This window comes from Pyrus communis, chromosome 7 (assembly GCF_963583255.1).
Source record: "Pyrus communis chromosome 7, drPyrComm1.1, whole genome shotgun sequence".
Taxonomy (NCBI): Eukaryota; Viridiplantae; Streptophyta; class Magnoliopsida; order Rosales; family Rosaceae; genus Pyrus; species Pyrus communis.
This window is the reverse complement of record NC_084809.1, coordinates 14,340,110-14,412,198: the sequence shown is the minus strand read 5'-3', so window position 1 is coordinate 14,412,198 and position 72,089 is coordinate 14,340,110. Positions and strand designations below refer to the sequence as shown.

Below are 72,089 nucleotides of genomic sequence, written 5' to 3'. Positions count from 1 at the left end.
AAGCAAGTAGACGTTCTACAGCTCGACATGGACGACCGTCAGAATTTCATTCAAAGGGTTTTCAAGGTTGCAGAGGAAGATAATGAGACGTTCCTGAAAAAGTTCAGAAGTAGACTTGATAAGTAAGTCCTTGTTTTTTATCTTTCATGGTTCGGTTAAATTTCTTTTAAATAAGGAAAACAATATTCACACCCTCTATATTTCTCACGTTTTTTTCTTACATTTAGATTGAACAAATCAAAGAACATTCACATATAAAAATTATTTTAGAAAATTAAAAGTATGTGTAAGGTGAAAAAGTATGTGATTTTTTTTTTTTTTTTTTTTTTTGGCAATAATCAAGAATAGAACGTGACTTTGACATTAGTAGATGTGGGTACTAATAATGTTTTGGAGTCATTCATTGATTTCCTCCAATAGAATTAAGTTAAAAATGCAATAAATAATGCAAAGAGTAAATTTAGTACATATAACATTATTAATGCTAGAGAAAAAATTTAAACTAAATTTTGTATATCTATGATGTAGTTGTTAATCACTAAATTATTATTTAAATATTAATTAACGTGCTTATTTCTTTTTTTATGACACATTATTTAATTTGAAAATATGGTCTACCTAGAATTTACTCTTAGTTGAATCAAACTTGTTTTAATTAGTTACAAGGTTGCTTTCGTGCATAATTTACCATTGATCGCTGTCGTTGTCATTTCTTTCATCCTGGCTAGTGGACAAATGAAACGTTAAGATGTAGCTTGAGTCGCTTTCTTGGTTAGCATAGTAGCAGGCCTGTGATGCAAGCAGGGTACTAGTTAATTGTGCTGTGAGGTCTATATCCCAATAGTATATGGTTTGGTAACTTTATTATTTGTTTTTTATTCGGTGATATATATTTTATCATGCACATGCGAAGAACCTTGTGATTTGGTCTTTATTTTCGATGCAATTTATAAAATATGGTCTTTCTAACATACCCTTTGTTAAATCATTTTACCATACTTTCTTTTAATATGGTATTGAAATGTCATTTAAGATTGTGTATCTTTCCTTAATTTCTTAAGTCATGAACGAATTAGGTCAATAAAACAACTTCCCGCCAGCTCCTTTATTGTTAAGGGAATCTAATTGGTGAACATAGTAAAACATTGCATGAAAAGGAACATGTTAATTAATAAATCTAATTAAGATCTAACTAATTAATTAAAATTTTCATGTGTTGTCATTGATTGCAGCGTTGGGATCAAACTTCCCACAGTGGAAGTAAGGTACGAGCATTTGACAATTGAAGCTGATTGCCATGTTGGAACAAGAGCTCTTCCCACCCTCCCAAATGTTGCTCGGAACATCGCAGAATCAGCTCTTGGCTTAATTGGGATTAAGTTGACTAAGCAAACAAAACTAACAATTCTCAAAGATGTCTCTGGCATTATTAAACCTTCAAGGTAACTAAGCATTAGATTTATGATTTATTTAAGTTACCATTCTATGTGATCTGATAAGTTAATTGATATTTTTATTCGATAGATTAAAAAATATTTTTGCTGTTGATTAATTCGAAGTTTTTGATGTAGCCTTTTTGTTGTTTTTCTGTAGGATGGCCCTTTTATTAGGTCCTCCATCCTCGGGGAAGACTTCCCTTTTGCTGGCTTTAGCTGGGAAGTTGGATTCAAGCTTGAAGGTCAGTGACATGTGGCTTTGACTTGATCAACAATTACTTGACCCAAGGGGTTTTAATTCCGATAAGAAACGGGATGTCATAGATTACGTCCAGAAAAATTAGAAAAAGACAAAAAAAAAAAAAAAAACTAACTTCAGCCTCCTTTTTTGACAAAGCATTAATTTACTTTTTCTCATAGGTAGCCATTTGACTTGTCGTTCAAACATTGTTTTTGTAAAACTTATTTTGACTTTTCAACTGGAATAAAATCTTAAAAAAATATGAAGAATAAATTATATCAAACTCATCATTTATGAGATTTAAATTAAAATTTTTAACTTACAAGCAAAGGGCAATAACATTGAAAATTTAAATATTTAAATGAAGAAAATGTTGCTTGTAGTATTTTAATCTCAATTTTCTTTTATAATTATAATTATTACTATAATGCTTTTCTGGTTAAATTATGTGGAACAGGTTAAAGGAGAGATAACTTACAATGGTCACCGGCTGAATGAGTTTGTGCCACGGAAGACATCTGCATACATTAGCCAAAATGATCTTCATGTTGGAAATATGACGGTCAAAGAAACACTAGATTTTTCAGCAAGGTGCCAAGGGGTTGGGACACGATATGGTATTTTATTAATCCATCTCATCAAAATTGAGACTTCCGTATTCATATTCAGTCCTCATTTTAATTAAGAAAAACTAATAAAAATGACTTGAAAACTTTGAGTTTTAACGATAAGAACAAAATAAAAGGGAAAGTGAACAGTACTATGATTGACTTTTAAATATAAAAATATGATTTTTTGTTAAAATGAACAATACCGAGAGTTTTTTATTAAAGTTTCCTCTTAATTATTCAATGGTTCATATGTAGAACTTCTTACTGAGCTTGCTAGAAGAGAAAAGGCCGCTGGAATATATCCAGAGCCCGAAGTAGACCTTTTCATGAAGGTAATATTTTATATTTACATATGTAATATAATATATATATATATATATATATATATATATATCACACACAAACCCCTCGTATATATTTAATTATATCTACATTTATGGGTTTTTTATTTTATTTTCAGGCTACTGCAATGGGAGGACTTGAAAACAGTCTCATTACTGATTATACTCTCAAAGTATGTAAATTTTGTTTTAAAAAAAAAGCTTGACCCTAAACTAAAATGGTCCATCTTATCTTAATATGCAAATTTAAGTATCAATCAGTTATGGTTCATGTAGTTGCGTACATCTAAACTACTTATTAATAAAATTCTCTTTGTCAATTAAAAGAATGTGGAAAGATGATTTAGTCTTCATCTATATATCATCACATCATATCTCTCATTTTAAAATTAAAAATATAGAAATTTAAACTTCTCTCCAGCTTCACTTTCACATATTTTCCTAAAAACAATGAGTATAGTATAAGAGCTCGATCGAGAAGAAGGCAGGCATTCATCGACAATGAGTATAAAAACAATGAGTACTCATATTTTTCTAAATTTTTTTAATGAAATAATGATGAAGCATGATTTTTTATTGAATGGTACAGATTTTGGGGCTTGATATATGTAAGGACACAATTGTTGGAGATGAGATGCAGAGAGGGATATCTGGTGGCCAGAAAAAACGAGTAACCACAGGTCAATTCCAACCTTTTCTTGTCTTTCTGATTTTGTTTAGAATTTGGAGCATATTTTATTCATCACTCTCAAGTTGTGGTATTACTCATCACCTTATTTATTATCATTTGATGAGTTTAAATTTTAAGATTTGTCCACTACATATATTTCGAGATTTGAACTCATCTAATAGTGATAAATAAAGTAGAGCATCATCACCACGTGAAGGTGGTGAGCAAATGTATTCTCAATAGGGTCGTGATCATATGGTCTCATGTTGTAGACCAAAGATACTTTTGGGTGGTGTCACACTTCGAATTTTCTTTGCAAAGTCATCAATACCGTAAGAACTGGAATTTTAATGCACTTTGAAAAGAAATGTCTTTACAGTATTCAACGGGATTTTTCAATACTGTTTGATAAGCAACAACTAAATTTTAGATGAATAATAGTATAACAAATACCTTTTAAATAATTTTATACGAGTCATTCTAAATCGTAAGCTAATTGCTATATTCTTGTATTTTCTTTTTATATAAAAAAAAAGCAAAAAATGCTATACTGTATATGAGCGTCAAACGTGTAAATGTTAAATTGTATACATTGCCTTGTACATGTATAATGTGTTGAGAAAGTAAATTATTACGGTCAATTACAGGTGAGATGATTGTTGGACCTACTAAAACATTGTTCATGGATGAGATTTCAACGGGTCTCGATAGCTCCACGACGTTCCAAATTGTGAAGTGCCTACAACAAATTGTACACATCACTGAGGCTACGATCTTGATGTCTTTACTCCAACCTGCTCCTGAGACATTTGATCTTTTTGATGATATCATCCTTTTATCAGAAGGCCAGATCGTTTACCAGGGATCACGTGAGCACATATTAGAATTCTTTGAGACATGTGGATTTCGATGCCCTGAGAGAAAGGGAACTGCCGATTTCTTGCAAGAGGTAAAATCACGATCAAGTCTCACATTAATTTAATAGGTGGTGACACATCTTATTAAAAATTAGGAGCAAGTGACATATTGCTTAAGACTCTCTTATGAGAAAATCTTCCCTACCACCAGTTGCACACATTTACCTATTTGTCTCTATTTATCTTTTATCACGTGACCAGTCATGATATATAATTGTATATAACTAGTTTGACTGTACCTTAAGTTTTCTCCCAACTTCTAGCCCAAACCAAGGGGTTGTAGCGTTTAAAAGCATTTGTCACTGCACCTGAAGTCTGGAGTTCAGACTTCCAGCCACACCCTAGAATTGCTTATATAAAAACTTATAGTCCAAGAAATTGTAATAAGCCTTTTTTTTTTTTTTTTGGTGAACAATTGTAATAAGCCTTTGCTAATCCAATTTCATATTGTTATAAGCCTTTACATCCCATAACTACTGTCTAACCTTTTCAGGTTACCTCAAGAAAAGACCAGGAGCAGTATTGGGCAGACAGAAGGACTCCATACAGATACGTATCGGTCACAGAATTTGCAAACCGGTTCAAGCGTTTCCATGTGGGCATGAGTATAGCGGATGAGCTCTCAATCCCATTCGACAAGGCTCAAAGCCACAAAGCAGCTCTTGTATTCAAAACATATTCAATGCCCAAAATGCAGCTTCTCAAAGCATGTTTTGACAAAGAATGGCTGCTCATGCAGAGGAACTCATTTATTTACATTTTCAAGACTGTCCAAATTATAATAGGGGCAATCATAACGGCGACAGTGTTTTTGAGGACCGAAATGGACACTAGAAATGAAAATGATGGAGCACTCTATGTTGGTGCACTTATATATTGCCTAATCATTAACATGTTTAATGGGTTTGCTGAGCTCTCATTGACCATTGCAAGACTTCCTGTGTTTTACAAGCATAGAGACCTTCTTTTCCACCCTGCTTGGACTTTCACTCTCCCATCTGTCCTGCTTGGGATTCCTATATCCATCATAGAATCTACTGTTTTCATAGGCATTACATACTACACCATTGGATTTGCACCTGAAGCTAGCAGGTACCACATTTGTCCCTGCTTAATTTCATTTCTATATATTTTGTTCGTAAATTAGTTTTCCATCATTGAATAACATAGTTTTTTCATCAACCAAATGTTTTATTGAATTTTTATGTTGGTCCTTTCGTCGTTAGGTAAACTATTTAGTTTTCCATCATTGAATAACATAGTTTTTTAATCAACCAAATGCTTTATTGAGTTTTTATGTTGGTCCTTTCATCGTTAGGTAAACTATTTCATGTAGTTTTGAATAGATACGTAGGCACAAAATCTTGTTACTTTGATTAGGTACAATATTATAAACACACGTGTAGGTAAGTTAATAAAATTGCAAATTACTCTTTGATTAGGTACAAAATCTTATTACTTTGAAAAGTTTCTTGTCCTTGAGATACTAAGCAACTGTCAAAATATTTGCAGGTTTTTCAAGCAACTATTGTTGATATTTCTGATGCAACAAATGGCATCTGCGCTATTTAGGCTTATTGCTGGAGTTAGCAGGACCATGATCATATCGAACACCGGCGGGACTCTTACTCTTCTAATTCTTTTCTTGCTTGGAGGTTTCATAATTCCAAGAGGTTAGTTTGAGTTGCAAATTTAGTTTTAAAAAAAATAGTCAAAAACTAGCAAAAAGGGACCAAATTAGTATTTCACGGAATATTCAAGGAGTTGCTTCATTTGTGACAGGTGAAATTCCAAACTGGTGGACGTGGGCATACTGGATTTCACCTTTGACATATGGCTTCAATGCTATCTCTGTAAATGAAATGTATGCTCCGAGGTGGATGAACAAACTGGTATGATAAACTTAAGCTCTTCCTTGCACACGTCATTCATGAGCTACATTTGTTTAATAACTTAACAAAAAGGCTAAGCTTCTGCATCGAACTTCCTTGTGCTGCAGGCTTTAGATAATGTTACCAGGGTGGGTGAGACAGTGCTTAATAACTTTGATGTTTACCACAACAAAAACTGGTTTTGGATTGGTTCTGGCGCTCTTCTGGGGTTTATTGTTCTCTTCAACTCCCTTTATACGGTCTCCCTTATGTACCTAAGTCGTAAGAGTCAATATTCCTTTTTATGTCTTCACGGAACTTCTTTCATTTGTACTTTTAAAGTTACAGTTTTTCATGGTTTTGTTTTAATAAATTAGCTCCTGGAAAGCCACAAGCCATCATATCTGAAGAGGCGGCAAACGAAATGGAGCTAGACCAAGAAGAATCAAAGGAAGAGCCAAGACTGAGAAGACCCCCATCCAAGAATGTTTCATTGCCTCGATCATTATCTTCTACTGATGGAAACAATACAAGTAAGAAACAGAAAAATATCGTCTAGTGTAATGTGAGCATATTGTTATCCGAGTTTCTTACTGAATTAAACTTTTCTGTAGGAGAAATGGAAGTCCGACGAATGAGCAGTCGATCCAGCTCTAGTGGACTAGATAGAAATGCTGATTCATCTCTCGAAGTCTCCGGTGGCGTTGCCCCCAAGAGAGGAATGGTTCTACCTTTCACTCCTCTTGCAATGTCCTTCGACAGTGTTAATTATTTCGTGGACATGCCCGCTGTAATATTTCTTTTTCTGTATTTCACTCTTTGTTTATCTAAAACATTATCTTGTAGTCCAACTTCACTACTTAATTAGCTAACTTAGTTAACTATAACAGGAAATGAAGGAGGAAGGAGTAGCAGAGGACAGGCTGCAACTACTTCGTGAAGTAACTGGTGCATTTAGGCCTGGGGTCTTGACTGCCCTAATGGGGGTAAGTGGGGCTGGGAAGACAACTTTGATGGATGTCTTAGCAGGAAGAAAGACCGGAGGTTACATTGAAGGTGACATTAGAATTTCCGGGTACCCTAAGAAGCAAGAAACCTTTGCAAGAATTTCCGGTTACTGTGAACAAACTGATATCCACTCACCCCAAGTCACTATCAAAGAATCGTTGGTTTACTCAGCTTTCCTTAGACTCCCTAAAGAAGTCAGCAACGAGGAAAAGATGGTAAAACCCTGACTTGCACTGCTTCTCTGAACAAAGCATAGTGCAATTATTTAAATGCTGAACTGCATATACTATATATGTTTGCAGATTTTTGTAGATCAAGTGATGGAACTGGTTGAGCTGGACAATCTTAAAGATGCCTTAGTAGGGCTTCCAGGAGTTTCAGGGCTGTCAACAGAACAAAGAAAGAGGTTAACGATTGCAGTTGAGCTTGTTGCCAATCCCTCAATCATTTTCATGGATGAACCAACATCAGGTCTTGATGCAAGGGCAGCTGCCATCGTTATGAGGACTGTTAGAAATACAGTGGACACTGGGAGAACAGTTGTTTGCACAATTCATCAGCCTAGCATAGATATTTTTGAGGCATTCGATGAGCTGCTACTGATGAAGAGAGGAGGACAAGTTATCTACTTAGGACCACTGGGCCGCAATTCTCACAAGATTGTTGAATATTTTGAGGTATTTTATCTGCGTGCAACTTTTTTCGTATTTTAATTTTGCACAGAGAAATAATCAAGGGCATTGTCATCCAAGTGTATACTTACCAACTTAATTCCAGGCGGTTCCTGGCGTGCCAAAAATCAAAGAGAAGTACAATCCAGCTACATGGATGCTTGAGGCGAGCTCAACGTCAATTGAGGTCCGGCTTGGAATGGACTTTGCTCAATACTACAAATCATCTGCCTTGTATCAGTAAGTAGAAAAAAATTGTAAATAATACTATTTTGTTGCAGTGTTCGGAATTGGCTGGTTTTTGGAAAATATAAAACTTATATTCCAATATTTATGACCAGGAGAAACAAAGCTTTAGTAAATGAGTTGAGCACACCACCAGGACGAGCAAACGACCTCTATTTTCCCACTCAGTTTTCTCAGTCGTCATGGAAGCAATTCCAGTCTTGCCTCTGGAAGCAGTGGTGGACATATTGGAGAAGTCCTGATTATAACCTTGTCAGATTCTTTTTTACCTTGGCAGCAGCCCTTCTCGTTGGATCTATTTTCTGGGATGTTGGCTCAAAAATGTGTGTGCTTATCTCAAAGCTTAACTATTTCAAACTTCAACTAGTACTCATTATTTTGACTATAAAAGTTTTCGTTCAAGAGTTTCCATACACCAATTTTTGCTAATTACATATTTCTCCTTATCCAGGGAAAGCAGTTCTAATTTGACCATGGTTATCGGGGCTATGTACGCTGCTGTCTTTTTCGTTGGATTTGATAACTGCACAACGGTGCAACCCATTGTTGCCATTGAAAGAACAGTTTTTTATCGAGAAAGAGCTGCTGGGATGTACTCTGCATTACCTTATGCACTGGCACAGGTGAAGGGAGAATAAATACTTATGTTAACTCACATTTTGCACATATATAGTATTGATCCTAGTTTCATATACAACACTATTATAAATCGATATTTGTTGCTATAGAAAAAATTGTCATCTGACTGACGCAAATAAACCATTTGTATGACATGCAGGTCATTATTGAAATACCATATGTGTTTCTTCAGACCACGTATTATACACTGATAGTGTATGCTATGGTGAGCTTCCAATGGGAAGTAGGAAAATTCTTCTGGTTCTTCTTTATCAACTTCTTCTCCTTCCTTTACTTCACATACTATGGCATGATGACCGTTTCCATCACACCGAACCACCAAGTAGCAGCCATATTCGCCGCAGCTTTCTATTCAGTCTTCAATCTCTTCTCTGGTTTCTTCATTCCAAGACCAGTAAGTACTAGCATTCTTCTTCCCACAAGCATATACTTCAACTTAAATTGGATTATAATGATACTGTGATTTATTGGTCTAAATTGATCAACAAAATCACAGCAATCACTTTCCAACTGATTAAAATCCAATGGTTAAGTGTTCTGAATCGAGTTTGCATCTCAACTATCGGATTTTGATTTAACAGTTGGTGATTCGATTTTTGTCCCCAGCGGTGATGAAGTGACTAAAACTCGTTATAAAAGTATGTTAACACGAATTCTTTATCTTTTGAATTTTCAGAAAATACCCAATTGGTGGATTTGGTACTACTGGATATGTCCCGTGGCATGGACGGTGTATGGATTGATTGTGACACAGTATGGTGACATTGAGAAGACCATTACAGCACCTGGGTATACACCTGACCCAACTGTGAAATGGTACCTAGAAGACCGTTACGGATTTAAATCAGATTTCAAGGGACCAGTGGCTGGAGTTCTAGTTGGATTCGGAGTCTTCTTCGCCTTCATGTTTGCCTTCTGCATTAGGAAACTCAACTTCCAAGTTAGATAGAGGAATTCTTTGTATACCTTAGATCTGTTATTATATGTATGTGTGTGTTTGTGTTATAGAAAGTGAGATACGTAAATATATGTAATATTGTAACAAGAAGAATAAAGGAAGCCTTTCCTTAAACATGAATTGCTCCCTTGAGAAAGTAATTGTGATCGTTAGGGTTATTTTTGTTGCAGATGATGAGTTTAGTTGACGTCTCTTACAGATTGTATCTGAAAGGAAAATCATGCATATTTCCCTGAAAGATGAGTTAGGTAACATGGAAAAAGCTATTAAAAGGACAAAACTAATAAAGCGGAAAGATCGATTGCACACAAGTGACATTGGAATCGAATCACGCTGCTAGAATATATATTTATACTGGTAACTTGGTAAGTCAGAATTGGGACTTTACCCTGGATTTTTATCGCTATCTCACACAGAGTAGCTTTCATGTTCTTACTCTGTGGATTGTTATGACCCAAATCTAACCCTTACTCAACCTGCAAGTATCACAGTAACAATGGAGGAAGAAGAAGGAAGGAGAGGAGAGCTGAGCTCCACTTGTTTTTGTAATACTACATTTAATTCAAAATGACCATTGGCAAAAATCACACCCAATGTGTGTGCATATACAGTCTATACATCACTTGCCAGTTGGAAGCCAAAACTACTTAACTAATTACTCCCCATTAACTAATTAGTCCCTGATTGTGATTGAGCTAATCACAGATCATAACATTACCCCTCGCTCAAGCAAAACCTTGTTCACTAGGTTTTAGAATTTGATATCAGGATATGGAGAAACAAAAACATCATAATGTTCCCAAGTTGCTTCTTCTTTAGTATGGCCTTCCCACTGTAGTAGCACTTGGACTCCAGTAGTATTCCCTCTCTCGTACATTCTTCTACTCAACACTGCAAAGGGGGCTTCCATCACCATGCCATCATCACTTACTTCTGGAAGAGTTGTTGCAGTAGTCACTTGTGTTCCCAAATGCTTTTTTAAACAGCTCACATGGAAGACATGATGTATTTTTGTATTGGCTGGCAACTTGAGTTTGTAGGCTACCTCACTAATCCTTTGTTTTTTACCTAGGAGTTATTGGTGATATTAATTCAATTTATATATATGGGTGTGTGAAAAATTATGGAATGTAAACCTTCTATTTATGCATATTAATTAATGAATGGTGATACTAACTCAATTGATTTGGTACTCTGCTTTTGTTTGCTTTTTGTTTTGTTTTCTTTATTTATTTATTTATTTTTCCTGATAACTGAGTGTACAATGTAGACCTTCTGTGATCACTTACCTCTGTTGGATTCATGCTAATTGGTGTCGGTGTTCCTAAATAGGATACTAATTCAATTTATACATTTCTTTTGTAGGCCTCTTTTGGTGACAACGAGTTGATGAGACTTTGTGATTGAACGTGCTAAATCATTTGTGTTCGAAAGTGTTTAGTTTTGGAATATTTTGGAGCTTTGAATCATCTAGTATTCAAGATAATGACTACTTTTTGTTTTTAGAAGCTTTACTTTGTAATCATATGGATTATAATTAAAGACTTGCTTGGGTGTAGCAGAAAAATATCATTTGTAAACTATTATTTCAATTATTGGAATTGTATGAGGACTTAAATGAATAAAATAAGGAAATACATGCTAAAATGTACCTATAACGGTATTTAATTGTCAGAAAACGAAAAATTATGACAAATTTTTCTTTTGTAATTTTCAAGTTGTTAAAAAAAAACATGTAAACGGGTGAAAAAAGAGGTAAATGGGTAAAAAATAAAAAGATAAACGGGTTCAAAAACGGGTAAATGGTTATGGTTAAATGGGTAAACGGTTAGGGGTACAGTTAACCGTTTATAAACGGTTATGGGTATAGGTATAACCGTTTATGCAATTACCCAATGAGTAAACGGTTATGCGGGCATGAACCTAAATGGTTATGCATAACTAACCGCGGTTACCCGCCTGCCATAACCGTTGCCCATCCCTACATAGAAGACATGATGTATTTTTGTATTGGCTGGCAACTTGAGTTTGTAGGCTACCTCACTAATCATTTGCAAAACCTCATGGCCCACAAAATCTTGGATGTAACTTGTGATGGGAATGTGAGTTTAGTGATTGCAGCTAGTAAGGTACCAACTTCAAATGCACCAAATCCCCCATAGCAAACTCCCTTCCAATTTTGTGCTTGTCTACCTCAACCTTCATTCTGTTTTGTGCCAGAAACAAGTTGGATATAAGAATGGACAACATTTTATCCTTATCCAGCAAGCTTTGCCTAACCACATCCATTTTAGCTGATCTCGATTCATAAGTAGCAATGTAGGGAGGTGGGTAACTATAAACTAGTTCAAAGAGAATGAACTTAGTTGTGGGGTGTTGTAGTTCCACTAAGCCCAAGCTAACCATTGGACCCATATTTTAGGTTGTGCTCTAACAAAACATCTAAGATAAGTCTTTAGACTCCTGTTCATCACCTCAGTTTTACCATCAGATTAAGGGTGATACCCATAAAAGTAGAACCTTGTAACTTGGAAAAATTCTCTCCAAAAGTTGTTGAGGAAAATAGGGTCCTTGTCACTCATTGCACACCCTACCTGACATAACCTTTTACAAGCGCATCAAACTGTTAGCGCTCGATAAGGCAACTGTTGGGTTTTGTAAAAATCTTCTAGGGAGGGTGGAGGAGGTGGCGTACTATAATCGGGGAAACCACATTTCTTTAAGTTTGATACAAAAGGACAGAAGGAAAGATTGTACTCTGTTGTGAGGGACAATGAGACTTAATTTAGTCATTTACTTCCACACTGCCGAGCCCCTTATCTCTACTCAAGTTGTAATTAGTCCAAGGAATGCCCAAAGACTTCCGTGCCTTTCTTGGTTGCACCATATTTCCAACAAGTCTTTTTGTTATAGTAAAAAGCGGTATTAAAAGTGAATCTCCCATGTAATTTGAACACATGCTCAAGAAAAAGCTGAGCTACAATGCAGTGGTGCATGGATGGGACAATGCAATGAAGTATGCATACTTTGTTAACCTATCCATCACTATTAAAATCATAGACTTCCCTTTGCAGCTTGACAAGCCATCAATAAAATCCACACTAACTTCTACCATATTCAGGGGAATGGGAAGAGGTTGCAGCAAGCCTGAGGTGTTATGGCTTCTTGTTTATGTAATTGGTAAACTTGACAGTCAGCCACAAATTGCTTGACTTCTATTTTCATCCCAATCCAATAAAAACACTTTTGATTCTTTGGTATGCATTCAAAATTCCTTGATGACCAATTCAGGGAGTTGAGTGGTGTTCTTCCTTGATTTTTGCTCACAAATGGGATGCAAGGCTTATCACAATCCTAGTTTTACATTTGAGAAATCCATAGTCAACTTCAAACTTGGATAAACTGGAGCTAGGTATTGGTATATTAGAAAAGGTTGCCCCTTGTACTTCCTTATTCTTATGAATAACCACTCATCTTAATCCACTTCCCTTCTCAATTCATCTAGCCCACCCAAAGTATAGATAAGGGACTGTCATACACTTAGTCATCCCACTAATACTTTTGCCCCTTCATGAAGGTTATGAAAACCATACCCCTTTGAAAGGGCATCAACAACTATGCTATCTTTCCCATACTTATATTGTATTCATAATTGTTGGAACCAAATCTATGCACCTCTGTAATCGATGATTGAGTAAAAATCCAAGCAAAACTGAGCAACCTGCAAAACAGTAAAACAACTGTAAGCAAACCTTAAGCCAAAAGAGGGGAGGGTGTGTCAACCAAAGACTCTTCGACGGTCAAGCGAATAATTTGAGACTCAAGTAGTGAGCAAGAGTATTCAAGTATATAGATTGCACTACCATAGATGAACCCTAGATGGGGGTATTTACACTTGGGAGATAGACCATTTTAGGAGATTTTAGGAGAAAATCCTCATTTTAGCCGGGAGAATCCTAGAGGATATCTAGTAAGTAGATATTGTATCCTCTTAGGAATTGTGATTACTTGCGGCACATGCTTATCCCTAGATTGTAGGGACTTGAAGACTTACAGGATTTGATTATGTCCATATCCAGATCAGACCGCGTGTCTTGCAGAGCAAGCATGGTCATCCAGTTGAGTCGCTAGAACTCTGTCTAATGTCCTAGAGTAGAATGATGGTGGCACCCTACTCCGTCTGATACAGCTCCGCCCGAAACTAATGAGTTCATGATCGGACTTCTTAAGTAATTTTAATCGGGTCAGCCTTACTCCGGCCATGAAAAATCATGGTTCCGTAATTACCCTTAACTATCTGTCTGAGAGGCAACTTGTTCCCATTGAGAATGGATTGTTACCAAAGACCATGCCTTTCAGAGTAAGCTGGAATACATATCGTTTAGTCTTCAAATTCTTTGCACATAGGTCTGGCTCATCATTAAAGCAGGGTAGTTGAGTCGCTTTGATTTTCATCGCATAAGTCTTAGAATCATGAAAAAAGATCAACTGTCATGATGATGAATGCCTCTGCTTTATGCGGTTGCTTTTCCATGAGTTTTATTAATTAACTTCAATCGTCGTATGCATTGCTTTTCCTAAACTAGATTGCATGTCCGTTCCCAGTGAATCTTAAACGAAAGTCTTTGGGAGCATGATCGTCAGCATGAGGGTCAGAAACACTTTTTGAATCCTTTTGTTGGACCCTAGGTGCCATACCTGAGCGGTTCCGATAGGATTACCTTAGTTGGCTGGGCCAAATCATTTCCACATATCGAAGCTCCATTGGAATAAAGTCCTCTCGGGGAATGCCTTGTCTAGATGCCCTCTTGAAACCTATTAACACTTGGTGTTGCAGAGCTTACTTGACTTAGTAAGTTTGTCTAGGATAGAAGTAGTTGTACTTGGGGTTAGATTTCAGAGCCACCGTCCAATGAGTTCCATATCGCCCTGTCAATTTCCTCGAATGGCATAGAACCTGGCTTTGAATGTTATAACCCATAACCTTGTTGGTTGCAAAAACTTTTCGGAGACCAGATGGTGCATCTTCCGGGTCAAGACGCTATGTGCTCGTGCCCGTAACCCATGAATCATTACCATGCTTATAACGGTTCGAGACTTCCAAGTTGCTAACCATTCTAGATGGATTAGGCTAAATGAGGCTTTACTGATAGTATAACGTTGAACGTTTTTAGACTTGCATTGCTACGAAGTTTTCAAAGTTTAGGCCCTGTTTTGAATGACTAGGGTACTCCTAGCATCATAAAAAAATAAAGAAAGAACATATATTTAAGACAAATAGATGCTCTTTATTCATGATCCATGTAAAGTTGATTGATAAGAGGGTGTGACGAATAGATGAGAAAGATTGCCTATATATCTCCGAGACGGAGAATCAAACCACTTATGTAGTTCTAAGGAAAAAAAATGATGTGATGTAAAAAATTACATCAAGGGTCACTTTTGATGATAAGTCTATGGTGAGGCGTTAGGAGATAAGTTCTCCATGAACTTGTCTTCGCGTAGTTGGTGGTGTTACGATTGGGTCTAGAGAGGACTACCTACATATCCCGGGAAGGAAATCAAATTGCGTGTAGTTCGTGTGAGATTCACTTTTTTTTATGTCACTTGAAGCGGTCTGCAAGGGTTTCGATTTTCTTCAACGAAAGCTCTATTCTGGCACAAGTCCTCCATTTTCTCTATTATTGAATCCTCCACTGCTTGGCGTCATTCTTGGGTAACGAGGTGATATTCCATCTTTAAAAGGGACCTTTTCCATGACGTATAACCATTTCTGGCCGACGATAGCGTTGTATGGAGTTGGGCTATCAATGTAAATTTAAACTGACCTAAATGATAGATTAATTTAAACCAAATTAAACTCGCAAGCGCACAAATGAATTGTAGTAATATATGCAAATACGAGGTCGATCCCACAGGGATTGTTTTAACACCAATTTAACCGATTAATCACACTAGACTTTATTAAACAAACAAAGGATAGATTGAATTGAATAATTGAGTAATTGATTAAGGCTAAAATTAACAAGAAAGAGAAAAGACAATTAATTAAAATAAACACACAACAGAAGAAGAAATTGAAATACAATGGAAGTCTAAGGTTATGAATCCACCAATAACAATCCTATTTACTTTTCCTAGAGCCAACTACTATCCAATTACTATGCCAATGTTAAGGGTTGTTCTTTCTAAGGTATGAATTAATCCATGGTCAAGCATCAACTCTTGTATCTCTACATGATAATTATATCTTATTGGTTAGGCATACAATTGAACGCATAAAAGCCCATTACGCATAGAAGAATCATGTCAACCAAGTAGGACTAGCTTGATATTGGTCATCCTCACTAGTTTGTCTACTCTTCTTAATCTTAGTTCCACCAAACTTAATTGAGTGGCCATCCTCATAGATTTATCTAACTATCTAGGTGCAAAATTCGTAAAGGTGATCAATCATTAGAAATCTGAACCTAAAATAAAATACCCACAAAGATTAAGAATATAACATGGCATATAGTTGGATAATAATTAACAAAGTACTTCACAAATATTCATGTCATGGCTTCATCATAAACCTTAGAAATAACTTAGTTACACATAGAAATTAAAAATAAAAGAAAGATAGAACCCGTAGTCCATGGCAAAGCATGTCCCTAAGCTCTTCTTCACAAATTGCGGAGATGGTGAATGGTAGTATGGTGTGGGGTAATGTCGGGATTGCGGGGCTATGTAGGGATAGTTTGAGACACCTTATGTATACTAGAAAAACCATAAAATGTCTGAGAGAAACTCTCCTAAATAAAACAATTAATGACACAAACTAGGAAAGAATCCTTCTTGGCTTGGGAAACACGTCATATGTCTTGCATAGTAGATTTGGAGTTGATTTATCTTCTGGAAAATTCTGTAAAAATATGGAAAATGTAGCTATATCTCTTATCTTTCCAAGAATATATTGCACGCCACTAGGAATAATCAGGAAAGCCTTCAAATCTTCATTCTCCCACAGCTACGTAATTCTGACGGGAAAACAACTTTTGTGGGATTAATTTGTAAAAATGGAATGAATGGCTTCATGGAAAATTATGAAATTCAGATACAATGATCTTTAGCCTCTTAGCTTCCTTATCCAATTGGCCTTGCATGAAAACTCCTCTGAAAAGTCAAATTATCACAAAAAACATTCTAAGTGTGCGGATTGGCTGAAATTGAGAAAAGAAAAGTAACAAGGTTCTTTTATAATCAATTCCTTAACAAAACTTAGGGATAATTAACATGAATGTATGATAAATAATGCTCCTATCACTATCCATCACATGGAAAGTCATCATATGTCCAGATGATTTTGCTCGAACCATGAGACGCATTGTCTCATGGTGTTGAGCAGAGTCCTGTTAAAAGTTTGGGCAGTGAACCTCTTTTAGTTAACTTCGTCCAGGATGCCCATTCTTATAGCTGCCTCTTTGAAGAAGATGTTGACTTATGACTTGTTATCGATTAAGACTCTGCCGACCATGGCACCGTTGATTTGTAGGCTAACGAAGAGGATGCCATTGGAAGATGGGTAAGCAAGCCTGATTGAAGGATCTTTCATCTGAGGTTTTCCCCGAGTCGTCTTCCTTCTCTTTTGAGCTTTCTTGGAATATTCTTACTTTATTTTTATGCGATTAATGCATGGGAATGACTTCTTACCTGGGTGTTGGGTAGGTAACTAGGAAAGACTCTTGGATCAATCTTTCTAGACGTGGAGCAGAACTTTCAAATTGAGCGAGGACATCCTTTACAGTCTCAATTCTCTCGTTCAGCCTAACGAGCTTCATCATTTCTCCAACTTGTAAGTTTTGGTTGAGGTCTTTCATAGACATGTGTATCTTCAGGTTATCCTCCCATGAGTAAAAGAAGCTTCTTCTTCATTTAGGGTTGTGGTTCATCCAAACAACGATTTTCTGGGTGTGGGCTCCATAAACCAGAGTGGTATGGTCGAAAGGAATATATGATCCCTCTCAATGAAAGCACTACTTGTTGGAACCAAATTTAGTAAGTAGATATTGCATCCTTTTGGGAGTTGTGATTACTTGTGGCACAAGCATATCCCTCTAATGGAGGGACTCCAAAACTTATAGATCAGAAGGTGTCCATATCCAAAGTTGATCGCATGTTTTGCAGAGTAAGCATGGTCATCTAGCATAGTCGCTAGGACTTTGTCTAGTGCCCCGGAGTAGAGTGATGGTGGCACCCTGCTCCATCTGATACATAATGCTCATAATTTCCCTCTAGACCTAGCTGATGTTCAAGTCTTAGTTGTTTCTTGGAATTGACTTTGGAGTTGGTGAGTCTATGACTGAATTTCTAAGGTAACTGTATTTGAATCAGCCTTACTCTTAACCCTGGAAAATCATGGTTTCAAAATAATCATACCCATCAATTTTGAGAACCATTTTTACTGGAATGATGTATCAGCCTTGTGATTGAGGATGTACTTTATATTGTCGTGATCAACTTTGATGACCAAGTGCCTTCCTTGTAGGCAGTTTTGCCACTTCCTTACTACATACACAAAAGCAATCAACTCTGTCTCATATGTAAATAAGGCTTGGTTTCTCAGTCCTAGAGATTGGGTAGTAAAAGCTATGGGTCTTCATTTTTGTTACTAAACTGCCCCAATCCCACTGCCAGATGTATCACATTCTAACTCAAATGATGTTAAAAAATCTAGTAAGGCCAACCTTATGAAGATGCCATAATATGTTTCAACTTGTTAAAGGTCTCTGTAGTTATTTGACTCCAAGCTAGGTACAAACTTCCTATAATACCCAGTGAGTGGATGAAATATTTCCATACCTAGGTACAAACTTCCTATAATACTTAATGAGTCCCAATAACCTTCCTTAACTGCTTAACATTAGTATGGATAGGCCAATCAAGTATAGCTTGAACTTGGAAGGGTATGCTACCACCTCATCCTTGGAAACAATGTCCCCAAGGTATTCCACATAACTTTAACCAAATGCACACTTAGATTTCTTGACAAATTGTTGGTTCTTCTTCAAATGGCACAAATGTTCTTCCGAGGTTTTGCTATATATAAGAATACCATAAAAACACCAAGATAAACTTCCTGAGATATAATTTGAAAAGGTCATTCATTAGACGTTGAAATGTGGCATGAGCTTTGGTGAGGGCAAAATGGCATAACCAAGGACTCATAGGGGCCTTCACATGTCCTGAATGCAGTTTTTGCAATGTCATCTGGGTGTATTCTAATTTGGTGGTACCCTAATATGAGATTTAACTTGGAGAAAAAGTTAGCTCCAAAATGCTTATCCAACAAGCCTCTAATTTCTCATTGCAATAATACAAAAGCATGCCTATATTAGAGTTATAAAACTCTTTATCAAGATGTTGAAAAGACATCTCATGCACTAAGGGTACCCTAATGGTACTATGAGCAAGTTTATGTTCATGTCCCCTTTTTTAGAATTCCATGGTCATCAACTGAAATTCCCAAAGAATAGGACTAACAGTAAATAACCATTGCACTCTTGGAACTATGTCACATGCTCCTAATGGTAGAGGGAAAAAATCAATGGTACACTTATACCCTCCTATATTCAATGGTATTCCCTTGCAATTCCATTGCCCTTTAATCTTCCTTCCGCTAGCAATCATAACTTCAAATACTTTAGTGTCTTGCACTAACCAACCCCATTTCTTGACTAACCTAGAATATATGATATTATGAGTTCTCCCATAATCTAATTAAATCATCACAGGTTGCTTTTCAATAACCCCTTCAACCTTCATTGTTTGAATGGTATGTTTTGCATTTGTTCCATAATAGGCCCGTTCACTTAACTCCATATGTTGTAACTCAAGAGGTAGGTCATCTTTTTCAACACTACCTTCTTCATTGTCTTTTGAACCATCCAAATGTAAAACATCTAGCATCAATAATTGCTTATGAGGGCACTTATAACCCCTGGCCTACTTCTCACAGAACCAACACTCTTCATTGTCCTTCTTACATTAGATTCCTTCAAGACTAAGTTTCCTTGTAAAGGAAGAGTACCAACTCCAGGTCTATGGGCAATAACATTGGACACTGGAGCATACACTTTTGCTATATGAGAAAAAGTTGTTCTAAGATCACTGAATTTGGTATTAGTTTGGACAGTTAAAGCAATTGCTTCATGAACAAAAGTAGGCCTAAGCAATTTAACATCATACTTAATTTCATGTTTCAGACCACCCAAGAAACAACTCTTCAATAATATGAGTCCAACATCAGTAGATCTAGTAGCAAGCCTATGAATTTCCATGAGGTATTCTTTCAATGTACTTGTTTGACGTAGCTTCAATAAGGCCTTTATGCTATCTTCAAATTCTGATGGTCCAAACTCCTGGCAAAGGACCTTTGTAAAATCTCCTTATGTTGGAGTAGTGTGTAGACAATCCATCCAATGGAACAAATAGAGTGTTTCATTCTCTCGGTAAAATGAAGCAGTGACAATTTTCTGGTGCTCAGGTACAGTGTAATAGGAGAAATATTGTTTCGCTTTATAGATTCATGCTAGCGGGTCACCCTTCTCATAGATTCTTGGAAAATTCAATCGATATTGCCATTAGGACTAGGTGTAAAGCCACTGCCATCGAAATTATCACGACGATGATGTCTGAGAGTGTTCAAGCTACGTAAGTTAGCTTCCTTAGCAATAATTGATGGATGAACCACTAAATTTGGGCCCTAAGCATTTAGATCAAAGGAAGAACTCCCCACCACCATAAGAAAGTTCCTGGAAAAATTGCTCAAAATTGACTGGCAACTTAGTATCCATGGCCATAAAGTGCCCAAATAAAGCGACAGCAATTGTCGATCCACAAGTAGTAAAATGAGCATCCATGGAAGATTCCAAGGTAGCTAGGAGCTCATTCATGGTAGCAGTTCGAGAGTTGTTCGGGGAGTGTGGTATACAAAGGGGAAACCAGAATCGAGATGAATGGTACTAATTGTTATGACTTACCTAATCTTTACTTAACCTGCAAGTATCACAGTAACAATAGAGGAAAATTCAGAAAGGAGAGAAGAAATGAGAGAAGAGGGAGTTGAGCTCCACTTGTTTTTGTAATATTTTTTTTTATTTAAAATGATCGATGGCCAAAATCACACCCAAAGTGTGAACATATACAGCCCATACATCATTTGCTAGTTGGCAGCCAAAGCAACTTAACTAATTACTTCACTTAACAAAACCCCCAATTAACTAATTAGTCCTTGATTATGATTAAGCTAATCACAAATGATAACATGGCTGAGTTTTGGTTTGAATGGAATGATCAGCTATGCTAGCACTTGTGATGCCACCGCCGCAGGTTTAACACAATTAAACCCTATTAAAATGGAATTCTGTTACTGGTTAGTTTACAGCTTCCTAGAGAGAAAACTCATCCTTCTCTCTAAAAAAACTCCCAATTTGTTCCCCCCCTCAGTCGTTTCCTCCTATTGTCTTTTTGAGAGTCGATTTTTTTTTATGGTTTAATTCATTACTTTTTTCACACTTTTTTTTCCACCTTTTTCAAACCCAAACTTCCATCGTCCCCTATCTCTTCCCTCTACCTTCCATCCTCATAATTCATTTCCACCCTAACCTTTAATCAGATATATGAGCAACGAACCAAAGATGGATATCAAATTCATTTCTTTCTTTCAATGCCCCTCCTTTGACTGAAATGCCAAATTTTCCTCGGGGCCAAATGTTCTAAGGTTTTTACTTAAGGGTTTTCCACTTACCACTTAGCCTCACCCCCTTTTTGTATGTTATTGTGTTTGTATATCCTTTCAGGGGTTGGTGAAAGTGATTTGGATCCAGTGACTTATCTCTTGGTGCAATGTTTCTAGTGACATAATATGGTTGTGTTGTACTTTTGGTTATGCATTTTTAAATTTCATGTTGCAAAGTCTTGGTCTCTATTTGACCACTCAATCATTTTCTTCAGTGTGGCTGCCTTGGTGACTGCTGCCAAGTCATTCGTGCTTGGTAGCGGCAGTTATTTACTGCGTTATGATAAAGATTAGGGTTTACTTAGTGTTTTGTCTTTTTTCTTATTAGATTGTGCTTTATGTGTATTGGGATTTCCCCAATGTGTTTTGGGTTGTTTTACCTTCCTTTGTGTTTGCCCTGCGTAATTTTTTTTTCCCCTTAATGAATGTTACTTTTCAAAAACAAAAAAAAAATCTAAGTATATATAGTAATTGTTTGAAAGTAAGTTGTACAAAGTTCTTATGTATGCATGAAACCTTTTATATAAAATAAATTTGTTCTGGCTATAAGTTTTGATCTTTAGTGGTGTAAGGACTATATTTTAACTTTCTCAATATTAGACCTGGTGATTATGTCATGTTTGTCGCTTTCATGTCGTTTCATGACATACCCGATATCCTAACGGATAGTGTCATGTCAAATACATTAAAATGAACGGGTAATATGACCTGACCCGAATTCGACCCGTTAAAATTAATGGGTAATATAACCTGACCCGTTAAAGAAAATATATATTAATTCAATAAATAATCAAATGAAAAATGCCATACTAAATTAGCATCTATATACCACATTGTCACTAAATTAGTGTCTACATATCCTAAACCCTAAAAATTTAAGCGACGATGTAACCATCGTCAAATCTTGAAGGATGCGATCTGATAATTCTCAACTTCATCTAAAAACAATGTTCACAAGGGTTTAGAGGGTTTTAAAAATCCAACCGATAATGTACTCATCATCAAAGCGTAGAGTATGAGATCACGAGTGTTTACATATTTGTTTACCATTTTTTACATTTGTAAAATAATTATTATGATTTTTTAAAGGTAATTTAGCCAAAGGTCAATAAAAACTTTACTATTATGCCATATATCAATGATATATTTTTATTTTGGACTTAATCAATGATATATTTTTATTAACTAGGCATAAATCAATGATGAATGCCACATAAGTTATAAGTCATTATAAAATCCATGGAAACACCAAAATACCCTCCAAAGAAAAAGAAAGGAAGTGTCTGATCGCACTTCGAAGAAAGAGGGAACCCAAAGTTCATAATCAGAGCTCGCAGACTCTCCCTTCTAAACTCTAATCGCACTCCATCGTCGCATCACCGTAGTTTAACTTCCGAAGCTTAGGATTCAGACCTTTCAGGGGAGAGAAACACCGGAATCGAACAATAAGGGCTTTCAGCTTCGAAACTTTCCGGGATTGCGATCACCGCCGAGGTTCGACGGAGGACTCGATCTCAGGTCAGTAGATTTGGTTATGAAGAACAGCCAAATTCCAAGTTGAAAACATTTTTAAAAGATTTAGAAACATGAAATTACAAGTTAAAGAGAAAGAAATGGTAAGGATAAAGAGGAAGAGCATGCGTACGGATGAGAGTGGAGAAGAAGTGGAGTGAATCGAGGAATTAGAAGAGTTGGTGGCGGCCATTTGGGATTGGGACCAGATTAGATGAAGATTTTTTATTTTCTAAGGTTTGTTTGTGTTGTGTTTGTTTGAATTTTAGGAATTTCAGTTCAGTTGGAGGAACAGGAAGAGAGAATTCAAATTTTGAATTTTAAGTGTCAGTTGGGTCGGTAGGCAGACACTTAGCTTCGGATCAGGTTGTTAGAATTTCGTATCGGGATGTTCCGTCGTCAGACCCTCTCTCTCTCTCTCATAAGTTTTTTTTTTTTCTTCTTCTTCTTCTTTCTTTCTTTCTGGAAAAATTGCAAAAATTGAATTGAGGGCCGAATTTCGAATTTCTTAGATTGAATTGTCGAGGAAGGACTCAATTCTGGGCACATGAAATAGACATTGCATCTGAATTCACAGAACAAGTATTAGACACTGCACACAGTGTCTATATCCTCAAACCTATTTGAATCTTAATGCACAATCATAGAACAGGAAACAGACACTGCAACGAAGCATCTGCATCCACAGAACCGAAAACAGTTGCAATGTTTGAATCCACAAACCTATTTGAATCCAAATGCACAATCACAGAATAGGAAATAAATACTACAACGAAGTTTCTGAATCCACAGAACCAGAAACATGAATCAATAAATCTATTTGAATTCGAATGCACAGTCACAAAACAGACTGCAACGAAGTGTTTGAATCCACAAACCTATTTGATTATGAATGCACAATCACAGAACAATAAACAGACAATGCGCTGTAGTGTGGGAAAAATGGAGGTTGAAGGTGGTGGGAGGCGGGGAGGTTGAAGTCTGAAGGTGGTGGGAGATGCGATTTACAATGTAGGAGATGGAAAGGTTTAGTGTTTTAAATGGTAATAGCATCATTTGTAATTTTAATTTAATTGAGTTGTTTTAATGTATCTTAACATCTCATTGACCTATTTATAATTCCAATAAATTTGATTGACCTATTGTTAATATCATAACTTTTAATTGATTTTATACAAAATCACTTTTTTTTTAATTTATTTTGATTTTTTTTTACAAAATACCAAAGCATATTAAAAAATTTGTAATAATTAATTTAGAACTAGGAAAATTTTGAAAAAAATATGTAAAAGTTCATGATCACATCCTTTATGCTTTGATGATGGTAATTGTCGTTTGCATTTTTAAAACCTCCAGACCCTCGTGAGTAGTATTTTTAGGGTGAGTTCAAAATAAATAAAAATTCATAATAACTAATGTACACATGTGAAAAATTTGAAAAAAAAAAAAATATACATTACAACCTATACCTTAAAATAATGTATCTTATGAGTTATGCTTAAGAAGTGTGAAATGATCAAAACGCCCCTAGTGTGGGTGTCTTGAATAATTATGGACCTTTGAGTTTAATTCTAATTTCACAAGTTTTCTAATTTTATTAGATTGGTTTTCGTACTCACAAGTGAGTGGGTGAAAGTAGAATCAAATTTGAAGTTACAGAGATTGAGTTATAATTTTTTAATCAAGAATGGCAATTTGGTAATTTTCATTTGGAAAAATTTAAGGGATCATAACCCCACCCTCGGTCACTTTTCTTTCCTCTTTTTCATTTCTGTAATCTCTCTCTCTCTCACTCACTCTCTCTCTCTCTCTCTCTCTCTCTCTCTCTCTAAACCACCGTGAACAACCACCCAATCCACCACTAATCCTGACCAAACTCCACCTCACAACCACCATATTTTCTATAGGTGACCTGAGGATCACGAGAATGGTCTTGCATGTGAGAGTCAGAATTGGGGAAGGGAGTAACTCATTCACCGAGGCTTTACGACATGCTCGAGTTTGAACCCGACGAATTCGAGGTCAAACAAGCTTGAATTTGATTCTACTTAATGTCAGGTATCCTTTCCTTGCTCTTCTTGTCAAATTTGAGCTTAAATTTGAGGTTTTGACCTCTGTGTTGTTCTGTGCATCCACCAGCAAGTGACGGCACAAGGTCACTGAGGCAATGCGTGGCAATGTGTGATAGTATGTGCAGCGTGTGGCAACACGTGGGGACCCGAGACCCAATCAAAGGTTATTTGAATTTCCGAATCACGTGGTGGACTCTGTTTTTGCTAAATTGGAGTGGTTTACCACATTTGAATTAGAGATCTTTAGAATTTACTTAGTTAAGTGCTAAAACAATGTTTTTAAGGTGCAAGCTTGAGTAGCCTAGATAAAAACATGACACCTATTGAAGAGAAAAACTCAGAATTTCTTTGAGTGGATGAGACTAATATTGAAATGACTAGATGATCATATGATTGACTTGTTTATATTTATGATTTATTTTCACCACATGGTCTCTTACAGATCGAGTATAACTATACGTGGCCATAGGATACTTGCATGTGTTATTTATCTAGTTGAGGCTAGATGCACTATAGATGCTAGTACATTTTTTTTGCTTGTGGATGCTAGCAATAAATGGGTAGATGCCCGTACGTACACATGCATGCTTGTACTCGCACTACTAGATGTTAGTAAATATTGCAGTCCCATAGGTACCTATTAAGAATAAGTGAGAACAAGGCAACATTTGGCAACGAGCGGGCTTGGTAATAGTGCAGTCATACTTTCGATTATGCCCAGAGCACAACACATACTTTTGTGATAACTGATGTATGCACTACTGTTATGCTCTGAATTGATGAACCCTAATGTGTCACCCAGAGGTGAGGGTGTTGTAGTGACTTGCAGGATAATTTTAGTAGTTAATAATAATGAGTTGTTTAGTTCAAATTTATTCACAGCATTACTTCCTTACCTATGGCTCCGTCATCATATTGGCGATGTTTTGTTATCATTTAAAAGATGTTATGTTATTAATTTGGTGACAGCTTAACACATCACCACCCGTGTTTTGATGGCTATTTGGGTAGGGATGTCAATACAAATGTTTGTGATTGTATCCTCTACATTTGGACAATGGTTACATCGTCGTTTGGATTTTAAATCCCTCCAAACCCTCGTGAATAGTACTTTTGTTTAAGTGAAAATTAACAAAAATTTCATCATAATCAATGTACAACTATGAAAATATAAAATAAAGAAAAATATACGAACACTCGTAATGACAAGCTCTACAACTTTCGTGAAATGTGTCACAACTCTGAAATTTGACACAATAATCCATAAACTCTAGATTTATATTTAACCGTGTGTTGTCATTTACGTTTATGCTCCTTTCTTCTTACCAAATTTCGTTTTTTTTTTTTTTCGTATTTTCTTTTTTGAAAACATGATATGCGGATGCAAAAAGGTGAACGGTTTGGATCGTTGATATCACGTTCACATTTTACAGTTAGTGAAAGTATTCCCCGGAGTTTATAAAGTCTCTAGAAACTATATAACATCAACTCATGCTTGAGTTAATTGTAAATATCGGAACGTGATATCAACGATCCGAACCATTTATCTTTCTGCATCTGCCAAAAGATCATGTTTTCAAAAAAGAAAATCTAAAAAAAAAAAAAAAAAAACACGAAATCTAGTGAGAAGAATATAGTTTAAATGTAAATGACAATTGACATTTAAATATAAATCTAGGGTTTATGGTATCAAATTTCGGAGTTGGCCTCTTCACAAAAGTTGTAGAGTTTATCATTACGAGCATTTGTGTGTGTATATATATATATATATATATATTTTTTTTTTTTTTTTTTTACATTTTTCACACTTGTACTTCTATTATTATGATTTTTTTTTTTAATTTTGCACTCAAACAAAAACACTTTTCATGAGAGTTTGGAGGGTTTTAAGAATCTAAACAACAATATAACCATCATCCAAATGTAGAGGATATAATCATGAGTGTTTATATATTCTTTACACATTTTTCACACTTGTACATTAATTATTATGAATTTTTATTTATTTTGAACCCCATCTAAAAATATTGTTCTCAAGGGTTTAGAGGTTTTAAAAATTCAAACGACGATGTACTCATCGTCAAAGTGTAGATAATGCAGTCACGAGTGTTTGCATAATTTTTTTTTTTTTTGCACATTTTCACGCTTTTATATTTATTATGATTTTTTTTAATCTGCTTTGATATTTTGTAGGAAATCAAATTATATTAAAATTTTCATAATGAGGGGTCAAAGTTGAGTACATGACCGTTGATCGTTGCAGACTGGCTTTGACCATTGTAGTAAGGTTTTTTTTAGCATAGTTTAAAGAGAGTTTTAACGAAAAGTCATGGTACTGTTCATTTTAACGAAAAACGACATTTTTACACTAAAAAGTCAATCCTGATACTATTCACTTTACCCTTTATTTTGTCCTTATTATTAAAACTCAAAGTTTTCAAACCATTTTCATTAATTTTCCTAAGTTTAAAATTACCAAACTCCTTTTTATCTTAACGAACCACCTTCTGTAGATAAACTTATTAAGAACTTATTATTAACGGGTCCTTAACGTGTGATCTGATAACGACACGACTAATTAACGTATTCACCCGAAACCTACTATTTCTATATCGTGTCCGATTAACAGATCATGCACAATATTGTCAAGTCTACTGAATATTTTAATATTTTTAGTATATTGGCACGCATTCACTAATTATGTATTGTTTAAATTGATTAAACTAATATTATGTATTTAAATATAATTATTGGAATAATTTTTTTAAGCAGAAATACATTAAAAGTATCAACCTTTGGAGACGACATCACTAAAATATAATATTTTTTTTATTTACAAAACTAGCTTTTTAAGCTTTTTTAAGGAAAGTATTATTAGCACTCAAAAAATTATATTCTACACTTCTCACAAGTGTATTTTTCTTTCCAAATATAGAAAGTTTTGAATGTAGAATAAGATTTTTGAAATGTGAATAACAATTATCTTTTTAATAATAAATTCTAACAACAAGTTGACCTAAGCTGCCATTTGACTTGTCCTATGAACTAGTTAATCTTGCGGGAGTCAAAAGCTGAAGTGTTTGATAATTGGTGGGCTGCGCCACACCTGATCACAACAACCATGCCGCTCCTTCTTTCTTTTGCACAAAAGGTTTTTCATTGTGCAGAAAACGCGACCCGTTGCATACAATATCATAAAACAAGTGATTGAATTTTTTTTTTTTTTTTTTAAATATCCAACCACTTGTATTATGACACATGAAGAACCGGGCATATTCTCAATGCACTAAATAATTTCTCCTTTTGCACGTGATTGGCACTTGAACACTATTAGCCGGACTTTTATAGAGGCTACAAAATGGCAAGCTCTTTAGCCCTTTGGCTTCTAAATCTCTTTTTGGAAATTCATTTTGTTCCTCTATTGTAAATGGATATTTTATTTTATCAACGTGTGCTAACATTTGACACTCAATTGGACACTACATTGAAGATGGCCTAACATTTTATGCTTCTGTCATTTATAACTACGGTCTGCTGATATTTCTTTTCACTTGTGAGTGAAATGTCTTAGGTTCGAATCTCACATATGACGCATAACTAATTTATTTATGAAATTCCATCTCCGGATTTCACTATTTAAATTTCATATTTCACAGTTGTTACAACTCGTCTTAATTTTTGGCATAAATTTTTTTTCGAAATTTGCAAAAGAACGAAAATGCTCCAGTTGGGCTAAGCGTAGCTCTACGTGGAAGTTTAACTCCTTTATTGTTTTGCTTTTTTTTTTTTACATATTCTAGTAGTACGTGTCGATACGAACGCGTGGGTGCAAGCAAAGCAAAATTTGGAGCTAAAGCGAAGATTCTAGAAGACTCAGAAGTCAAGGATATTTTGGTAATTTTGCCAATAATTGGTCCCATTTTGTTTCTCCCTTCTGGCCTTAGCGTTTGCGCCACATGGGGACCATTCCCCATTTTTCTGGACTTTTCTTCTCTCTTTTCTATCGGTCTCACTTCTCTTTCTATCTCTTTCTACGTCCTTCTTCTTCCCGAGCTATACACGACGGCAAGCCGTCTTTTTGCAGGCGACTTGGAACCTGGAAACATCATCACCATGTTCACTCAGTGCCCTGATCATCCCCACACTCGTTGTTTGCCTAGATTCATGGAGACGTTGTCTAACCCATGAGCCCAGTAACGTGCTAGTTTCTTCGACGAGGTTTCAACCCTTTCCCATTGGTTTTGAACAAGATCGTGGTCAACAGTCGACTCATCATCATCCTAGAAGCAATATTCGAGCAGTGGATGCTCTGGTTTACCTCGAAGTACGAAGATCCAAGAACTCTGGTTTGAGCCGAAGTTTCCTGACGAGTTTTAGGTCATCTTCAGTCATTTTTGGACACGTGAATAAAAAATTTCCGTATCTCTCTAGCTTCATTTTTACATAAGGATCATCAATTATGGTTGAGAAATGAGCAAGTTATAGTTTCATGAATTTTTTCGGCCATTTGTGCAGTTTTTTTGTGAGATTGATGGCAATGCCGGTGACTAGAGGAAAGAGGAAAAAGGAGAATATTTTGTTAATTGTAATAGAATATTCTAACGGTGTCAGGTAACGATTTTAACTTTGTTTTATTAAGTTTAACAAAATATTCTGTTACGGTGATAGAATATTCCAGTTAATCCCTGCCCACATGTAAGGGCATGTGGCCGTGGCCTGTGGTGGTGCATGGCGGCGCTTAGCAATGGCCCCTAACCGGTGACCCAAAATGTCTTTCTATGCTAATTTCAATGCCCGAAATCCATTTTTGGCATCCATTTAGTGTAATTCCACTGTTTTAGCCTAGTTTCTTAGTTTGCCACCATTTATACTTACGACTTGCGGATCATCATGAATTTTTAGTATGTTGTTGTGGAAGCATAATGAGGCTATTAAGAAGTTACGGATCACAAATCCAATGTTCCAATCTTCTGGATTGATTTACTAAGGTTATGGACCCAACCATTAACTGCATTGACCAAGGATTGACTTTTGGTCAACGTGTGGTGAATCTATCAAGAATGTTGTAGGCAACATGTACAACCAAGAATTGAATGTTTTATCACTATAATTCTAAGACAAAACTTGTTCTTTGTTTAGGCACTAATTGTGTAGGAGCGCCTTGATCTTTGTGTTAGGGTGCTGTTGCGCGGACTCCAAGTGATTGACTTTAATATATGTGACATTGATTATTACCCTGAAATTCCCATGTGAATATACTTAGTGGATATGACATGGATTTACAAAATGTATTTTCTACTAAATATTGCTTTTTAAATTTAGTCATCGACCTATTTTTATGAAATGTGGTTGCTATACACATTTCAAATGTTTGAAATCATGAAGGCTAGTAGATGGTCTGTTAACTCCTTGTTAGGGGGAGTTGTGACATCAAACTTGTATGATGTCTAGTTTTGTTAAGTGGTCTAGAACTGTCTTTCACTTGAATTTCATTAAGTAGTCCGGAACCCTGCTACGTCTGGATTCCGTTGAGTGATCTAGAATTCCTTTTCTTCCATAGTTTTGTTAAGTGGTCCGAAATCGTGTTTCGTTCAATTTCTCTTAAGTGGTTGTGAATCCTTTTCCCATTTCGGTTTCGTTAAGTGGCCCAGAATCCTATCTTCGTTGGATTTCGTTGAGTGGTCCAAAATCCCTTTTCCGTTTCAGGGCCGTTGAGTGGTCTAGAATCCATCTTCCTCTTCAACTTCCTTTGAGTTGGTCTAGAATGTGAAAACTTATGAGTAAGTTTCAGCCGAACTATGTCACTCTAACCCTAGTTTTTAGCATATTTATGAACTATAGGTTTGAAAACCTTTATGGTTTGATTTAAAAAATCGGATGGGTATCTACGGGCTCCTTCGAGTTTTCTACCAAATTGTTTCTAAACTGTGACCGATGAATTTGTTTTATTAGTATCACATACATTGGACTATTGTCACTCACATGAGTTTCACATCTTATCTAGGTTATTGCTTTTTCCAATGCACGATTCTCACGATGTAGGGGCGATTGTGCAAGTGACAGAGCTTAGTAGACACGGGGAGCTTTTGGGTAGCAGTCAAGGGTCAGAGTGTTGTGAGTGACTAGGTTAACCTTGTACCTTTCCTTGTATTTCTTTTGGGTTACCATTTTTGGGAGTCTACAAGCATTGTATCTAGTGAGGGTTATGAACTTTTGTCATACACCTTTCGTAAATTTTTGTGGCAGAAACTCCACTAGCTCACTTTATTGCAAATTTCATTATGTCTTCTTTTGCATATCTTGTTCATATTTCCTTGCACCCTCTACACCCGAGTGTCGCGCTTCGATCCTGGACATATGTCGGGACCGAGATGTGACATTATTTTCCTCATACATTACATAAAAAAAATAATTTGTGATATTAAGGAGGAGTCACTTAAGAGAGATATGAAATGACACATTAGTTGGAAGAAAAATTCACTACTAGATATTTGCTCGATGAAACCAATTTTTGTTAGGTAAATGGACTTTACCCGATAGACTTTTCAGTTGGAAGGGCAAAGATGGTCAATATTAAGGGTTTACTTAAAACTTTTATGCGATCGAAGGTAATCGTAGGCAAATTGTAATTCTTCGGGCAACATTTTGGCTCAAATAAGGGAAATATGGCATGCAATAACAGGGGGTTTGCTCGACGAATCCTGTCTTCATCGACTAGGTAGGATTTTCCCAACAACAGTGTTCATTGGCTAAGTCTATTGTTGGGGTCAAAAACCCAGAATGACGTATAATAATTATCCACAGACACAATCTTTGCTCGACCTTTTCCTTGTACTTACCCGAAGAAGTGGTTCGTTGGCAAATTCCTATTTATCAATTATAAATACGTGCCTTCCTCTTTCTCCTCCATGCTTTCCTCTTCCTCTTTCTCCTCTTCTTCTTTGCTTCAATACCCATTTTTCCATTATCCAAACCCTACCTTTTTACCACTTTGAACAAAGTCTCCACGTATCCAAGAAAAATAGCAGAAGCAAAGGCATGACTATGGTGCCCTGGGTCCACTACTAGAAAATGATGGTGCCTTGGCCCTAACGGCTAGTTAGGGATAGGAGGTGCACCTTCAATTATAGAGGTTTAGGGAGTAGTATTGGTGGTAAAAATCAGAGTAGTAAGTACGATTAGAGTAAGGAGGGGAAGCTAAATGCGGGGGTTTGCATCAACTATAATAATTCTAGTATAATATTAGAACTAGTAGTTTGAAATGATATAAGGATCGTCATGTGGAGTATTTAGTAATTTCTCTGTGGCGAAGAAGATGATAACCAAAAGTTAGTCAGATGTTTTGCATGTGGAAGTACAGGGAGAAAATACCACCGTTATGGGTTTCAAAGCTCTAAACCATATGGCTGAGCCGTTTTTCACGAATGACTGCACTGTACTTAATGAAAGTATAGAATAAACTTTAAGTGTTTTGGAATCCCCAACAAATGTATGAGATAGTGCGAAATCGGGTTTGTCTTGTATCACATCATTAGCTGATATGATTTAAATTTATCTTATTTTCTTAGTTTTTTGTAATGGGTTCTAAAGCTCTCTAAACTCTATGGCTAAGCATATATTCATGAAAGACTACATTGTACTCAATGGAAGTATTAAATAAACTCTTAGTGTTTTGGAATCCATTCTTTACAAAGGGACAATCATTCTTCGAAATAGTTTCCATGAACCTTACATCGAGCAAAGGTTTAAAATGTTATAACCCCAGAACCTTCTTCTTTCTTCCTCTTCATGCAGTGCAAAGTCTCTACAAGTGCTCTCTCTCTCTCTCCCCCCCCTCCCTCCCTTTCTCTGAAATCCTCTTGATCAACCCTCTTTCTCTCTCCTAGTATTTTTTTTCAATTCAAAGTTGTTGGAATTGTTAAGAAATTGTGATTAACGGATTGATTATGTTAGAATTTCAGTTGAAATTGTGATTGTTTATTGTGTGGTTTGATTTGAAATATTTTGTGATTTGTGGGCGGGGTGGGTACGGGGACATGTACAGTGGTGAGGGTGAAGGCACGATGGTGTTTGGCATGGGGTAGTGGTGGTGAACGGGCACAAAGGTAGTGGTGTGAGCATGGGGTAGTGATGGTGATGGTGGTGGTGTGGTGGGGGGTGGGTGAGGTGAGGTGGGGTGGGGTGAGGTGGTGAGCAGGAACGGGGTAGAGTGAGTGGGGCAGTGGTGGTGAAATTTTAAAAAATTTTGGAAATATGTGAAAATTTTGAAATATTTTAGAAATTATCTGAAATTTTAGAAATTATTTGAAATTTTAGGCAATTCTAGAAATTATTTAAAATGTCAGGTAATTTTAGAAATTATTTGAAATGTTAGGCAATTTTAGAAATTATTTGAAATGTTAGGCACTTTTAGAAATTATTTGAAATGTAGGCAACTTAATAAATTTTTAAATTTTAGAAATATGTGAAACTTTTGAAATACATTAGAAATTATGAGGAATTTTGAGAAATTTAAGAAATTATTTGCAATGTTAGGCAATTTTTAGAAATTGTTTAAATTTCAGGAAATTTTAGAAATTATGTGGTTATTTCACAGATGTCTTCGCATCTGATCACAAGTGGCCACCTTTCTTGCTTCTACTCAGGGTGTGCGGTGGGCCCAGTGCCACTCTACGGCCAGCAGGACCCAGGCAGTCATTGCTGAGTCGGCTACCGGCGCAAGTACATCTGCGTCATTGATCCAGGTCGTATAATCTTCCAGGCAACTCCACAGCCGTAGTCGCCACCAGCTTGTGCCATCACCAGCCCTCGCCTCATCCCACCCCTCTCAAGGCAGCGCAGAGGCCGATTCGGCGGCCATAGAGGAGGTACGAGATGGATACCTCCCCACCTACCCGAGGACTAAAACATCGCAGGGGATTTGTCGAGGGTTGGCAATTAACCAGATCACTCTGGTTACACAAAAGATGATCCGAGTTGTATATCTTTCTAGGCACCGCTGAGCGAGTGTACCCTCACCCACGCCAAATGCCCATAGGATTAACCAACAACTTTTGGTAAGTATACTATAACATTCTTACTTTGACATTTTTCCCCTTAACTTATTTTATGTGGTTTTAAACTAAACTATTTGGTTTTTTTATCGAAATTTCAGACCAACTTCGAGTGGAACGAGTAGGACAAAGCTTATGTCGACTACATAGACCGGGTGTGGAGTGGCCGATATAAGAAGTTGAAGTTCGCGCTGCACAAGTATTATGACAGTATTCCGACACTTGAGGCAACTTTTACAGAACCACCCCATGAGTTTATGGAGAAGGTGGCCGAGTGGTAGTGGCTTTGCGAGCATTTTCAGAGTAAAAAATATTTAGGTAATCAAAATTTATTTATATTTTAATTTTAGTGCAGCTTTTATACTTTTTTGGTTAAGTTAAATTAATATATTTTAATGGCAAGAAAAAGCTAGCAGCAAATAAAGGTAACCTGGATAAGAAGTCATACCTTCACCATTCCCGTTCTCAACCCTATCTTACCGGGCCGAGGAACGACGGGCTACTGAGGAGCATTTCCAGAAGGTGGCGATTTGGGGGAGACAAACACTAATTATGGCAACGAGCAGTGAACAAAATTTATGTAGGTATTCATTTCTATGTTTTAATTGTAAATCTCATTTCAATAAATAAAGGTTTAAATTATGATCGATAATCTTACTTTGTTTCCCTTGTTTTTTTTTTCTTTGTGGGCTTTTATGATTCAGAAGAAGGATGAGTACCTCGTCAACATCTCCCAACAGCAACTGGACGTGCTTATGGAGGAGCTGACACGTGATCTAGAGGTGTCTCTCCAGCAGACCACAGTAGTTTACATTTTTTTTGTTGTAAATAATTATTTTTTCATTTTTTCATTTTTATTGTAATTGTTGTTTTTTTTTTCAATTTAGAATTAAATACATTATTTAATATAAATAGTGTTGTTAATTTTTTTTTAATTTAAAAAATAAAAAGCCCAACGAACCTTTTGTCTCGCAAAAAAATTAACAAAATTTTAAATTTGGTTCCGTAGAATTTTCCCAACAATTCAGCAATCGGGTTAAGCTCAATACCTTATTTAATTATGTGCTAGCCGACGACATAACATTCTTCAGGCAAGTGGACTCCATTGGGTCAATTTGATCAACACACGTCGTTGGGTTAACGTATATTTGTCCGACGGAATTGTGTATTTGTCATATAAGATTTCGGGTGACGGTTTTTGCCCAACTATTCTTTCCCAAGGAACCTCGATCTCCTAAACTCTCTAGTGATGAATGAAGCTTTTAGCCAACAAAGTTATTTCGTTTGCCTAAGTGTCTTTTTGGTGGTAGTGATCGGGTCAATTTGATCAACGCACATCGTTGGGTTAACGTATATTTGCCCGACAGAATTGTGTGTTCGTCATATAAGATTTCGGGGGATGGTTTTTGCCCAACTATTCTTTCCCAATGAACGTCGATCTCCTAAACTCTCTAGTGTTGAATGAAGCTTTTAGCCAACAAAGTTATTTCGTTTGCCTAAGTGTCTTTTTGGTGGTAGTGATTGTTTATATTGACCTTAATTGTAATGAAAAACTATTTCCATTATTGATGCTAAATTATTCTGAAATATAAAATTATTTATTAACCTCTAAGGTTGTATTCAATTAGGATTAGGGAAATTTTATTTAAACTCATGTAACCTATTTCTACACCCAACTTACTCTTTGCACCCATTTGATTTTTAACTAAACTATTAATATCTCTTTAAACCCAAATTTATTATCTATTATACCCCCATAAACCCAATTCAATATGTAGATTTTTCTTTACACCCATTTGATTTTTAACTGTATCTTTACATCGTCTAGAAATGAACACTGAAAATTGGGATGTGAATTCAGCCATGGCTAACAACAAGATTGACACTTCTATAAATGTTGACAAAAACCATGTATCACCATCTCTCCCTTCGCATTATCGATCAACGGGTGCATTGTTCTGGTTTTTTTTTTTTTTTTTTCTCTTCAAGTTCCCCCTTTTTTATTTTTTTAATTTGATAAAAGGCCATATATGAAAGGAGATTGGAAGTTTGAATAAATTGATGAGCTTAAAATTTATTCATGATGATTTTTGGTTAATTAATAAATTAGGTAGGGTTTAGGTTGTGTCTTATCGAAGTTTTTTTTTTTTTTTTAGGATTGGGGGGTTTCACATAGTTGCAGGCAGCTACAGAAAAAAAAAAAGAAAATCGGCGCAAAAGATGGAAGGGACAAGAGAGAAGGTGGTGGTGGTGGTAGTGGTGGTAGTGACGGATCGCCGCACGTGAATCAGGAAGAAGCATTGAATTGGAGCAGGAGCTACGCAGGTACTCCTCCTTCAATCAATCGATTTCAACATGGCTTCTAATATTAATTGAAACACTTTCTTTCTTTTTTTTTGTTGAGTGACTACAACAATTTGATGTTGTAGAAAGATAAACAAACTATGCGGGATTGATTGAAAAAAAAAATTAAAACCAAAATAGTCATCTTCTAAACTCTAAAAAATTGAAATCAAACAAACAAAATTCATAAATTGAGTCATACCTTGGTTGGAGGATTCAAAACTTCAAAATCACCATCCATTAATAAAAAATAAAAAAAAAACTTATTTTTCTCTATGAGAGCTATTAGGGTTTTAGCCAAAATGAACATAGGATAAACAAAGGGTGATCGTAGGGTTTAATTATAGTGTTTGGGTTTATTGATAAATTTGAGTTTTAGTATTAATTTCATTTTGTACTTAATAGTAATTATGCAATAGGGTAAAATAGACAATTAACATTTAAAATTTAAGTTGGGTGTACAAAGAGGTTACATGTGTTTAAATAAATTTTCCCTTAGGATTATGTGAGATTTTAAAAGAGTTTGAAAATTTATGGGTATTCAATTAAGATTTTAATTGAATAAATGAAATGCAGGTTATATTCAATTTAGATTTATAAAGAGTTAGTCAAAATCTGGTGGTATTTAATCTAGATTTTTAAAGTGATTTTCCAAATCAGAGAGTAATTAAAAAGTCAAGGAATTTGTAGGATTCAATAAATTTGTTGATTTTGAATCATTTTACAATGCGAGGTATAAATATTAAATGTCCTCACAAATCAGGCACCCACCTTCTATATTTCAATGTGATTCCTTATTTTCAAAGCCGACTACAAAATATGAACAGCTTCTTCAAAAATATTTCTCCAGGTATTATACACACAATATGCTACATGTTTGTGTCAATGATTTTCATTCTGAGTACGACAAATTTGATTACATAAGTCTTTCTCTTTTTATTCTGTGATTTTATAGTTTGCAAGACAAAGACATGTAGTAAGCGATTTTATCAATGTTGTAATTCTGAAAAAAATGAATCGCTTTAATTTGAAGATATGCATATTGTTAACCTTTTAACATCCTATTCATGTATTTTTCTTAAATGGTTGTGTACGTAATATGTCTCAAAATATGAATGGGGTAATAGAACGATAAGAGGCGCACAATGTCATTGCGCGGAGATGCGATTCACCAAGCTGGGGCAAACAAATCCGTCTTGCCCCTTCCCCACTCCACCCCCCCCCCCCCCCCCAACCCACATTGAATTTAAAATGCGAAGGCCTCCCCTTTATTGAGGCTAGAGAATTAAATGCCGCCCCGCCCCCCCAAAAAAAATTGAATTTAAAATGTGAAGGCCTCCCCTTTATTGAGGCTAGAGAATTAAATGCAGAAATAAGGGAAGGGTTCCAAATCTGTTTTGGTTTAAGGGCAGCTCGCCCTACCGACTTACCAAAACTTCATAACAAAATTCATATAAAATCTTTTTACAATTCACCGGATTCTATATGAATAAATTAAAATTCATGAAATCCGGGAAGTTTAATAATTATATTAAATTTCTAGTTGAATAAATTCTCCTTAAACTAAAGTTCCTATTTTTTATTTATAGCAAGAAACCTTAACTTGAACGAATCCATATTTATGTACGACTAGGTTTTTTTTCCAATTCTGCTCAATACTCCTCCAATTATAACTTCTTACCTCTTTAACTCACATAAAATCCTCTTTAGAATCGTGCAAATCTGGTTCACTCGTGAAATAAAGAAACCATGACCTGGCTCATGCCTTATTTAGACCAAGTAAAGGTAAAATTGTAGATTTTTGGTACAAAGTTGCAAACAATAGTTAAAGAAACCACAATCTGTTGTCAAAATGTAACTTGATATTGCCTTTGGTGGCATGAGTGGTTTATTTCCTACTTTCGTTCAATCCTAGAAGGATGCACACACACTGATGTAGAATATATAGCCTAAAAACCAAAGTAGGTAGAATTAATTGGTACCACGTTCGTGGGTTAAAAATTGTAATGATGGTGACAGGTGTAATATGTGTTTTGACACATTGCGACCATGCAATACAACACATGAATAATGCCAGCACCAGTCCACTGTAGTCTGGATCACCGTTTCCAGAATCTCCGTTTCTTGCAAGAAAACAGATAGATTTTAATTTCCAAGAGTTGAAGTGGAGAAACTGCAAAGAAATAGACAGGTAACCACTTACAAATTCATCACCCTCGTCATTGATGAAACACAAGTATAACTATGCATTCCTTTGAGTTTGAGTTCTTCATAATCCCTTGTTTGGTTGACAAGAAAATTAAAAAACGAATGTCAAAAATATTCTTATGATCTCCTATCTTTACCTAGCTTTTTCCGCGGCGGGGGGGGGGGGGGGAGGGGAGGGAATCCACAACTAGAATTTGGTGTATGTATAATCCAGTGAGGCATTGTTGTTTTTTAATTTATCACCTCGGTTTGTTCCATTTTGCCTAATAGACTTGTTAGATTCCAGGTGATTGACTTTAATATATGTGACATTGATTATTACCCTGAAATTCCCATGTGAATATACTTAGTGGATATGGCATGGATTTACAAAATCTATTTTCTACTAAATATTGCTTTTTAAATTCAGTCATCAATCTATTTTCATGAAATGTGGTTGCTATACACATTTCAAATGTTTATGATCATGAAGGCTAGTAGATGGTCTGTTAACTCATTGTTAGGGGAGTTGTGACATCAAACTTGTATGATGTCTAGTTTCGTTAAGTGGTCTAGAACTGTCTTTCACTTGAATTTCGTTGAGTAGTCCGGAACCCTACTACGCCTAAATTCCGTTAAGTGATCTAGAATTCCTTTTCTTACATAGTTTTGTTAAGTGGTCCGGAATCGTATTTCGTTCAATTTCTGTTAAGTGGTCATGAATCCTTTTCCCATTTCAGTTTCCTTAAGTGGCCCAAAATCCTATCTTCGTTGGATTTCGTTGAGTGATCCTAGAATCCCTTTTCCGTTTCAGGGCCATTGAGTGGTCTAGAATCCATCTTCCTCTTCAACTTCTTTTGAGTTGGCCTAGAATGTGAAAACTTATGAGTAAGTTTCAACCGAACTGTGTCACTCGAACCCTAGTTTTTAGCGTATTTATGAACTATAGGTTTGAAAACCTTTATGGTTTGATTTAAAAAATCGGATGGGTATCTACGGGCTCCTTCGAGTTTTCTACCAAATTGTTTCTAAACTGTGACCGATGAATTTGTTTTTTTAGTATCACATACATTGGATTATTGTCACTCACATGAGTTTCACATCTTATCTAGGTTATTGCTTTTCCCAATGCACGATTCTCACGGTGTAGGGGCGATTGTGCAAGTGACAAAGCTTAGTAGACACGGGGAGCTTTTGGGTAGCAGTCAAAGGTCAGAGTGTTGTGAGTGACTAGGTTAACCTTGTACCTTTCCTTGTATTTCTTTTGATTACCATTTTTGGGAGTCTACAAGCATTGTATCTAGTGAGGGTTATGAACTTTTGCTATACACCTTTCGTAAATTTTTGTGGTAGAAACTCCACCAGCTTACATTGCGAATTTCATTATGTCTTCTTTTGCATATCTTGTTTGTATTTCCTTGCACCCCCTACACTTGAGTGTCGCGCTTCGATCCTGGACGTATGTCGGGATCGAGGTGTGACATTATTTTCCTCATACATTACATAAAAAAATAATTTGTGATATTAAGGAGGAGTCACTTAAGAGAGATATGAAATGACACATTAGTTGGAAGAAAATTTCACTACTAGATATTTGCATGATGAAACCAATTTTTGTTAGGTAAATGGACTTTACCCCGATAGACTTTTCAATTGGAAGGGCAAAGATGGTCAACATTTAGGGTTTACTTAAAACTTTTATGCGATGGAAGGTAATCGTAGGCAAATCATAATTCTTCGGGCAACATTTTGGCTCAAATAGGGGAAATATGGCATGCATAACAGGGGGTTTGCCCGACAAATCCTGTCTTCATCGACTAGGTAGGATTTTCCCAACAACAGTGTTCATTGGCTAAGTCTATTGTTGGTGTCAAAAGCCCAGAATGACGTATAATAATTATCCACAGACACAATCTTTGCTCGACCTTTTCCTTGTACTTACCCGAGGAAGTGGTTTGTTGGCAAATCCCTATTCATCAGTTATAAATATGTGCCTTCCTCTTCTTTTTTTTTCCTCAGTGCTTTCCTCTTCCTCTTTCTCCCCTTCTTCTTTGCTTCAATACCCATTTTTCCATTATCCAAACCCTACCCTTTTACCACTTTGAACAAAGTCCCCACGTATCTAAGAAAAATAGCAGTAGCAAAGGCATGACTATGGTGCCCTGGGTCCACAACCAAAAAATGATGGTGCCTTGGCCCCAACCGCTAGTTAGGGATAGGAGGTGCACCTTCAATTATGGAGGTTTAAGGAGTAGTATTGGTGGTAAAAATCAGAGTAGTAAGTACGATTAGAGTAAGGAGGGGAAGCTAATTGCGGGGGTTTGCATCAACTATAATAATTCTAGTATAATATTAGAACTAGTAGTTTGAAATGATATAAGGATCGTCATGTGAAGTATTTAGTAATTTCTCTGTGGCGAAGAAGATGATAACCAAAAGTTAGTCAGATGTTTTGCATGTGGAAGTACAGGGAGAAAATACCACCGTCATGGGTTTCAAAGCTCTAAACCCTATGGTTGAGCCTTTTTTCACGAATGACTACATTGTACTTAATGAAAGCATAGAATAAACTCTAAGTGTTTTGGAATCCCCAACAAATGTATGAGGTAGTGCGAAATCATGTTTGTCTTGTATCACATCATTAGCTGATATGATTTAAATTTCTCTTATTTTCTCAGTTTTTTGTAATGGGTTCTAAAGCTCTAAACTCTATGGCTGAGCATTTATTCATGAAAGACTACATTGTACTCAATGGAAGTATTAAATAAACTCTAAGTGTTTTGGAATCCATTCTTTACAAAGGGACAATCATTCTATGAAACTAGTTTCAATGAACCTTCCATCAAGCAAAGGTTTAAAATGTTATAACCCCAGAACCTTCTTCTTTCTTCCTCTTCATGCAATGCAAAGTCTCTACAAGTGCTCTCTCTCTCTCTCTCTCTCCCCCCCTCCCTCCCCCTCTCTGAAATCTTCTTGCTCAACCCTCTTTCTCTCTCCTAGTATTTTTTTTCAATTCAAAGTTGTTGGAATTGTTAAGAAATTGTGATTAGCGGATTGATTATGTTAGAATTTCAGTTGAAATTGTGATTGTTTATTGTGTGGTTTGATTTGAAATATTTTGTGATTTGTGGGTGGGGTGGGTACGGGGACATGTACAGTGGTGAGGGTGAAGGCACGATGGTGTTTGGCATGGGGTAGTGGTGGTGAACGGGCACAAAGGTAGTGGTGTGAGCATGGGGTAGTGATGGTGATGGTGGTGGTGTGGTGGGGGGTGGGTGAGGTGAGGTGAGGTGAGGTGAGGTGGTGAGCGGGAACGGGGTAGAGTGAGTGGGGCGGTGGTGGTGAAATTTTAAGAAATTTTTGAAATATGTGAAAATTTTGAAATATTTTAGAAATTATCTGAAATTTGAAATTTTAGGCAATTCTAGAAATTATTTAAAATGTCAGGCAATTTTAGAAATTATTCGAAATGCTAGGCAATTTTAGAAATTATTTGAAATGTTAGGCACTTTTAGAAATTATTTGAAATGTTAGGCAACTTAATAAATTTTTAAATTTCAGAAATATGTGAAACTTTTGAAATACGTTAGAAATTATGAGGAATTTTAGGAAATTTAAGAAATTATTTGCAATGTTAGGCAATTTTTAGAAATTGTTTAAATTTCAGGAAATTTTAGAAATTATGTGGTTATTTCACAGATGTCTTCGCATCTGATCAGAAGTGGCCGCCGTTCTTGCTTCCATCTCTACTCAGGGTGTGCGGTGGGCCCAGTGCCACTCTACGGCCAGCAGGACCCAGGCAACCATTGCTGAGTTGGCTACCGGCGCAAGTACATCTGCTTCATTAATCCAGGTCGTATAATCTTCCAGGCAACTCCACAGCCGTAGTCACCACCAGCTTGTGCCAGCACCAGCCCTCGCCTCACCCCACCCCTCTCAAGGCAGCGTAGAGGCCGATTCGGCGGCCATTGAGGAGGTACGAGATGGAAACCTCCCCACCTACCCGAGCACTAAAACATCGCAGGGGATTTGTCGGGGGTTGGCAATTAACCGGATCACTCTGGTCACACAAAAGAGGATCCGAGTTGTATATCTTTCTAGGCACCGCTGAGCGAGTGTACCCTCACCCACGCCAAATGCCCATAGGATTAACCAACAACTTTCGGTAAGTATACAGTAACTTCTTACTTTGATATTTTTCCCCTTAACTTATTTTATGTGGTTTTAAACTAAACTATTTGTTTTTTTTTATCGAAATTTCAGACCAACTTCGAGTGGAACGAGTAGGACAAAGCTTATGTCGACTGCATAGACCGGGTGTGGAGTGGCCGGTATAAGAAGTTGAAGTTCGAGCTGCACAAGTATTATGACAGTATTCCGACGCTTGAGGCAGCTCTTACAGAACCACCATGAGTTTGTGGAGAAGGTGGCCGAGTGGTAGTGGTTTGCGAGCATTTTCAGAGTAAAAAATATTTAGGTAATCAAAATTTATTTATATTTTAATTTTAGTGTAGCTTTTATACTTTTTTGGTTAAGTTAAATTAATATATTTTAATGGCCAGAAAAAGCTAGCAGCAAATAAAGGTAACCTGGATAAGAAGTCATACCTTCACCATTCCGGTTCTCAACCCCTATCTCGAGAAACGGCGGGCTGCTGAGGAGCATTTCCAGAAGGTGGCGATTTGGGGGAGACTAACGCTAATTATGGCAACGAGGTCGCGAACAAAATTTATGTAGGTATTCATTTTTATGTTTTAATTGTAAATCTCATTACAATAAATAAAGGTTTAAATTATGATCGATAATCTTACTTTGTTTCCCTTGTATTTTTTCTTTTTTTTTTTTTTTTGTGGGCTTTTATGATTCAAAAGAAGGATGAGTACCTTGCCAACGTCTCCCAATAGCAACTGGACGTGCTTATGGAGGAGCTGACACATGATCTAGAGGTGTCTCTCCAGCAGCCACCACCGTAGTTTACAATTTTTTTGTTGTAAATAATTTTTTTTTCATTTTTATTATAATTATTGTTTTTTTTTTCAATTTAGAATTAAATATATTATTTAATATAAACAGTGCTGTTAATTTTTTTTAATTTAAAAAACAAAAAGGCCGACGAACCTTTCGTCTCGCAAAAAAATTAACAAAATTTTAAATTTGGTTCCGTAGAATTTTCCCAACGATTCAGCAGTCGGGTTAAGCTCAATACCTTATTTAATTATGTGCTAGCCGACGATATAACATTCTTCAGGCAAGTGGACTCCATTGGGTCAATTTGATCAACGCACGTCGTTGGGTTAACGTATATTTGTCCAACGGAATTGTGTATTTGTCATATAAGATTTCAGGTGACAGTTTTTGCCCAACTATTCTTTCCCAATGAACCTTGATGTCCTAAACTCTCTAGTGATGAATGAAGCTTTTAGCCAACAAAGTTATTTCGTTTGCCTAAGTGTCTTTTTGGTGGTAGTGATCGGGTCAATTTGATCAACGAACGTCGTTGGGTTAACGTATATTTGCCCGATGAAATTGTGTATTCATCATATAAGATTTCGGGTGACGGTTTTTGCCCAACTATTCTTTCCCTATGAACCTCGATCTCCTAAACTCTCTAGTGATGAATGAAGCTTTTAGCCAACAAAGTTATTTCGTTTGCCTAAGTGTCTTTTTGGTGGTAGTGATTGTTTATATTGACCTTAATTGTAATGAAAAATTGTTTCCATTATTGATGCTAAATTATTCTGAAATATAAAATTATTTATTAACCTCTAAGGTTGTATTCAATTAGGATTAGGGAAATCTTATTTAAACTCATGTAACCTATTTCTACACTCAACTTACTCTTTGCACCCATTTGATTTTTATCTAAACTATTAATATCTCTTTAAACCCAAATTTATTACCTATTATACCCCCATAAACCCAATTCAATATGTAGATTTTTCTTTACACCCATTTGATTTTTAACTCTATCTTTACGCCGTCTAGAAATGAACACTGAAAATTGGGGTGTGAATTCAGCCATGGCTGACAGCAAGATTGACACTTCTATAAATGTTGACAAAAACCATGTATCACCATCTCTCCCTTTGCATTATCGATCAACGGGTGCATTGTTCTGGTTTTTTTTTTTCTCTTCAAGTTCCCCCTTTTTTTTATTTTTTAATTCGAAAAAAGGCCATATATGAAAGGAGATTGGAAGTTTGAAATCAGCACAAAAGATGGAAAGGATAAGAGAGAAGGTGGTGGTAGTGGTAGTGGTGGTAGTGACGGATCGCCACACGTGAATCAGGATGAAGCATTGAATTAGAGCAGGAGCTACGCAGGGACTCCTCCTTCAATCAATCGATTTCAACATGGCTTTTAATATTAATTGAAACACTTTCTTTCTTTTTTTTTGTTGAGTGACTACAACAATTTGGTGTTGCAGAAACATAAACAAACTATGCGGGATTGATTGAAAAAAAATTAAAACCAAAATACTCATCTTCTAAACTCTAAAAAATTGAAATCAAACGAACAGAATTCATAAATTGAGTCATACCTTGGTTGGAGGATTCAAAACTTCAAAATCACCATCCATCAATAAAAAAAACTTATTTTTCTCTATGAGAGCTATTAGGGTTTTAGCCGGAATGAACATAGGATAAACAAAGAGTGATCGTAGGGTTTAATTATAGTGTTTGGGTTTATTGATAAATTTGAGTTTTAGTATTAATTTCAATTTGTACTTAATAGTAATTATGCAATAGGGTAAAATAGGCAATTAACATTTAAAATTTAAGTTGGGTGTACAAAGAGGTTACATGAGTTTAAATAAAATTTCCCTTAGGACTATGTGAGATTTTAAAAGAGTTTGAAAATTTATGGGTATTCAATTAAGATTTTAATTAAATCAATGAAATGCAGGTTGTATTCAATTTAGATTTATAAATAGTTAGTCAAAATCTGGTGGTATTTAATCTAGATTTTTAAAGTGATTTTCCAAATCATAGAGTAATTAAAAAGTCAAGGAATTTGTAGGATTCAATAAATTTGTTGATTTTGAATCATTTTACAGTGCGAGGTATAAATATCAAATGTCCTCACAAATCAGGCACCCACCTTCTATATTTCAATGTGATTCCTTATTTTCAAAGCCGACTACAAAATACGAACAACTTCTTCAAAAATCTTTCTCCAGGTATTATACACACAATATGCTACGTGTTTGTGTCAATGATTTTCATTATGAGTACGACAAATTTGATTACATAAATCTTTCTCTTTTTATTCTGTGATTTTATAGTTTGCAAGACAAAGACATGTAGCAAGCGATTTTATCAATGTTGTAATTCTGAAAAAAAATGAATCACTTTAATTTGAAGATATGCATATTGTTAACCTTTTAACATCCTATTCATGTATTTTTCTTAAGTGGTTGTGTACGTAATATGTCTCAAAATATAAATGGGGTGATAGAACGATAAGGGGCGCACAATGTCATTGCTCGCCAAGCTGGGGCAAACAAAGCCGTCTTGCCTGAACCCAACCACCCCCCCCCCCCCCCCCCCCCCCAAACACACCAAATTGAATTAAAAATGCGAAGGCCTCCCCTTTATTGAGGCTAGAGAATTAAATGCAGAAATAGGGGAAGGGTTCCAAATCTTTTTTGGTTTAAGGGCAGCTCACCTTACCGATGTACCAAAACTTCATAACAAAATTCATATAAAATCCTTTTACAATTCACCGGATTCTATATGAATAAATTAAAATTCATGAAATCAGTGGAGTTTAATAATTATAATAAATTTCTAGTTGAATACACCCTCCTTAAACTAAAGTCCCTATTTTTTATTTATAGCAAGAAACCTTAACTTGAACGAATCCATATTTATGTACGACTAGGTTTTTTTTCCAATTCTGCTCAATACTCCTCCAATTATAACTTCTAATTACCTCTTTAACTCACATAAAATCCTCTTTAGAATCGTGCAAATCTGGTTCACTCGTGAAATAAAGAAACCATGACCTGGCTCATGCCTTATTTAGACCAAGTAAAGGTAAAATTGTAGATTTTTGGTACAAAGTTGCAAACAATAGTTAAAGAAACCACAATCTGTTGTCAAAATGTAACTTGATATTGCCTTTGGTGGCATGAGTGGTTTATTTCCTACTTTCGTTCAATCCTAGAAGGATGCACACACACTGATGTAGAATATATAGCCTAAAAACCAAAGTAGGTAGAATTAAATGGTACCACGTTCGTGGGTTAAAAATTGTAATGATGGTGACAGGTGTAATATGTGTTTTGACACATTGCGACCATGCAATACAACACATGAATAATGCCAGCACCAGTCCACTGTAGTCTGGATCACCGTTTCCAGAATCTCCGTTTCTTGCAAGAAAACAGATAGATTTTAATTTCCAAGAGTTGAAGTGGAGAAACTGCAAAGAAATAGACAGGTAACCACTTACAAATTCATCACCCTCGTCACTGATGAAACACAAGTATAACTATGCATTCCTTTGAGTTTGAGTTCTTCATAATCCCTTGTTTGGTTGACAAGAAAATTAAAAAACGAATGTCAAACATATTCTTATGATCTCCTATCTTTACCTAGCTTTCTCCGCGTCGGGGGGGGGGGGGGGGGGGGGGGGGGGGTTTGTTTTTTCCATTTTTCCTAATAGACTTGTTAGATTTCAGGTGTGGTGATGAACTGAAAAAATAATGGATCGAACGGAGAGAGTAAAGGACCCGCATGAAAGGCACCGTAGCTTCAGCAGAAGCGTGGAGGATGTGATTTTAAGTGCCACACACTCTCGTCGAAACAGTCGAATGGAAGAAGAAGAAGAAGCTCTGACATGGGCTGCCATTGAGAGACTGCCCACATATAATCGGCTGAGAACAAGCATCATCAAATCCTTTGTGGAAACCGATGCTCAAGGAAATAACAACAAAGTAGTGCATAAGGAAGTAGATGTTCTGAAGCTCGACCGAATCGACCGTCAGAAATTCATCGACGGCACTTTTAAGATTGCCGAGGAAGACAATGAGAGGTTCTTGAAGAAGTTGAGAAGTAGAATTGATAAGTAAGTTCTTATTTTATATTTAGTAAAGATCAAATTATTTCATTTAAAATGCTGCGCTATTCCCACCCCTATTCCTATTTCCCACACCTATTACCTATAAATACCCTCAAAATATCCTCGCCAGATTCTCTTTGTGAGCAATTTTTTTATTTAAAATTGAATATAAATAGTTGCTGACAAAAACTGGCTACACGATGAATAAATGTGAGTGGAGGATTCCCAGATCCTCACAAAGAGGATCCGACATGGATCCTCTCTCCAAAACCCTAATTAATAAAAGAAAAACCATCTGTTGGTGTCATCTATGTCTCGCAGAGGGTTCATGCCTCCTAGAATTCTTCCAACATAATCTAGATCTACCTTTGTTATGGAATGCCTCGCAAATGCTTAGATTTGTCATTTTATGTAATTTCAAAGAATAGATGTGGTCGGTTGAAGTTTAACTAGGACTGCAGTTATTATATTTGGCATTGCTATGGATGGTTGCTCAAATGCGGCTAAGTCCAACATTTTGTTGAATCAGTTACTATCATAGTATTTCTTTTTTTAATTTCATTTATTTATATGGCTACTAGCCTACTACAAAATGTTGGGTGCTTTATTTGTTTCATTGTCCTTTCCCATTTTCTTTCTTCCCTCATCTCTTTCTTAATTGTAATGACTCATGACCAATAGACTCGTCCCTGTGTTATGCGCAGGTCGAGGAAGTTAGTGTTTGGTACGCATAAAGAAATTGATGGGAAATTAATTCTCAATGTCTTTATGAGGGAATGAGAAATAGAAGATTTATGTCCCTTGTTATGGGAAAGTATTTAGTGTTTGGTAATGCTAGGAAAGAAAAAAAAAAAACCAGGAAATATCATTTTATTTCCATTGTGATTGGCTTATTCACGAATGGGAAACAAACTTAGATATGCATCAAATACACTAAGTAGATTCACACACAAACAAAAAAATTTCCCTGTACTTAATTTAGTTTTATTTTTTTTTATATGACACTTGACCGCACTCACAGAAACCAAAAATAGCCTATGTACCCTTGTGCATGTTTGATCCCTACCAATCCTCCCGCCTAACATTTAAAAATTTAACACAGTAACACTATCGTTTGTCAAAAGAAAAAAGGTTTTATATTTTAAGTTTGGTATTCTTGCAAGACTTAGTAATACAATTTAGCAACGTTCATCTTCACTTATAAGTGAGAAATGTTTGATAATAATAAAACCAAATTATTATGGTTGGCCTATTGTTTGGCTTAGCCCAAGTTCCTCACCCTTTATTGTACACATATCATTGTATTAAAAAACAAATATTTTCTATTTTTTTCTCATTCTATTTTGTAAAATGACATGGCCCTGCACACCTTTTGTCCTTTTATTTAGTCAATACAAGAGTCGGAAGAAACTAGGGTGAGTAGGGAGAGAAAAATGGTTTGTTCAAATCCTTTTTCTATTTTTCTCAAGTTTTATAGATTGACTTGCTTTTTTTTATTAATTCCCCGTATCCAAGATTTTGGAGTTTTTGACTAGTTCCTATCACTTGCTCATTCTATTGTTCTTTTATTTGTAGTATTTAAAGGTAGTATAGTCTGTTCTAGTTTCTTAAGAGCCAAAAACATTAGGTAAAAAAGAACTTTCAGACAACTCTTTTATTCTAAGGGGAATTAGAATGAGTTTCTCATTCACCCTACTAATTATGTTACATCAAATAGGACATGGAACATTCATTTGATGCATGTACCTAATGAACTTTTGTCCTCATGTTGTAATTAATTTCAGGGTGGGTATCAAACTTCCTACTGTAGAAGTTAGGTTTGAGCACTTGACAGTTGAAGCCGATAGCCATATTGGCAGCAGAGCTCTTCCCACTCTCCCAAATGTTACTCGGAACATTGCAGAATCAGCTCTTGGCTTAATTGGGATTAGATTAGCTAAAAAAACAAATCAAACAATTCTCAAAGATGCCTCTGGCATTGTTAAACCGTCGAGGTAAGCTTAGTTGAACACTTGCTAGAATTACCAAATCAAAGGTGGTGTCAAAACTTGTGTTCCCACAAGTTTAATTAATCTTTTTATTCAGCTTTTAAGATATATTAATTAAATTATTCATGAGAATAACACTTTATGTAATTGTAATCCTTATAATTCTGTTTTAGGATGACCCTTTTATTAGGTCCTCCATCCTCTGGAAAAACAACACTTTTGTTGGCACTAGCTGGGAAATTGGAGCCAAGCTTGAAGGTCAGGGGTCATCTCAATCGTATGTTTTTGATCAATTAGCTTCTTTTGATCACAACTCAATGTGCTTTTATGGATCCGGAATAGGTCAGAGGAGATATCACTTACAATGGGTACAGGCTACATGATTTTGTGCCACAGAAGACATCTGCGTATATTAGCCAAAATGATGTTCATATAGGAGAAATGACAGTCAAAGAAACCCTAGATTTTTCCGCTAGGTGCCAAGGAGTTGGGACTCGATATGGTAACCACAGCCGAACCAAACCGAAACCATATCTTCCATTATATTGTCAAAATTAGTTTACTCTTTTTGAGTTCGTTTGGTACACATGGTTGGCATGGAATGTTTATTTCTTTAATTTCAAGGTATATTGAAGGTGGTAGTGAATGTTTTTTATTTCAAGAGGCATTGGAATGGATATGTTTTCATCATGAGTAATCCATCCTATCCTCTTGGCGGTCATAATTTTATAATTTCTCCCTTCAAGATACCTTTACTTTAATGGGTTATCCATTTCAATCCAATCATGTATACCTAACAAGCCCTTTATTTTCATGTAATTTTGGAAATGAATTAACATTATAATAAAAAAAAGCTTTGGGTCATAGAACTTCTTTGTGAGCTTGCTAGAAGAGAAAAGGACGCTGGCATATTTCCTGAGGCAGATATTGACCTTTTCATGAAGGTAACGTATATTCATGCCACATCCCTAAACTCTGCTTAAAAGCATGATTTATTTAGCTTATATTTCTGGATTTCTGGTTTATTTCAGGCTACGTCAATGGGAGGAGTTGAAAGTAGTCTCATTACTGACTATACTCTCAGAGTAAGTAAATACCAAACTTCAAAATGAGATAATTGATCGTTTTAATTCTTTGTCTGGTATCCAACAATTCTCGATTATGTTTTGGATTTAATATTGTACAGATTTTGGGGCTCGATATATGCAAGGATACAATTGTTGGAGATGAGATGCAGAGAGGGATATCTGGTGGGCAGAAAAAACGAGTAACCACAGGTCAATTCCCACCCTTTTCTTGTTGTGTTATGGCCACTAAAGAAAATTCTGATTGCGATGAACTTGCTAATAAGTAGAGGTTCAATATATAATACAGATTAGATATGAACCAATAGTGTTGCTGATGGAAAACAATGTTATTTAATACAATAAAATCCCAAGGTAGATATATATATATATATGAGTCAATACAGGTGAGATGATTGTTGGGCCTACAAAAACATTGTTCATGGATGAGATATCAACGGGTCTAGATAGCTCTACGACATATCAAATAGTGAAGTGCTTGCAGCAAATCGTACACATTACCGAGGCCACAATTTTGATGTCCCTACTCCAACCTGCTTCTGAGACATTTGATCTCTTTGACGATATCATCCTTTTGTCAAAGGGCCATATTGTCTACCAGGGGCCACGCGAGCATATATTGGAGTTCTTTGATAGTTGTGGATTTCAATGCCCCGAACGAAAGGGAACTGCTGAGTTCTTACAAGAGGTAATTTCTTGATAGGTCTCACTTTAAAATGGTACGTAGGTTGTGATACATCTTATTAGAAGTAACGAGGAGTGAAGGCCTGACATTTTAGATGGTTAAATTTGGCTGAGTTCAAGTTGAGAAAATGTTAGACTGATTAAATTTTTTTGATCAACTTTTTCAGGTAACCTCAAGGAAAGACCAAGAGCAATATTGGGCTGACAGAAGCAAGCCATACCGATACATATCAGTCACTGAATTCGCAAACCAGTTCAAGCAGTTCCATGTGGGAATGAGTCTCCAGAATGAGCTCTCAATCCCTTACAATAAGTCCCGAGGGCATAGAGCAGCCCTTGTTTTCACAAGATATTCAATACCCAAATTGGAACTTCTCAAGGCCTGTTTTGCCAAGGAATGGTTGCTGATAAAAAGAAACTCTTTCGTTTACATTTTCAAGATGGTTCAAATTAGTATAGTGGCAATTGTAGCAACTACCGTATTCTTAAGGACCCAAATGCACACCCAAAATGAAAATGATGGTGCATTGTTTATCAGTGCAATTATATTTTCCCTGGTCACTAACTTGTTTAATGGTTTCTCTGAGCTCTCACTGATCATTGCAAGACTCCCTGTATTTTACAAGCACAGAGACCTTCTTTTCCACCCAGCTTGGACTTTCACTCTCCCATGTGTCCTACTCCGGATTCCTATATCCCTTTTAGAATCCACTATTTGGGTTGGCATTACGTATTACACAATTGGGTTTGCACCTGAAGCTAGCAGGTACTACATATTTTTCCCTTAATTTCATCTCTGACTTGTTACTTTTCGAGATTCTGATTGCAGCTGTCACTTTTTTGCAGATTTTTCAACCAACTATTGCTGTTTTTTCTGATCCAACAAATGGCTGCTGGGATGTTTAGGCTTATTGCTGGAGTCTGCAGGACCATGATCATTTCCAACACTGGCGGCAGTATCAGTCTGATGATTGTTTTTATACTTGGAGGTTTCTTAATTCCTCGAGGTCAGTACCAAATTGAATACCATATTTATCAACCTTAGAAGACAATATGATAAATACAGTTTTGTAACTGTGGTAACACATGTGTGTGTGCACTCACACACGCTTATCCCTATTTTGTTTAATCAGAATTCTTGGTTTATTTCATATAAAAAAAAAACCTTTAAGTACGTATAGGTAGCAGATTCGATATGAGTTGTGGCAGCTAACAGGTGAAATGAAAATTTTAGTACCTCGTAGAATAGTCAAAGAGTTGTTTTATGTGTGACAGGTGAAATTCCAAAGTGGTGGGTGTGGAGCTACTGGATTTCACCTATGGCATATGGCTTCAATGCTCTTACTGTAAACGAAATGTTTGCACCGAGGTGGATGAACAAACTGGTAACGCTTAATTGCTCCCTGCCATACGTCTATAATAAGCTGGATTGATTTTATAAAGGGTAGCTCCTGAAATGAACTTTAATATGCTGCAGGCTTCAGATAATGCCACCAGATTGGGTGTGGCAGTGCTTGAGAACTTTGGTGTTTTCCCTGACAGAAACTGGGTTTGGATTGGCTCTGCAGCTCTTGTCGGATTTGCAGTTTTCTTCAACATCCTTTTCACACTCGTACTTATGTACCTGAATCGTAAGAGTACACATTACTTTTTTTATGTAATGGTGTAACATTGACTTTCTGCTTTAATTGTAGTTTTGAGGTGACATTTTTTTATGCTCTTAATTATTTCAATAAGTTAGCTCTTGGAAAGCCACAGCCTATGATATCTGAAGAAGTAGCAGCGGAAATAAGAGCAGATGAAGAAGAATCGAAGGATGACCAGAATTTCAGAAGACCCAAATTAAAGACAGATCCAATTTTTCGATCATTATCTTCTTCTGATGGAAACAATTCAGGTAAGAAACAAAACAATGCTCACAATTCTAGCTATGCAATGTGAACGTACTATTATCCATGACACCAGGCCTAATAATCTTTTAGGAGAAATGCAAATATGGAGATTGGGCAGTCGATCAAATGCGAATAGACTTGGTAGAAATGCTAATTCGTCTCTTGAAGCAGGAAATGTTGTTACCCTAAAGAGAGGAATGGTTCTTCCCTATACTCCTCTTGCAATGTCCTTCGACAGTGTTAATTACTATGTGGACGTGCCCCTCGTAATATTTCTTTTCCCCAATGGCACTCTTTATTCATCTCAAATGATTAGTTGTGATTCTAAACATTATTGGTGTAATTGTCGTTTGATTGACAGAAAATGAAGGAAGGAGGAGTAAAAGAGGACAGGCTTCAGCTACTTTGTGAAGTAACTGGTGCCTTTAGGCCTGGGATCTTGACAGCTCTAATGGGAGTCAGCGGGGCGGGGAAGACAACTTTGATGGATGTCTTAGCAGGAAGAAAAACAGGTGGCTACATTGAAGGTGATATTAGAATTTCTGGGTACCCTAAGAAACAAGAAACCTTTGCCAGAATTTCTGGTTATTGTGAACAAAATGATATCCACTCACCCCAAGTCACTGTCAAGGATTCATTGATTTATTCAGCTTTCCTTCGGCTCCCTAAAGAAGTCACCAAAGAGGAAAAGATGGTAAAACTTATGACTTGGAATACTTTTCTGAACAATGCATAGCATGATTATTTGATTGCCAAAACTGCATTCCCTTTGTTTTGTTATGTTTTCAGACCTTTGTAGATGAAGTGATGGGACTGGTTGAGCTTGACGGTCTCAAAGATGCTTTAGTGGGGCTTCCAGGAGTTACAGGATTATCAACAGAACAGAGAAAGAGGTTGACAATTGCAGTTGAGCTCGTTGCTAATCCCTCGATCATTTTCATGGATGAGCCAACATCAGGTCTTGATGCAAGGGCAGCTGCCATTGTTATGAGGGTGGTTAGAAATACGGTGGACACTGGTAGAACAGTTGTCTGCACAATTCATCAGCCTAGCATAGATATCTTTGAGGCCTTTGATGAGCTGCTACTCATGAAGAGAGGACAGTTGATATACTCCGGACCATTGGGCCGCAATTCTCACAAGGTCGTGGAATATTTTGAGGTATTTACCTGCCCAAAATATTTTTCTTCATCTTAATGTTGTACAAAAACAAAGAATGAATTACTACGTAAGGACACATTCATTGACCTATTGCAGGCAGTTCCTGGTGTTCCAAAAATTAAAGAAAAGTATAATCCAGCAACATGGATGCTTGAGGTGAGTTCGGCAGCAACTGAGCTCCGGGTTGAAATCGACTTTGCTCAACACTACAAGTCATCTTCCTTGTACCAGTAAGTCAAAAAGAAACCCTAGAGAAAAACAAAATGTGTAGATTTTAGGATTTGGCTGACTTTGGGCATATGACCAGGAGAAACAAAGCTTTAGTGACAGAGTTAAGCATACCACCACCAGGAGCAAATGATCTGTATTTTCCATCTCAGTATTCTCAATCAATGTGGGAGCAGTTCAAATCTTGCCTTTGGAAGCACTGGTGGACTTACTGGAGAAGTCCTGATTATATCCTTGTTAGGTTCTTTTTTACCTTTGCCTCTGCCCTCCTGGTTGGATCTATTTTCTGGAAGGTTGGCGCCAAAAGGTTTGTGATCGACTTGCTTCTCGTGAGTCGTGACTTTACAAATTCAAGAGTTTATGTAGACCCTCAATCAACTAGAATTGTCTTTTAACTTTCAGAGAAAGCTCAGCTGACCTGACCATGATTATTGGAGCCATGTATAATGCTGTACTTTCCATTGGAATTAATAACTGCTCAACAGTGCAGCCGGTAGTCGCCACTGAAAGAGCAGTATTTTATCGAGAACGAGCTGCTGGGATGTACTCTGCCTTACCTTATGCACTAGCACAGGTACATTGAGGGGTTATAGCGTATATAAGTAGATATCCTTGCATTCGGTCACATTTAGATATCCGATGTCATTGATTTAAAAATCATCCCTATGGCATGCAGGTTGTTGTTGAAATACCATATGTGTTTGTTCAAACTGTATATTATGTGCTGATTGTGTATGCTATGGTGAGCTTTCAATGGACAGCGGAAAAATTCTTCTGGTTCTTCTTTGTCAACTTCATCTCATTCCTTTATTTCACATATTACGGAATGATGACTGTCGCCATCTCACCAAACCACCAAGTAGCAGCCATATTGGCATCGACGTTTTATTCATTCTTCAACCTCTTCTCGGGTTTCTTCATACCAAGACCGGTAAGGGTATTCTTCTTCCTACAAGAAGCTATTTCAAATTTAGCTATAAATGATATGTTATGATCCCTTAGTCACCATTCACTGTGATATCCAGGATCAGCAACTGATTTGGATTTGGATCACATTAATTAATTCCAAAAGGCAACTAAAATACATTCTCGAGAACTAAATTTTGAATATCAAGTACTGAATCTTGATCCGACAGTTGATTACCATGGTTAGTTGTCGACCAAGTGATCATAACTCACTATAAACCTTTGTTAACACGACGGCTTGAACTTTTGAATTTGCAGAAAATACCCAAGTGGTGGATTTGGTATTACTGGATATGCCCGGTAGCGTGGACGGTGTATGGATTGATTGTGTCACAATATGGTGATGTTGAGGACACCATTAAAGCACCTGGGTTAACACCTGACCCAACTGTGAAATGGTATGTAGAAAACTATTTTGGATATAATCCAAATTTCATGGGACCAGTTGCTGGAGTTCTTGTCGGCTTCGCGCTCTTCTTTGCCTTCATGTTTGCCTATTGCATAAAGATACTCAATTTCCAAATTAGATAGAGGAATTCTTGGTATACCGTATGTGTTATATATACATATGTGTTACAGAAAGTGAGAAATGTAATGTTTGTAATAAATATTGTACCCAAGAAATGGAGGAGGCAATTTAAGAATGAATAATTCCTTTGAGAAAGTAAGTGGATTGTGTTATAAATAGGTCAAAGTTAGAGAAATAACCTTTTTAATTGTAGGTGCAAGGTAGATATAAAATACCACACTAAAATTATAGCACAAGAGGATAACAAATAAAAAACAGAGGAATAGATGATGTTACTGATATTTCTCTCTTGTTTGCTTCTTCTTATATTTTTCTGTTACATGAAAACATGCGGAGTGCTCTATTTATAGAGCAACTCCAAACTGATGCATTAATTGCATGTTGAAACTTATAACACGTCCTCTGACAATACAATTCATATTCCACTTTTACTTTGCATGGGCATTGAAAACTTCTGCCCATGCTGAAGACTTTTGCTAACATACTGTGTGGGCATTTATTGCCATCAGACTTTTCAACAAATTGTTGGTGTTAGGTCAATATAGTACATATATTTTATACCACTTTACCTATTGTGTTAAATTGTCGAGTTTAATGTGTTTGTGCAAGTTTTATAGAAAATATAATTTGAGAACAGAACATGAATTTTAAGGAAAAATGTGAAACAATCTGAAGATATAATGATGGGCCATTGAGCCATGTGAATTGTGCTGAAATGGTGCAAGACCTTAACGAATTGTGAGTGATTTTTTTTTTTTTTTTTCAAAGTGTGGTTTGCAGTACAACCAAATTTTGTCTTTGGACACCGAATTTACTCTCACATGTTTTTGCACTTGAAAAATAATTTACTAGACATTCGAGAATACCCTTCTTTTACTCACGCATCATGCTATTTGAGTTTTCACCACCAGCACCGCGTGCTTGGCATCGGCCTTCAACGGCTCGTCAAGAGCCTCAGGGATGAAGAAATGGATACCTGCAAAGCCACAGTTTTAATAGGATAATGTTGGACTGACAAGATTTACAAACGTTGACTGACAAGATTTAACTGTGAAGATTGTCTGAAAGGCTATATATATATATATATATATATATATATATATATATGTATCTATTATACAAGCCTCTGTCCCATCTCGTCGAACTGACGAAAGCAACAGCTGCAGCGCAGAAGTCCAAAATAAAAGCGCGTCTCCCTTCCCGAACACGCCTAGTCTGCACACCCATCTGCTTTTATACAGACGCACACACATACATACATATATATGTATATATGCACTGACACTGACACTTGCCTTAGCCTATATATATATATATATATATCGACGCTGACACTTACTTTTCTATATATATATATATATATATATATCTATATCTATATGTCTAGGTACATAATCCTATATAGGCACACCTACGAGGAACATATATGTGCATATCTTTGCATACCGACGTGCTGATCTATGTACGTACTTTCCATATATTTGTATATATCTCTATGCACACCGGGCTATATATATATGTTTCATTACCTTTGGTTTCTACATCCCTGCTTTTCTTCACTTCCTCCGCTCAATTTCTCCACTAAGCTTGTGATTTCTCGTTTCAGAGTAGCCTCTTAGCTTACAGGTAACTTTTTATTTCAAACTCCTCTTGGGGGAATATTTTACAAGGGATTCCACTTACGTTTACGGATACAAATTCTTCTTTTTATCTTCTCGAATTAATTTCGGCCAGCAAGTCCCCCATCCCGTTTCTCATGTCAAGGCATACACCTTGGTCTAAATATGGTGGTATTCCACCACACTTTGAAATCATCAGTTTGAAATCATCAAGGCTCGTAACCAAGGTCATGCTCTAAATGACGTACACCTCAGCCCACTCCCTACTGGAGCAGGCATGTATTCGGGCTCTGGTATCCCAGCTGGGTCTATCGTGTTGTCTGTGGGCCACTTAAGGGTCATTAGTTTCCCGCTCCACCCCATGATTCATCTCATCTTATTCTTCACAAATACTTACCCTATGCAACTGAACCCGAACTCTTACTTGATTATGTTGACCTTCCTGGCATTGGGTTTGAAGCTAGGTGTATCCTTAGGTTTTAGAGATTTCCTCTATCTCTTCGACTTGACTACCATTAAGGGTGAAACTAGTTTCTTTAATTTTAAACCTAGATATCATAAGAAATTATTGTCATTGGATCATTTGAGAGCTAGAGATTGGAAGAACCGCCCTCTTCTGATTTCGGGGAATTGGAGGGCTCCCGAGCTGGCTCAACTATCTATCCCTTCTACTTTTGGTCCTAAACCTGGTATATAAATTTACCTTTGTTATTAATTTTTCCATAAATATGCAAACATAACTTACCATGAGCTTCTTTCGCTGCTTTATCGAATGGTCTTGAACAAATAATCTCCAATGACCGAAAATGTTGGCTGAAGAGGTTTGTGACGAGGAAGATATGGAGCTTTAGAGAAGTTGCTGACACCCTTTCTCAAATCACCTCTCTTCGCAACTCCATCATTTACTTCCCGTATTATTTGATCGACCGGCTGTTGCCCCCAGACCCCTACTTAAATCTATCTTCGCTTTTGACCTTGAGCTTCAGTTCAACGTAAAGTCTCCTGTACTTGTGACCGACTCCCAAACGGAGGGCTCAGAAGAAGAAGATGAAATAAAAGAAGACGAGGAGATAGGGCAAACGGACATGGATTCCGACTCGAATTATTCTCTTACTATGGCTTCACCGCATTCTGAACTTCCTCTGCCTCGCTATGTTACATCATCTCCTCATGATCTTCCAGTGCCCAAAATTGCAGGCAGGTCAAACAAACGTCCTCTAACGGTTAGGCCCAAAAAGTCCAGGCATGGTTCGCTGACAACCCCTAGACCTATGTAATGGCAGTCTGCTTCTCCCACCTTTGGCTCGGTTAGCGGCAATAGTTCGAATAATTCATCTCAAGCTTGGAGACCTGAATTCACAAAAATAGATGGGAGCTTCGTCACCCTTGGCGATAATCTATGGGATTATGCAAGAGTTGCTACCGCTGTGGCGAGAGGCTTGACTCATCCTAATGACGTCAGTCGCTTTGAGGTAATGCTCAATGACGATCTCGACTCCTATGAATCTCATTGCCTTATGAAGGTATTATCTCATTCTCTGCACATCTCATCATTTCTGTGAGCTTTATCCCTACCATTGTTTTCAGATGGCTCTACTCCAAAAGGAAAAATCAAATCGACTAGCTGCCAAGTTGGAATCCCTTAGCCTTAATCATCAGCAGGTCAGAGAGTGCCAAACTAGACTTTACGGATATGAAGAGGAGATCGCAGATTTAAAGGGAGCTCGTGATGCTGCGACGTTTGAGGTACGTCGTACAAAGGAAGAGTTGGCCGAGGTCAGGCAAGTAAGGACCACCGAGCGTAAAATGAATATGCAACAGATACACAAGAAGATGGCCTCCAGCTTCATATTTGGTTGGGTGCAAAGCCAGCAACGTCCGGAACACCGCTTTGTAGCTGACCCTGATGTGTATGATCATCATATGAGGATTGAGCCTAGCGGATATGAGCTAAACGAAGGGTTGGATCCTAAGGACTAGAGACCCTCTGATGAATCTACTTCTTCTTATCCTATCCCAGATAGCGGATTTGTTACTAATTCCGGACCCATTTTTGGTTTAAGCTTTGGAGGCTTTCAGTTCAGCCCTCATTTTGGTGCTCAGTAGCTGGTGCAATTGCGTGAACTGTCCTCATGGGCTAAACCCATTTGTTTTTGTATTTATGTCTCCCCACTTTTACTTATTCTATCTTAGCATATTTTTCATTTGCAAGTTGGGCCTTTGTCGTTCTATCGCTCAGTCTATTCCTGTCGATCTTCAGTTTTAATTAAATAAAAGCAATATCCTTTATCCTTATATTTGAGTTTTCGAACGAGAGATTAACTTATCCTGATAAGATACTATCATCTTAGATTTTGAATTCTTGTTCGTAACAACTTCGACATGTCTCTATATAAAGAGATGTTTGAGAGTAAGTAAGCCAAACACAAGTAAGCAGTACCTGGATCTTATGCCTAACAGTTGAAGAGTGAAACTCAACTTCCGGCTCTATGTTGATGTGCCCAAAAAAGGAAGCTCCCAGAGGGGTTCCAAGGGCTCTAGGAACGTTATCGAGCTATGCTCTAGTTCCTCTTCTCGTTCGCCAATGAGGACTTCTCACTCTTCTGAAGTTCCTGACACTTTTTGCAAATCCAGATTCCATTGTCGGTGGAAGGATTTCTCCGATGATGAATTACGCAACTCAGGTTCCTAACTCTATCGCTTATTCTCCCGACCCTTATGTAAGAGATGAAGTGGGTCCTTCTCGCGCACTTTCCCTTCGCCACCCACATTGCTCCCAGTGCTTTGACTACTTCTTGTTATTGGACGAGTGTGAAATTCTAAAGGGATATTTGTAGCATGCTGAACACCAAGTGGATCGTCTCAGAGAGGAATTAATGGCTGCTGATCGTGTTGTGTTCGCTGCTCACTCAAATGGCATACATGAGGGTTTTAAACAAAGCATTCACTATTTTCGATCCAAGGCTAAGGCGACATTTCCTTCCATAAACTGGGATAGTCTCCCTACGCCATTAGACTATATGTCATCTTGCTCGTAATAAGTTAGGCCCTTAGGTCCAACCACTATTAGGATATCTAGTAGTGATGTTGTCCTTGTTTTCACCTTCTACTAGTAGGTTTCTTTCTTCGTGTTTATTTTTTTTATTTTTTATCGCACTATGTATCCAAAGGCCAAGAGGTTTTCCTCTTTTAAATAAAAGATATTCCCTTTTACGGGTTGGAAAAACAATGTCCCGCTGCTTGAGCTTTTATTTTTGCACACGTAATGCTCCATTTTCATTGGCAAACACACGTGTTCAAGGAGAAAAATCATTTTTTGCAAAGATTCACCTTCTCGTTATTGTTCTTAAACCGTTCAACCTTGACTTCTTCTTTTAATCAGGTCTTTAACTATTCGACCTTGGATTTTCGATCTTGGTCGGTCTTTGCTCATTCGATCTTGGGCTTTCTTTTCCCACTCGATCTTAGATTTTCAATCTTGATTAGGACTTTGCCCATCCGATCTTGGGTTTTCTTTTCCCACTCGATCTTAGATTTTCGATCTTGATTGGGACTTTGCCAATCTGATCTTGGCTTTTCTTTTCCCACTCAATCTTATGTTTTCGATCTTGATTGGATCCTCAATCTATGGCTTATGCTTTTTAGCTTTAGACTTTAATGAAGTGCAACTTTATTTATCATATAATGAGGAGATGTCAGCAGACATCTAGGGATACACCCTTTGACATGGAAGGAAGACAAAAAAGGATTCACCCTTCAACATTGCTGGAAACAGAAATTTAAATACGAAAAACATAAACATGACAAGCTAAATGTGGTACTTTCTTAAATGAATTGTGTTCCAAGGGCGTGGCACATACTGACCTATTTCAATGTGCCTAAGCTTATAAGCTCCCTTTCCAAAGACTTCGGTTACCTCGTATGGTCCTTCCCATATGCGTCCAAGCTTTCTAGCATTCAAATCTTTTGTGTTTTCCATGACCTTTCTTAATACCTATTCGCATACCTTGACCTTTTTTACTTGACCCGTTTGTTGAAGTAAGTTGTAACTTGGTTCTAGTAGTTCGCAAGTCATAGTGTGGCGATTTCTCCTTGTTCCTCGACTAAGTCTAGGTTATAGGCTAGTTACTGATCATTCTTGCCATTTTCCATTACAAATGTTCTGATCGTAGGTAGACTGACTTCTGTGGGGATAGCCGTTTCAGTGTCATAAGCGAGAGAGAATGGGCTTTCACCTATTAGTTTGAGCTTTGTGGTACGATAAGCATACAGTACATTGGGGAGTTCCTCATGCCACTTTCCTTTGCGCTGTTCCAACTTTTTCTTTAAGCAATCGAAAATCGTTTGATTTGTCTTTTCTACTTGGACATTGCCCTGGGGATAACTTCTAGAAGAGAACTGTAACGTGATCCCTTTCTCTGTGCAATAACTTCTAAATCTTCGATTATCGAATTGTGTCCCATTATCCGTCACAATCGCTTTTGGTATGCCAAACCAACATCTAATGTTCCGCCATACGAATCTTACATTGTCATCTTGTGTAACTGAAATGTATGCTTCTGCTTCTATCCACTTAGTGAAGTAGTCTGTGGCGAGAAGGACGAACCTATTATTCCTGGGAGCCCTCGACAACGAGCCTACGATGTCCATTCCCCATTTTGCAAATGGCTAGGTCCTACGATCGGATTGAGCTCTTCCGCAGGTTGTCTAACAACTGGGGCATATTTCTGGCATTTATCACACCTCATTGCATATTGCTCTACATCCCGAGCCATGTACGGCCAAAAGTAACCTTCTCGATGCACTAAGCTTCTTCCTCCAGAGTGATTCCCACACATTCCTTCATGTAATTCTCTTAAGACCCATTTAAATTACCTTGGGTTTAAGCACCTAAGGTAAGGTCCTGAGAATGATCTTTTATAAAATGTGTTGTTGAAGATTGCATATCTCACCGCTTTCATTCAGAGTTTTCTCGCTTCTACATGATCTTCTGGCTGGATTCTTTTAGTCAAACAATTTACGATTGGCGTCACCCAACAATTATCATCTTCAGCTTGGGCCTGCTCTAGCAATGGGTTATCAAGTCTTGCCTCTTGCCAGTCTATCTGCATCACATCTGATTTCACTGCTTCGATGCTCGAACAGTACAAATATTCTACTCCGGTTACCCGTAGGTTTTCTTGTGCAGCTGACGCTGCGCATGCTAGATGGTTTGTTCTTTCGTTCATCTTTCTAGGTATTTGCTTCAGCTCGAAATACTTGAATCCATTCACCAACCTTATAACCAGTTTCTGATACGCCTCTATCCTTGCATCTTTAGCTGTGTACTCTTTAGTTGCTTGGCCGACGATGAGTTGTGAATCACTATGCATGGTAAGACGGCTTATCTTTAATTGCTTCGCAAGTTCGAGGCCTAGTATTAGGGCTTCGTATTCCGCCATATTATTTGATGCAAGAAAATCCAACCGTATTGAACACTCTAAGTCTACTCCTTCGGGGGAAATTAAAATGATCCCTACCCTTGCTCTTGCTTGATTGGATGACCCATCCACATACAGCTCCCATTTGGCTTCATTAAGGTCGACTTCCGCAATTTCCTTGCATTTATCCTACAAACTGTTACAAGGATAACATTCTGCAAGAAAATCCACAATTACCTAACCTTTGGCTGCGCTCTGAGGCTGATACTTTATGTCAAAGGAACTGAGTTCAATGGCCCACTTCGTAATTCTTCCCGATTAGTCTGGTTTAGATAAGATAGCCCTGATCGGTTGATTAGTTAACACCACAATGGTGTGTGCCTCGAAGTATTGACGAAACTTCTTCTTTGCGGTTACTAGGCCAACACTAACTTCTCAGTGGGCGAATACCTTTTCTCTGCATCAATTAAACTTTTGCTCATGTAAAATATGGGTTACTGAACTGTGCCTTCCTCTCTGAATAACGCAGCACTTATTGCCCCCTCGCTTATGGCCAGGTACATGTATAACAGCTCCCCTTGCTTAGGAATGGTTAACAACAATGGACTTGTGAGATACTTCTTCAGTTGTTCGAAAAGCTTCCCTTTGCTCATGCCCCCACACATCTCTTTTCATGTTTCGTATAGCTTGAAAAAAAGGTTTGCATCGATCGGACGATCATGAGATGAAACGACTAAGGGTAGCAATTTGCCCAATTAACACTTAAATGTCTCTAGGTGTTACTGGATCCGGCATGTTACACAAGGCTTCAACTTTCGATGGATTTGGCTCAATGCCTCGTTTGTTCACTATATGCCCTAAGAACTGCCCAAATGATACACCGAATGCACATTTTGTCGGATTTAGCCACATGCGATATCTTCTCAATACATCGAAAGTGTTGCGTAGATAATCGATATGCTGGCACCTTTCTCGGCTTTTGATGACCATATCGTCAATGTAAACCTCCATTGTATTTCCAATTTGATTTTTAAACATCCTGTTCACTAACCTTTGATAAGTCGAGCCGTCATTCTTGAGTCCGAAAGGCATTACTGTGTAACAATACAACCCACGCTCAGTGATAAATGCAGTTTTTTCTTGATCTTCAACAGCCATAAGAATTTGGTTATAACTGGAATAAGAATGACAACAGTGCTTATCCGGTCGTGACATCCACCATCTGGTCAATTTTGGAATTGGAAAACAGTCTTTTCAGCATGCCTTGTTCAAGTTGGTGTAATCCACACATACGCGCCATTCCCTTTTTCTTTATTGCCTACCACCATGACATTCGAAACCCAAGTTGGGCACCAGACATCACGAATGAATCCAACTTCGAGGAGTCTATCAACTTCTTCACTAATAATCTGATTTCGCTCTGGCGCAAATCTCCTCTGTTTTTGTCGGTGTGGAGGACAACTCAGATCCACGTTCAGCTGGTGACATGCCATTTCTGGGTCAATTCCTGGTATGTCCCTATGAGACCATGCAAAAACATCAGTATTGCTCCTTGGAAATTTCAGTAACTCTTCGACTTCTGCATCAGATAGGAGGAAGCCCACCCATATTCTTTTCTTAAGATCGGTTGGATCCAAAACCTCTTCCCTTAGTGGTTCTATAGTCGGGGTTCTTGATCGTCACTCTTCTGATCCTGTTGCGGTGGGTCATCCGCTAATTGTTATAATGGTTTATTTTGATGCAAGTCCGAGCTCTATTGCACTTCCTTGGTTGTCTTAATGTTTGTTGCCATGTTGTAGCACTTTCTGGCCTTCAGCTGATCCCCTTTGATGTCGATTGTCGTTTAACCATCCGTTGACAAACACCTCATCACTTGACATCTGGTTGACGCTTCCTTATCTATTCGGTGGATCCATTCCCTTCCCATAATAGCATTATACGCACTTGGTGCGTCGATGATGATAAAAGTGACGAATGAAGTCTTACCTGCTGCAGTGAAGGGAAGAGTCACATCTCCAATGGCCTGGGCCTTAGTTCCTAATAGGAGTTGAATTTGGCCTTCTCTATTTCTCATCTAATTTAATCCGTCTAAATGTGCTCTAGAATATAACGTCTGTGCTGCTCCCCCCATCAATCATTATCCTTTTCACTCTTGAATAAGCAAAGCATAACGACATGACCAGTGCATCATTATGAGGGAATTGAATTCCTTCAAGGTCTTTTTAGCAAAAGGAAATGACTCCGAGATTCTTTAATGCTTTGGATGCTTTATGGGCTGATGTTATGTTGTGCACGCGTTTAGATTTCTCGATTTCTTGTCTTTGCGACTGAAAGCGTGCTTCACTTCATTCAAGAGGTTGGGCTCTACCATGTATGACATTGATATCCAACACCCTCTCATCAGCCCCGATGTTTCCTGTTATTGCTTTAAGCCCTCCGTCATTCTTACGTTCGTCCTTTAATTCTACGCGGTATTGTGATAACATCCCCTTCTTCAGCATAACTTCCACTTGGTTCCTCAGACTTTGACAATCATTGGTGGTATGACCAAAGTCATTGTGATGAGCGTACATCTTGTTCATGTCTCATTTCTCTAACGGCGCTCGAATCGATGCTGATGCACTAAATATTCCTTTTTCCTTGATCTTATGGAAGATTTTGCCCAAGCTTATTGTTAGCTTGGTGTGTGGGCGATCAGGCTTGGATCTTTCATTAAACCCATTTTTCGGATCATGTGAGAATATTCCTTCTTACCTCGGTTAGGTCGTGGGCTTCAGGATACCCACGGTAGTGCCCGTTGGAGATACAGCAATAGTGGCTGTGGCCCGCTTTGACTGAATAAGTTCCTCTTCCTCTAGTCTGATGATCAACTCAGGCCATCACCTCCCTCATGTCCAGTGGTGGAGTTTCTATCAATGACATGCGCATCTTTGTTCCGGGCAACACCCCTTCTCGGAATGCCAAAGACGTTGTGTGAGAATCACATTCTTTTAGGGTGGACATCTCTTCAGTGAACCTAGTCATGTAGCTTTTGAGGCTTTCGCCAACATTTTGTTTGGTGTTGAACAAGATCGTAACATCTTTTCTTAGCCTCTGATTGGAGACATATTAAGATATGAATGCTTCACAAAGCTCATTGAAACTTCTAATAGACCTCGGTTTTAGTTGTCTGAACCAAGTTAAAGATGATCCCGAAATACTTGAGGGGAACAACTTGCACATGAAGGCCTCATTGTCTCCTTCAAGCGCCATCTGCTGTTGGAAATGGTAAATGTGCTCGACGGGAACAATCGTACCTTCAAACAACCTGAATTTTGGTTAGGTGAACTTGTTAGGTTTTTTAACTTTCAGGATATCCTATATGAACGGCGATTTGCAGATCCCTCTAGCCGCTTCTAAAGCAAGTTCCGCCGAGGTCTGTGGCTTGTATCCTTTCGCAATCTTCTTAATTTGCTCCTGCAAATAAACCTCATTTACCTTCCTTGATCATTTTCCTTTGTGATCCTTTTCATCTTGAATTTTCATCACCTTAGCACGGTTGCTGGATGGCTTGCTACTAGAGCTACCCTCCTTATCTTCCTCTTCTGCACGCTGTCTCTTGGTGCCGGTCACATCTTCCACTATGTTTCTAGCTTCAGCCTTCTTCAACGTCTTCTTTGCTGTCTTTTTTGTTTCACGCAATTCCCTAGTTAGCCTTCTAAATTGTTCCATGGCGAGACTGGGTTCACTATTTTGGGATTGAGACCTTGCATGCATCGATCGAGTCCCTGTGTGTCCGGAAGGATTCAGAACTTCCTGTGTGGATCAAGTCATGCTTGTAGCTAGATTTTGTTTCGTTCCCACAGATGGCGCCAACTAATGGAGCGAGATTTCTTATGAGAAGAAATACCTCCACAGAATTGTTGACCGTAATCCTCACGCTCATGTTCGCTGAATCCCTCGCTAGAGGCGTCCCCGGACAATCTTCCTTCGTAGCTTGTGCAAGCGAGGTACCTGCAAAAGATACTCCGACGCTCAAGTCAGTTGATTGATTTTCGTTCTCTCATTTTTCTATGGGTATCCTCTCTATATTTATAAGATCGCATTCTTAGCGACCAAGTACCACTATGTGGGAGAGGGTATAATTCACTATGTGAAGAAATGAGTTAGGACTACAACAATGGCTAATTCTTAAATGTGAACCCATTTCTTATTTTTACTTCTTAGAGCATTGTGTTTATTTATGACAATTGATTAAAAATATTATTTGACATCTTAAATAATTCTGGTGTTAGGATATTATCTACACTAAAGGGGAGGGGGTAGGCTACGTTAATCTACGCCAAATGGTTACGATGAGAGGAGAGAAGGGAAGGAGATGGGAATAGGAGGGGAGAGAAACATACTCCTGCTAAGAAAGAACCCCTACTTTAGATCTCTGCGTACTTATCGGTTGCCATCTACGCAAACTTTCTCATGGTCATACTATACGTATGTGTCAAAATGGAGAAAGGAAAGGAAAGGAAAAAAAAAACATGTGGAACCTCCAAATAGTCGATTCATTTTCCATTCATCAAAAATAAATTTTTTCTTCAATCAACCATGTGATTATTTGTGTTTTTTCTCGCTAGCATTTATGTTGTTCTACAATGGTGGGCGAAAGTAAGTTTGAGAGCTTGAGAAAAATGATTTTGTTGGGTGCAAGGTTATTTCACGTTGGACATGAGAAGTGTATTTAGAAATCAAAATCATTTGAAAAAAAAACACTTTTAAGGCCTAAATAATTTTTTTTTAAATAAACGATATTATATACACTAAGGGGTAGGACAGTGGGAGAGTAGGTCAAGTCTCACAATGAGCTAGCAATAATGTGGTTCAAACTCACATTTAACGAGAATCGAACGTAAGACATATCACTTACAATTAAATGAGAATATTACTAGACCGTAGTACTAAATGACCTAAATATAGAATTTATACTAGAGCAAATAAGTCATTCAATAAAAAATGTACATGTTTAACAAATTGTAAGGTGCCAACAAAACCACCAATTTTAACAAATTGTAATTAAGGTGCCAACAAAACCACCCATTTTAATTCCTATTACAACAGAAACCAATATACGAAAATGAAGGTAAAAGGTATTTCTTTGTTGAAAAAAATTGAGATTCCACCATAAAATTTTAAAATCAAATATATAAAAATGATGGTAAAAGGTTATTTTTGATAAATGTACCCATGTTTTTAGGAAGCCTTTAAGGGAAGAGGTCCTCATTTCTTTATAAAAATGGGGATCATTTGTGGGGCCCATATCATATCGAATTTTAACAATTCGAACCGCCTATTTTTCAAGTTGCAGCTCATAAATCATCCTTACACAACATTAGCCAAAATGGAAATATTTAAGACATTTAATTGAGTTCAAAGAAATTGACAAATACTTTGTTCTCCAAAAACCATTGAAATTTCATTGTGATAATTAAATAGCCTAATGATTTCGGATTGAATTGAATTTTTGCAAGGACAATCTATGAATTACAAACTAGACGATGCGGATCGTTGATTATTTATATTCCATGTCATCATTCATATCATTTATTAATTGAAATCCTTCACACCACTTTTGATTATGACCATTGGATGTTATAAAATCTAAAGGTTAAAAAGAAGTGTAAACATGTTGTCACCATAGGCTAGCAATAATGTGGTCCAAATTCGCATATGACGATAGTGAACCTAAGACCTCTCACTCAAGCGAAGAGAAATACCATTAAATTGTAATGCTAAGTAGCAATCACGGATTTTATTTAAAATCTCTTCTATATAAACAACGACATTTTGATTTTTAATTTAAAAATTATAATAACATACATAGAAATACATATTATGTAACATCCCACATCACCCAGGGGAGTGATCCTTAAATGTATATTCCCATCCTTACCTAGCACGAGGCTTTTTGGAAGCTCACTGGCTTCGGGTTCCGTTGGAACTCCGAAGTTAAGCGAGAAGGAGGCTAGAGCAATCCCATGATGGGTGACCCACTGGGAAGTTGCTCTTGAGTTCTCAAAAACAAAACCGTGAGGGAATGGTAAGCCCAAAGCGGACAATATCGTGCTATGGTGGTGGAGCGGGCCCAGGAAGTGATCCGCCCCAATATTGTCCGTTTTGGGCTTACCATTCCCTCACGGTTTTGTTTTTGAGAACTCACGAGCAACTTCCCAGTGAGTCACCCATCATGGGATTGCTCTAGCCTCCTTTTCGCTTAACTTCGGAGTTCCTACGGAACCCGAAGCCAGTGAGCTCCCAAAAGGCCTCGTGCTAGGTAAGGATGGGAATATACATTTAAGGATTACTCCCCTGGGTGATGTGGGATGTTACAATCCACCCCCCTTAGGGGCCCGACATCCTCGTCGGCACACACGCGGACAGGGTTAGGCTTTGATACCAAATTGTCACATCCCGGCCCAGGGCGGATCATTTCCCCGGCCCACTCCACTATCGTAGCACGATATTGTCCGCTTTGGGCTTACCATTCCTTCACGGTTTTGTTTTTGGGAACTCACGAGCAACTTCCCAGTGGGTCACCCATCATGGGATTGCTCTAGCCCCTTCTCGCTTAACTTCGGAGTTCCTACGGAACCTGAAGCCAGTGAGCTCCCAAAAGGCCTCGTGCTAGGTAGGGATGGGAATATACATTTAAGGATCACTCTCCTGGGCGATGTGGGATGTCACAATCCACCCCTCTTAGGGGCCCGACGTCCTCGTCGGCACACACACGACCAGGGTTAGGCTTTGATACCAAATTGTCACATCCCCGCCCGGGTGGGATCACTTCTCGGGCTCGCTCCACCACCGTAGCACGATATTGTCCGCTTTGGGCTTATCATTCCCTCACGGTTTTGTTTTTGGGAACTCACGAGCAACGTCCCAGTGGGTCACTCATCATGGGATTGCTCTAGCCCCCTTCTCGCTTAACTTCGGAGTTCCTACGGAACTCGAAGCCAGTGAGCTCCCAAAATGCCTCGTGCTAGGTAAGGATGAGAATATACATTTAAGGATCACTCCCCTGGGTGATGTGGGATGTTACATATTAATTTCAAGAACTTCAATAAAAAATTGAAAACTAACAAGATTTCAATCAAAGAACATTAATAAATAGGGACTGAAAGTCTCTGTAAAATTAAACACCAAAACTTCTTCATTACCTTCCAAAACTGCAATTACAAAAGTTGAAAATAAAATAAACTAAAATAAAAATAAAATAAAAACATTTGGTGTGTAAGAACCTATAATTGACAGCTATTAAAGAGAGATTTTTTTGTGCTTCGAAGTATCGAGTATTATAGATGTTTTAACCGTTAAATTTTTATTTAAAATTATAAAAATCAAATCTAAGGATTACACATTCAGAACACCCAAGAATTTTTAGACTATTGAAACTAGCATACGGTCTAATTTTTGGGTTATCATATTTAAAGTCATATCGCGGATACATGTACATGTGGTCTAATTTCCCAACATTGTATACGTTCAGATGGATCAGTATCTTGTCCTGTCCTGAGCTTAGAAAATTGAGCCTCTGATCGTCACACGATTCGTTAGATTTTGATCCAACAGCTACAAGATATTACCTTTAGAAAAGCTTTATATTTGTAGCCGTTAGATTTTAATTCAACAATTCATGTGATTTACTTAAAAAGCTTAACCTTCTAAGCTCAGGAAAAGATCTTGATCCCGTTCAGATGTATTAAATTTGACAAAATGCATAACATGCGTTGGTTATACACGTCTCATCGTGGCCTTGTAGACTTCTTTACCGTCCAAAACTGCAAATACATAAGAGATGACAAAATGCTGCCATCACCATTATCGAAATTTCCTACAGATGATTTTTCGGTCACCAAGACTTTTTGTAAATGGACAATGTTATGCACGCTATGTTAATAGTACGTATAAACTAGTATCAACCTAGGTTCAATGCTTGAATTGTTTCACCATATCAATAATGCTTTGTCTGTATCAAAAGGTGAACTTGATGTGCTCTACACCGTTGGTTTGTTTTATGCATTTAAATGATTAAAGGATTAAATACTTAAGAATATAATTAAGAAATTTTTAAAGTGTTAATAACAATTTTCATAATTAAATGTGTAGAGAAGAACTTAAATAAGTTATTTAAGAGTTAAGTGTAGACTTGATGATCCAAATCCCACGTCTTAGGCTAACTTTTATTTGGTTAATTCACACTAATCCAGATGCGGAAAAGATAATGCAGTGGTGCTTTACATACTGACTTGATAAGAGTTATGCGAAATGTTAGGTGGTTGATATACATGGATAAGAATTGTGGCAAGTGTCTGTAAGCTGTTTCATGCATTTTGAGCTTCGTTTTGATATTAAAACTTCGACGTAACTCCTACTTCAGAAATGCAACAAAAGTAACTTCGACAATGAAACTTTGACATTGAAACTTTGACAAAACGATAGTATTTAAAAACTTGGACAAAACTTGGCAGGATTTTTTATAAGAAAATTTTAATGAAAAACTTCCGGTACTGTTTATTTTAATAAAAATCATATTTTTATCCTAAAAAATCAATCCTGGTACTATTCACTTACAACATATTTTTATCATTTTCATTAAAACTCAAAGTTTTCAAGTCATTTTTACTAGTTTTTTTTTTCCTTTCTTTTCTTGGACAATGATAGGATTTATATTGACATTTGGATTTATCCATTATAGCATTTAGGAACTCAGAAGGTCTGCTTACACTCTGAAAAAAATTATTGTGCCCTTAATTTAAGTGTTTTTTTTTTTTTTTAGCCACTTAGTACTACGGTCTAGTGGTATTTTTTTTCATTTGTAAGTGAGAGATTTTAGGTTCGATTTTCACCAAAGACGAATTTGAACTAC

General features: G+C 37.0%; 2 protein-coding genes across 2 annotated transcripts in view; both read left to right on the top strand.

Annotated features, from left to right (window-relative positions):
• Positions 1-9,937, top strand: part of LOC137739963 (ABC transporter G family member 35-like) — a 10,532-nt gene extending 595 nt beyond the window's left edge. Inside the window, exons 2-22 of the mRNA XM_068479721.1 lie at positions 1-122; positions 1,233-1,442; positions 1,594-1,678; positions 2,135-2,294; positions 2,544-2,620; positions 2,749-2,802; positions 3,219-3,309; positions 3,947-4,248; positions 4,710-5,308; positions 5,729-5,889; positions 5,999-6,108; positions 6,216-6,369; positions 6,465-6,620; positions 6,702-6,877; positions 6,978-7,310; positions 7,398-7,772; positions 7,873-8,006; positions 8,108-8,335; positions 8,464-8,635; positions 8,791-9,045; positions 9,328-9,937. The exon at positions 1-122 is cut by the window's left edge and continues 280 nt beyond it. Coding sequence (XP_068335822.1) covers positions 1-122; positions 1,233-1,442; positions 1,594-1,678; positions 2,135-2,294; positions 2,544-2,620; positions 2,749-2,802; positions 3,219-3,309; positions 3,947-4,248; positions 4,710-5,308; positions 5,729-5,889; positions 5,999-6,108; positions 6,216-6,369; positions 6,465-6,620; positions 6,702-6,877; positions 6,978-7,310; positions 7,398-7,772; positions 7,873-8,006; positions 8,108-8,335; positions 8,464-8,635; positions 8,791-9,045; positions 9,328-9,600 — 4,227 coding nt within the window. The 3' untranslated portion in view covers positions 9,601-9,937. The remainder of the gene's footprint in view (positions 123-1,232; positions 1,443-1,593; positions 1,679-2,134; positions 2,295-2,543; positions 2,621-2,748; positions 2,803-3,218; positions 3,310-3,946; positions 4,249-4,709; positions 5,309-5,728; positions 5,890-5,998; positions 6,109-6,215; positions 6,370-6,464; positions 6,621-6,701; positions 6,878-6,977; positions 7,311-7,397; positions 7,773-7,872; positions 8,007-8,107; positions 8,336-8,463; positions 8,636-8,790; positions 9,046-9,327) is intronic.
• A 37,303-nt stretch (positions 9,938-47,240) lies between these two features.
• On the top strand, positions 47,241-56,293 carry LOC137739040 (ABC transporter G family member 29-like). The gene is made up of 21 exons (XM_068478512.1): positions 47,241-47,627; positions 49,406-49,615; positions 49,783-49,867; positions 49,952-50,111; positions 50,477-50,553; positions 50,641-50,694; positions 50,796-50,886; positions 51,081-51,382; positions 51,546-52,144; positions 52,225-52,385; positions 52,654-52,763; positions 52,856-53,009; positions 53,120-53,275; positions 53,361-53,536; positions 53,632-53,964; positions 54,060-54,431; positions 54,528-54,661; positions 54,739-54,966; positions 55,062-55,233; positions 55,336-55,590; positions 55,884-56,293. The coding sequence occupies exons 1-21, from the start codon at positions 47,266-47,268 to the stop codon at positions 56,154-56,156; spliced, it is 4,464 nt and encodes a 1,487-aa protein (XP_068334613.1). The 5' UTR covers positions 47,241-47,265; the 3' UTR covers positions 56,157-56,293.
• The last annotated feature ends 15,796 nt before the right edge of the window (positions 56,294-72,089 follow it).

Bases quoted from the DNA above. Each gene is read 5' to 3' on its own strand.
- LOC137739040 (XM_068478512.1), top strand. From the start codon at position 47,266: ATGGATCGAACGGAGAGAGTAAAGGACCCGCATGAAAGGCACCGTAGC. The intron at 50,887-51,080 runs GTCAATTCCCAC...GAGTCAATACAG, and splicing joins GAAAAAACGAGTAACCACAG to GTGAGATGATTGTTGGGCCT. The intron at 51,383-51,545 runs GTAATTTCTTGA...CAACTTTTTCAG, and splicing joins CTGCTGAGTTCTTACAAGAG to GTAACCTCAAGGAAAGACCA.